Source organism: Equus asinus, chromosome 6 (assembly GCF_041296235.1).
Source record: "Equus asinus isolate D_3611 breed Donkey chromosome 6, EquAss-T2T_v2, whole genome shotgun sequence".
NCBI lineage: Eukaryota > Metazoa > Chordata > Mammalia > Perissodactyla > Equidae > Equus > Equus asinus.
This window is the reverse complement of record NC_091795.1, coordinates 71202535-71274623: the sequence shown is the minus strand read 5'-3', so window position 1 is coordinate 71274623 and position 72089 is coordinate 71202535. Positions and strand designations below refer to the sequence as shown.

Sequence of the window (72089 nt, the reverse complement as noted above, 5' to 3'; positions counted from 1 at the left end):
AAGTTCTCCTTTGAACAATTTGGGAAGCAGAGAGCTGGAGAAAGAACGGGAGTGGAGGGAGCTATACCGTATAATAATGCCGATTTCAAAATATAGCTTAGATTTTTGGAAAATCCCTTCCCGAGCATGAAAAGTGCAATGACTTATGTTCAGATGCTTTTGCCAGCTGAAAACCACCATGACACTCGAGCATGGATGCAAATGTTCCCTCCTTCCCCACCAGCACCCAGGGCTGTGTTCCAGACGATGAACACAGTGTTTGGCCTGTCTCAGGGCTGAGAGGGTATGAAGTGTGGGCATTGTTGAGTGAGTCTGGTTAGGAGGGCAGTTCTTAAAAGCATGGGAATCATGTGGAAAGATTAATGGAAACTTATATTAAAATATGATACCTCCAAAAATAATTTCTTGCAAGCAGTAAGAATTAATGCATTGTGAAACAAACAGAGCTTTCACTATTAACCTCAGGCAAGAAAAAAAAGGGGTGGCTGGCTCAGTGGAAAATATTGGCTGTGATTTTTTTTTTTTGCCTTTTCCATGCTAGATGGTACTAATTGATTGAAGGGCTTGGTTGTTTGGGAGAAGAGGTTGGGGGGGTGCTCAGAAGGGAAGGGATAAAATTAGACCGTGTGATTTTTGGTATATCATGGGTGGTCCCAATTTTCACCCCTGTGTCTGTCTTATTATTTCACTATTGTTTTGGTCTTAGAGGTAATTTTTAATTTTAAGTAGGTTGCTTGGTTTTTCTGAATGTAGACATTTGGAGGAAAAGCTGACTAATGGGTCTGCAAAATCACTGGGGTGGGTGTTGACAGATCTGACTGACATTTGCATGATATTTCCTTGTGTCCTTTTTCCACACCCTGCACCCTAGTGACAGTAGTTAATGGTACACAGATCTTGGAAAATAGCGTTTCTTAACCAATTTCTTTCAAAGTGAAGCCCATAGAGAAAGGAGTCATTTTATCTGAGCAAATAACAAATTCTTACAGAAGCTTGTGATTGCTGTCAACTCTCCTCAAAAATAGACCTTGTGGTGTGAAATGAGGACAGTAATGATTCATATGTAAGGGAGTTTATAATCCATTTTAGAAATAAAGCTGAGCCCGTAAAGTACAGTCCAGGAAAAATAAGGAAGAATGAATAGCCTGAAGGGCACATCAGATTACTTGGGCCAAAATAAAAATATTTGGTATAACTAAAATAAGTCTATATTTACTTTTTGAAAGGTAATGTGCAATTAACTTTTCCTCTGTCTGTTGAATAGTCACTTAAAAACAGTTTTGTAACATTCATGTAGTGACTTCGAATTTATGGAGGGATTGTATGATTTGATCTCACCAACAGTTCTATGACAAAGTCTTCTCATGTAATGTTGTTGACAGGTGACAAAACAGAGGCTGAGAGATTTTATCACTTTCCTAAGGTCACGTAAGTCATAAGTGCCGGAACCAGGACTTGAACTCAGATATGATGGCTCTAAAGCTCATTCTCTTTCCATTAAATTGTACCACATATCACTCTACAAGGCTTTGTGAAATGGTAGCCATGGGTCTGTTCATCCATGATCCGGGTCATGGAAGAGTTTTGGATTTAGAATTAGGAGAGCTAGCTAGATTAGAGTCTCACGTGATATTATTTAGCTGAGTGACTTGAAACACATCACTAAAACTCTCCAAGCCTCACTTTTATTATCTGCAAATTGGGGGAAGATATTGTTTATCTACAGGGTTGTTGTGAAACCAAAGATCATGAAGATAAAGTCCTTTGAAGATGATAAAGTACTCTACAAAGGTACGCTGTTATTATTTATTAAACATAGACTACATACCCAGCAATAGTCCAGGAGCTATGAGAAATTCAGAAGACTTTTTTATAGTCTATATTGACAACCTCTCCTTATTTCCTTCCCATCCATTCTAGAAGTTCCAAGTCCTCGTCACACTGAACTTTTTAGTTTTCCAGACATAACTCGCCTTTTCCTACCTCTATGCCTTGACATATTTCAGTCTTCCTATCTGAAACGCCCCTCCCCTAGGAACTTTATGCATCCTCCAGAGGCCCTTTCCAACTCTCCTGGGTGGAGTTCGTTTTTCCTCTTCTGGGCTCCCATACACTGTGTTCACATCTCTATAATAGCACTTCCCACAGTGCATTGTAATTCATCTGTTTATATATCTGCTTCTGCCCCTTCCTAAGCCATGAGTTCCTCATGGGTGGGTGCTGCCATGTGTATTAAGTGTGCTTGGTACATTTGAGACACCCTAAGGCTTACTTGCCGAATGAATGATTAGAGGTGTAAGAATTACTGTCCTGACTCATAGATACATTACAACTTAATTGAGACAAACAGATATGAAACACTAGCAAAGTCTGCAGGACAATGGATTATGTGATATGGTACATACAGCTCCCTAGCAGTGCATAAATTCACATGAGCAAGAGATTATTGAAAGCTAAAGCAACCAGGAAAAGTTTTAGTAAGTGTGCGTAATTAGTTAATGATATGAAATGAGTGGGAAAACCATTAAATGCACGAGAATTCCTTTAGAGAGGGAATTCCATTGGTTTGGAAGCCCCACTGTGATAGACACTAAGTATTGTTAACTACTCAAAGGATCTGCTCAGGGACAGAACTATTGCGCAAGAGGAAGGGGAATTATCTGATGTCCCAGGAAGACAAGGGATGAGGAAGGGAAGAATGCAAGTGGATTGAGGATAATGGCTGAAAATCACATGCCCAACAAATCTCATTGAAGTTGCCTAAATCCTGATGAGCTTGAACTGAATAGATGTTTTTTGTAGTTTTTTAAAATGGAAGTAATAGATGGACTTGAACTGGAGACATTCCACGTGAATACTGGAGTAGGGAGTCAAAGTGAAAAAAGCAAAGCGCAGGTATTCCTAGAGAGTGTGAGAAGGGCTTATGAGGGTCCAAAGACATGGATTTGGGGTTTTGGTCAGGTTTTAACAAGTCTCTAAGGAATGGAGCTGGGGGGCCTGATATCTGGATGACAATATCAAAATGAATTGTTCCTCCAAAGCGAAGAATTGGCTGTGAGTCTCAAGGAACCATTCATGTTAAAGCAAAATGATACTTCAATCCTTTTTATAGACATTTCTATAGCCACCGACCCTTAGACCTATAGTCCATAAATGTCAGTCTTCCAACCACACTGATGATAGAGGAAAAATTTTCACCTGTCTTTGGCTAAGTAAGGGAAAATGACAATGGTGTGAGTTGTTTATAACACTAAATTCATTTAATTTAAAGAACTACCTTTTTTTTTTAAATCATGTTCTTTTATGTCTTTTTGGTATACATATCCTTTCTTTTGTGAATTGGTGGTTTCTTTTTGATGTCCTCACATGGCAAAATTAAAATGTGTCAAATTTATGCCCGTCTCCTAAATTTCTTGGAAATTTGCTGGTCTATAAAATCCCAAAGTCCAGGAACCACCTCTCTTAAAGTGACCCACAGTATAATTTCAATTCATTAGTTTGTCCTGAATGAAATAGAAGGAATGAGACTTATTTTCAGCTCCTAAATCTGCTATTTCTGGTCTTGGTTGATGGTGTTTAAGGCAATACCTTTTTGAGTCACAGCAGTAGCCTCTTCAAATTAACATTTGTGAATGGAGGAATTGCCCCAGGGCCCCTCTGAGGACTGTCTGCATGTGAACAGAATTTGGTTCTATAATCAATATGTCATTCACCAAGCTAAATCCTGTACCTAGTAAAAACAATACCTTGTATTGTATTATTACAAAGCAGTGTTTATGCAATGATTGCATATTTTCACTTACCTGATTATGAAATTCACAATTGTTCTTAAGCTGCACAGTAATTGACCACAAATGGCATACATTTCATGTAAATGGTGCAATTCCTGTGACTTTTTGTATCAAGGCCAGCTTCATGGGCATGCCACCCGTATAATCCCACAGGCCCTGTGCTCTGGAGGCCCTGCTCTTGGTTTAATGCTCTGTGGTTGCTGTCTTGAAATTGTTAATAATTTTTGAACGAGGGGCCTCACATTTTCTCTTTATACTGAATCTGCAAATTATGTAGCTCTCTGGTACTTGCCTCTCTCTGTGTTATTCTGGAGGCCAGACTCAGCTGGCTTTACATCCTATTAAGGCTAGCTGGTGGAAGGGTGGACAGAAGAATCTGGGCAATCTGAGTTTTTGCAGAAATATTAAGGCCTCATATATCTCCCTGTGACCTAAAATCCCATCTGATAGAGACCATTTAGGTTCATGTAGACTAATCACCCTGGGAGGGTAGAGGGTTGGGGTGGGGGCCTCCTCTTCAGTCTCATCTTTGGTGTAACCCTTGTGCAGGAGGTGCCTGCAGCAGGGGAGGAGGGCTGTGCTGGGAGAGGAGCAGAGAGAACAATTCACAGTGGTCAAGTGGCCGGGGAGGGGTCTTCAGTGGAGCAAAAGTAATTAATGACTTAAATTGTTGCTGTGAGGTTTGCCCTGTAAGCTACCCAGCTCTCCCCTACTCTTCAATAACATCTTCAGTAGAGCTGATATTGCTTTTATGGTTTTGTTAGTGGATTTCTTTGGGAAACTCAAAAAAGTGCCAAGCTCTGAACCCAAGTTGATTCAACATGAAAATAAAGATTGTTCACATGGACTTAGGAACTAGAAGACAAAAGCCACTGGACAACCAGCTTCTGGGTGGCATGGCCTCAATAAAAATTTCAGTTCTGTCATGATCTTCCCCTGAGGTCACGAGAATGAGTGTATGCCGCCCCGAACCGTGGTGGGGATGGTGGGCATTCTCCGTAATTGTGAGCAGAGTGGAGCCTGTGTAAACTAGGAAACCGCCAGCTTTGGGGATTAATCATCTTTGCCCAGGCTCTTTATAAAAGTTTTGTACTTGTTAGGTTGGTTTTGCTTAACTCTTATATTTGACTTCAGATATCATTAGAAATAGTACTTTCGTCATTAATTGTCTTTTTAATCCTTTTTGAGGTTTCTTATATATTATTCTCTCTCTCTTTCCTTCTTTCTCTTTTCTTTTCATTCCTTCACACTATACATAAGTACACTTGAAGCTTTACCATTCCTCTGAGGTTAACTTAAGATATAGGGTATGTTGAGAGGCGCAGGCCAGGACACTGGGCAGGCATGTGGGAAAGAAATATTTTGGCAGCAATATAGTTTGGGAAGCCAATATTTTTTACCATAAGTTACAGTAAATATTTACAAATTTGGTTTTATGTGTGTGTTCAGATTTTTAGTGAAAAGCAATCTCATGCACTGATATTTACTTTGAATATGTTCTCCTCTTTTCAGTAACCATGACTAATTCCCCTTTTCACAGAGAGGAGAGTGTAAGCTGGCATTCAGTCTAGCAAAACACACATACACACACACACACACACGCCCCAATTTACTATGCACATTCTGGTAGTAGGCGTATAGTTAGAAAGCAGGAGTAACAAAACTCAACTCCTAAAATCATAGTACCAATTAATAAACGAACTCAGTGTTGCTGCTCGTGGGGCTGAATCACTATTTCACTGGTTCTTACTCTGGGTTTTGCTAGGAAGGCAAAGAATCTGCAAACTCTGAGTGTGATGCAGCAAATGAACTAAATCCAATAAAGATGTTTTTGCATATTGTTGTTGATGCTGTGAGAGATGTGAAGATAATATAAAAAGATCCTTGCTTTCAAGAAACTTATATGTGTAAAGAAAATACATCAACAATCTCAAGTTCAGTAACCATAAAAGGTGTGAATGACACTTGTGGACAACAATACAAGAGAGGCAGAGAGGATTGCTTCATAAATGGAATGTATGGAGTTGTCTCAGAAAGGCATGAGATTATTTGGGGTTGGCAGGAAAGGAGAACCTCTCTGGAGGAGGTGGATTTGACTTGAGTATTGAAAAGGGGGCATTCCAGGTAGCAGAAGGTAAGCAGAATCACAGAGGTGGTGAAAGATCCATGTCCATGAGAGTGGGATGAAAAAACCGGTCTGGCTAAAATGAAGTTTCAGAGGATGAATAATTGGAGATAGTGCTGGAAGTAGCCAGTGTGTTGGACTATGGAGGGCCTGGACTTTTGGGGATGAGAGACTCGTCGTGCACCATGAAGGCCTTGCTCTAATATGGTAACCAGCTCTGAATCCACCTTTCCCACCCGGCCATCTTGGCCTTCTTTCCTTTTCTGCTTTTACCTTGAAGCCAAGAGTCCATTCTCATCAGATAGGCCCATCCTTCCTGCCTCAATTGTTCCGAGTCTGACGCAAGTCTAGGCCCGGCAGGTGAGTGTGCAAGCTCTTGTGGGGACTCCTTAAAACTCATTACTTTTCCAACTTGGACAGGGTCCGTTTAGAAAGCGGAGTGGTGAAGTCCTCTTGCCTAAGGATATGTGAAAACTCCTTCAGCTTCCACAGTGGAAACAGAGAGGGTTTCTCCCAGTTACTGCCCCCAGAAACTGCTCACCTGGCCCCTAACCCAAGAGCCCAAGAAGTAGGTATAAAATTGGGGATTTTCTCAAAGAACAAGCATTACATAAAGATTCGTTTCAACCCCTGAGTAAGGCATTATGAATACAGACCTGATGATGCATTATTATAAGAAAATGAAAAGCACAGCCTTTGTGGTGGTGCCTGCAGAGCTAAGTAATTCTGGAGAGTAATTATGAAGCAGGAGAATGATTATACAAACTGCAGACTAAACATTAAGCCCTGTGTGTGGGGCCAGCTGACAAGTGGAGGTAATTAATAGGCAGTTACAATATGGAAGATTCCGGAAAATAGAGTTTTGTCATTTCAAATTCATAGTCTCTGACAGAAGAATATGAGTAAGATGAATGTATTTGGATCAAGTAATCTTGAGAGGAAGGGCATTCTCAAATCACTTTTGGAAACAATCCCTGGTGGTGTTCGGTTCCCTCTGTCCCTTTATGAAAGAATGTTCTCCTTGAGTGTTACGGTTGGCGAGCGTGTGAGTAAAGGAGATGTCACAAGCAACTGCTACAGCTGTACAAGCAAGCTGCTGGGAGGATTAGACACTTGTTAGTTTTTATGAAGTTAGGTGTCTGGTCTCTGTTTCTTTGCCTTCTGAAGGCACTTCCTGGCAGAGAGTTGCAACGGTGCCTCACAGAAAACCCCAGGTTGGCAGCATCTGCTCTGTAGCTTGGCAGCCTGCCGCTGGCCCTGAGCATGGCTTGCTGCTTTTCTGGGTCAGATGTGGTTCTGGTGGTGATGGGTCTCAGCCAAATAGGACTCTCGAATCCTGCTCCCCTTCTCCTGCCCCAGAGGCACTGATTATTAGAAGATGTAACAGGGATTCCTGCCTTCCTTTGTGTCAGGAGGGAAGGAGGGGAGCATAATGGGCTTTTTGGAGAGCCAGGAGCCCGCTCTCTAGAACTGATTTTTAGAAAACCATGAAGCTGACTTTTGATAACTTGCAACTTCTTTTTCTCCAATAACCTTTTGGGACCCTTTCCTTCACACCACCCTTATCCTCAAGGCTGATAGATCCCTCTGTCTTACTCCCTAAATGTCCGATTTAATCTTCTTTTGGAATACTGTCAAAGCCTTCTTTGTTTTTACCATACATATCCCATCTTCCAAAATGATCCCTGGCCCCACCTATTCAGAATGTCCATTCCCTAAGGGCTAATACCCAAAGAAACAGATTGATTAATTCACACTAAGATGTGAATGATTGGTGCATTTGGGATGTTTGAAAAATTAAGGCAGTTATTCACTATAGAAGGTCATTTAAAGACAAATGATTAAGAATATTTCACATCTGTTCTTTCACATTTATTATCCTGTTCATCCCTGTGAAGCAGACAATCTTACTATCTTAATTTTGCAGAAAAGGAAACTAAGGCTCAAAAAACTTAAGTAACCTACTTAAATAAATAGTCTCGGTGGGGCTTGAGCCCAGATCTCTGGCTCCAAGAGGCCTTGCTCATTCCCTCATACTCTGGTGCCTGAACAGCAGATGAAAATATATTTGGAGAGTGGATTCTTCTCAACTTTTAGGACAACTAATAGGTTAATCTCTAAAAATCAGCAATCTGCTAAGGGGAGTATAATGGGCTGAGTGGTATCTCCACCAATTTTGTATCTGGAAGCTCTAACTCCCAATGTGGATGTATTTAGAGAGGGGACCTTTGGGAAAAAATTAGTTTTAAACGAGGTCCCAAGGGTGGGGTGCTCATGACGGGATTAGTGCCCTTATAAGATGAGACACCAGAGAGTGTTCTCTCTTTCTCTGGGCCACGTGAGGGCACAGTGAGGAGACAGGCCAGGAAGAGAGTCTCACTGGAACCCAAACATGCTGGCACCCTGATCTCAGACTTCCAGCCTCCAGAACTGTGAGAAAATAAATTTCTGCTGTTTAAGCCCCCCAGTCTATGGGGTTTTGTTACAGCGCCACAGCTGACTAGGACAGGACAATACAGAGAGAACTGGGACCACGGTGCCAGTGTGCAATCATGTCTGCTGCTTACTTCCCAAATGCCCACGTGGTGAATTCCAAGGAACCAGGGAAGAACTAAGAAGAAAACAAAAAGCAGAAAAACTTTAAAAACCCAGGGAATTCTGCTCCTTTTTAACTAGGTTTTCCTAAAATTATATTTTGCTGCAAAACCCTGAGTACAGGTCACCTGTTACAAGATAATCCATAATGTCTCTTAGCCCAGTGACATCAGCTTGGAGTTTTCCTTTTCTTTTTTCCCCCTAATTAAGCACAATGTTCTCAGTTGTATTAGCTATAAAAAATAAATGCAAAAAACCATGCCCAGTTATTTAAAGTAATTCTCTTCTTGACCTAGTTGGTTCATCTGGTCTTCCAGATGAAAGAAGTACCCTTGAATGAGCTTTGTTCTTTGATGCCAAAGATACACAGCTGGTGAATGGCAGATGGTAAAGTTTCCTTGGGATAAGCCACGTGGGGATGATTCACATCATCCAAGGGTAATGTCGTAGTCCAAGATCAACTGAAACTTGCTTAGGCAAAGGGGGAGTTCATTGTCTCTCATAACCAAACCATGAGAGGACAGGGTTGTGGCTGGACGTTAGGGGTGATTGAGATGAGGACTCAATCATCTTAAGCCTCTATCCCTCCAACTCGGCCTCTGCTGTTCCCCATCATTGGTTCAATTCCATCTGACAAATGTCCTCCTGACAGCTGGAAATGAGACCAGCAGAAGCAGCTCACACTTGGGTCCAGAGCTCACCTCCAAAACCAATTGACACTGATGGTCGCTGTTTCAAGCTGCATGAAGAGAGTGGAAGAAGGGATCATCTCCCAAAGATAAGAAATGCTGTTCATAAAAGAAGTGCAGAGAGGGGCTGTGTAGATTCCAAAGAAACGATACTGTAAATGGCTGTGGGAATCACAAATAAATGATGATAAAGCTGATTATTTATACATTATGTGTGTTCTTGAAATGGAAGTTTTAAATAAAAATTGATTTGTAGCATCTAAAATTTCCACTATTTATATTACTGAAATAGAAATATGAATGAATGGAAAAATTTTAAATACATAATAAAGACACACTTAAGAGACACCAGCTCCTTTTGACTCACACATTTCGAAGACAATGACAGTTTTCAGATGGAAAATAACCTAAAAGGAAGTTTTAAGAAATAACAGTAATGAGGAAAATTCAAATAATGAAATAGTGGCCAGCCCTATGGCCGAGTGGTTGGGGACATGTGCTCTGCTTTGGTGGCCCAGGGTTTGGCTGGTTCAGATCCTGGGCACAAACCTAGCACCATTCATGAAGCCATGCTGGGGCAGCGTCCCACATAGCAGAACCACAAGGACCTACAACTAGAATTTACAGCCATGTACTGGGGGGCCTTGGGGAGAAGAAAAAAAAAAGGAAGACTGGCAACTGGTGTTAGCTCAGAGCCAATCTTTAAAAGAAAAAAACGTGTTTATTCACCTATTATTTTCCCTCAAGTATGTACAATGTAACTGTAAAATCATGAGACAAAAAAAGCTGGCAGGCACACTAGAACTTTACACCAACAACTTTAGAATGCAGTCATTTTGTTGGTATAATAATAACAGCTAATATTCATTGAATGTTTATTAAGTGTGGATAACTATTATAAAACTTTTATTGGCATTATCTAAATTAATACTCAAAACAAATAGTGCACTAAGGCCTGTGGACCAAATCCAGCCCATCGTCTGTTTTCGTATAGGGTTTTATTGGGACACAATAACTCCCATTCATTTATTCTTTGTCGATAGTTACTTTCACGCTACAGAATTGAGTAGTTGCAACTGAGACTGTATGAACTGCCTAAAGAATGTATCATCGGGTCCTTTATAGAAAAACTTAGCTTGTCCCTGCAGAAGAATCCTATGACGTAAATATTATTAACCCTGCTTGACCCCAAGGTTGGATACTGGTATTGTCAGGGTGGCAAGTAAAACCCAAGTCTGTCTGAATATAAAGTCTATAATCTTTCCACATATTTTCAAAGCAGAGAACACAAGTCTTAGAGTGAGACTATTTGGGTTCAGATCAGACTCCACCACTTATAGCTGTGTATTGGACATTTTGCTTAACTGCCCTGTATCTCAGATTTCTCCATAACTCCTCCAGTTGGTAATAGATGTTGCTGCTCATCCTTGACATCACTACTGCCCTTCGACCTCAGTGTGTCTGTCCCACGCCCTGCACCTCAGGGCCTCCCATGCTTTGGAGAACTTTCTTCAATATTTTCAAAGTTCCTCTCAGGCCCCTGGGAACAGCTAGAGCAGCAGTGTTATCTGGGCAGGATCCTGGGACCAATATCCTTGCAGACATTGGTCCTCATTTCTGCCCTTTGGGGTGTCTTTGGTTTCTCCTCTCCATCCACCATGTAGAGTCAACCAGATGCCTTAAAGAGTTCCAGGACTCATATGTGTGGGATTGTTCTGGGGCTCCTGGTATGGCTCTGATTCCAGGACAGTGACCTGACAAGTGATTGCTCCCTAGGATAGCCCAATCTTTATTTGTTGAGATTTCGTGAGATTGAGCCACCGTACAAGTGCAGACACACTGAGTCTGATCACTTGCACATAAGGAGACACAAGTTCAGGGCTCTGGGGTACCCATGGCACACTGCCAACCCTTGGGCTGCCACATATTGGGTTCATATGTTGGCTGTAACCCCTCCATGTTCCGATATACAGCCGCCTCTGACCTATAGCACCCCAGAGCAGCAAATAAGGCATCATACATCCTTTACCCTGTGTACCTCCCATCACTAGCACCAGGATGGTCAAACCTCCTCCCTGAGCAGTCCTTCAGAGGTGGCTATGTCATTCTCCTCAGAAACCTTGCAAGCTATTGCTCTGCAATGCCAGCAGACCCTTCTGATTGACAGCCTCTCTAGGCTCCAATGAATGTGTTGACATTGACCTCTCCATATTTAAGCTGTGTTGGTGAGAGATAGACATTCCTTGCACAAATGGGACCATTCTTCTTTGTCTTCTCAAGGCTCCTCCCCTCCCCTCCCCACTGGTGGTGACGTGTGGAAGGCAGAGGTGCTGTCAACATAGAAAGAAATCACATTCTAGGAATGCAGTGATTACCCAAAGGAGTTCTAGAAAAGATATGGTCAAAAAATGTCCTGTTCTATGTCAATTTTTAAAATTTTCAAACAGTGAATTTAACATGATCAGAAGGTGAATTAACATTCACATTTTCCTTTACACTCCGGGTAAGGCTTGCCTCTGTGGTCACCATGCACAGAACCAGTAACAACCCTTGAGAGTCATTGGAATCTGGGACTCATAGGTGGCAGGATGGATGATATAACCAGCATTAAATAATTGGTGTTAGGGAAATGCAAGGACAAGAGGATCTATGCTGTTTCAGTACAAACATGTTCTGAAGAGCCATGGTATTGTGCATAATAACAGCATTGTCACCATTTTCTCCCATTGGAAAAGGTGAAATCAGCACATCCAACAATAAAGAACACAGAGATGGTTCTGGCACCTGCATAGGAAGCGATCGTGCTTAGACTCTATGAATAATCTTCACTTACACTGATTGGACAATAAACAAATATGAGCATACCCCTTCTCCACCCATGATTCTAAATCTCCATCAATAAATCATTATGCCTCATGTAGGCCCATGAATTTTGTAGAACATTTAAAAAGTCAAATTGCAGGGACCTTGCAAAAAATATTTGTCCAGGGGCAGACACCCTAGGGACAGTCCTGCTTGGGGTCACCTCATATTCCTTTCTATTGGGTCACTCTTGGTTCCATTTGTAGTTTCTCCTATCTCTTTTCAGGTTTATGCTTTTCTGTATGTTTTCTGCTCATTTAAGTTGCTCTTTCTTTGTCTCCTTTTCAAAAGTCAACGTATATTCTGTAATACTGTATACCCCTCCACTTCTTTTCAAGCAGATAATTTTGCCACTCTTTCTCTCTCTTTGATCATCTGCTTGTCTCACTCTGTCAGCCATTCTCTTTCTCTCCATCACACACACACATGTGCACACATATATACATACACACACTCTCCACACACACAACATACCACACAGGCAGACGAACAACTGATGAACATAATGCTTTAACATATAGACAACAGGTTTGCATGGAATTTGTTCCTTGCTTTAGGAACTATGAAACTCATGAAATAAAGGTCCTGTATTTGAAAGAAGACAAAGAATCCAGGATGACTTATCCTCATTCTCAGATCTAGCATCCGGACATTCAGTTCATAGTATGCTAAGAATGCCAAGATGCCCAGGATGGCACAAGTGGAAATTCTTTTAGATGCTCTATTGTTTGCTCTTGTCTGTGGTTAGAACTTGGCTCCTTAAATCTTTACTTGCCCTTGGATCAAGTGTCCTGTGACTTATGACAGCTGCTATGTTGGATGAAATAATGGGGTGCTATTTGTGATTCATGGCTGTCTATATTTTTATTATAGAAAACTATTGAACTAAAATCACATTTTATATCATTTAAAAATATTTGAGCAGCCTAAGATTCATTTTTTTGTTTCCCACCAGGAGATAATACAGTCAATTTTTACATGTTGTTCTTCTTTTTATTTATTTTATAGCATAATTTATAGGTCTTTAATCCTGACACTATTTGGCTATCCTAAAGATAGCCCATGCCACCAATTAGGACATAAAATTAGTTGTTGTTGACTTCCTGTCTTATTATGTATTCATGCGGCAGTGGGGTACGGCGTTTGAAACACATTTAATTTAGCACATTTAGATAATGTATGGTAAAGGCGACAGGTGTTTTTTCTTTTTTGCCAACTTGTGCATTAGTGTCTCTTAAGTGACAGATTAAAAATTTTGAAAAGCACTAATGCTGATTAAAAATGTTTGTTTAGGCCTGTTCACGACTCCGAGTGCTCTAAGGCTCCAGATCACATTCTTGTCCTTCTTTAAACCAACGACATTTTAAAAGCTTGCCTTAATGGCTCTATCTTAGTGTAGCAAACAATAATAAATTTCTATAGGGCTATATTCTTCCATAAGGTAAATAATGAAAACATGTAAATATGGAAAAACAATCCAGATCCATGCAAACATTTGCAAGAATATATTTTCAAAAAAAGGTTTCAGTCCTGTTTAGTCTCTACATGCTTTTGATACATTAGAGATGTGCATTGTACCTTGTTTTCTTTTCCTCAAAACTTCTTTTTCAGAATTTATAGCATTTCTCTCATCCAGTTAAGACTCCTGACAAGTTTTAACTTCTTGTGGACTTTATATCTTGTGGACTAATAGAAAAAATTTTTCTTTGGTGAGCATTAATTTTAGTGTCTACTTTTTATCCATTTATTCATTCTTTCATTTTTTCCTTCATTCAGCAACAGCTACTGGGCCTGGCTGGGAGTCATGTCTGAGGACAGCGCTGCCAGGAAGATGGACTTGGTTATAATACCATGAAAGATGCATTGAATAGAGGCTTGTGCAAAGTGTGATGGGATCAAAAAGGAACAAATGATTGTTGGGACTTCTAGTGCAAGCATCACGGAGGAGGTGTCAGTGGGTTGGGGATGGAGAAGGAGCTCCTGCAAAGACAGACGCTGTAAAGTTTGGTATTTGGGGAGCTCAGCAATAGTCAACGTGGTGGAAGCCAAAGGTATAAACAAGGCTGGATGCCTCATTTGGAGCCAGAAGGGAGAAAGGCCTGGACTGCCATTTTGAAGAGTTTGGACTTTGTCTCTTAGCTATAGGGACCTGGTGAGAATTTCAGTCAGGGCTGTAACTTAGAGTGGGCAAGACTGGAGTCAGGGGCTCCTGAAACAGTGTAAGACAAAATGAGAACTGAGTCAAAGACCTTCTATGTGATTATAGACAAATTTATTATGTAATATAATAGATAGAAAAGATTAATGTATAAGGAATCATAGCCTCTCTTCTTCTTCTTCCCTTCTACATCCCCCAGGAAATTCTGGCAGAGCTATAAATAAGGAATCCGACCTCCTCTGGAGTTTGAGAGAAGGCTTATATAATGTTGAGTGGCCTGGAGGTTACTTCCTACTTGGTGGCAGATTGAAGACCTGCCGGTTAGTCACATCTGCAAAGGGAAGATAGGCAGGATCTTAAAGCCCCAATTCCTGTCCTATTCCCTGTTACCATTTATGGTCCCCAGAAAAGGGACATGCTATTACCAGATAGGGCTTTAGCCCTCACACCTGATGTGGGTGCCTATTCTGGTCCACTCACCTGGACAAGCCTTGGGTGAGCTGTTAAGGACCCTTTGCCTCCTCTAATCCCAAGACCAGAAGAAGGTGAGTCCTTGGCTACTCTCTCCTGGACTTGACTTGGTTATACCTGGCTTTCTAACAGAGGGAAGAAAGAAAATGCTGCTTTACAATCATAAGGAGACCCCAGACCCGTATATCCCCCAGCTGCTAGAAGGGAGGAGGCAGAAGTGATCTAAGTTTTAAGAAAGTTGAACTTTAAAGGAAGAAGTTTTGAATGAAGTACCCACCTAGAAGTAAGGATGTTTATTTTCTAAACTTAACCCCCAGCAGCATAAATCCAATTTCATCTCCTTGGGTATGGATTAGGGTGTTGGGGAGGTGGTAACCATTAGACTTTGATTTGGGAAATTTGGATTCTATGTCCAGGTTCTGCCACTACCACATTATTATGAGTTCATGGAGGGCCTTGCATGCCTGCTTAGGAGTTTGGGCTTAGTATGGTAAGAAGGAGTCTCTGGAGTTTGTTAACTTGGGACTTTATGGGTTTAGATATTCGTTTAGAGAAGTTTAAAATATTTTTTTAAAATATTAAAAAGTATTTTAAAAACCCACCACCAACAAAATGAAACAAAAACATTGGCAAGGATCATACTGAAGCCAGGGAAATAGTTAGGAAGCTGTTGCTATAATAGAAGCAAGGAATGATGAAGATCTGAACTAAGTTAGTGGTAGTGGGAATGGAGAAAAGAGGTCTGATATAAAAATATTAAGGAGGTAAAAGGAGAGGGTTGTAGGAAGGGTGTAGTCAACTCTCAGGTTTTGTCTTGGGCAGCTGGCTGGCTGGGGGTGTCATTCACTGGGATAGGAGAAGGAGGAAGGAAGCATATTCTTGGGGATGGTGAGCTCAGTTTGGAATATGGTGAATTTGTGGATCCTGCAGGACAGGTGAGTGGAGACGTGCTGTGCTCAGTTGAATTTTCAGGTATGAAGCTCAAGAGCTGAGTCTAGGCAGGAAATACAGATCTGGGAGTCATCAGTAAGTAGCTGGTAGTTGAAGCTATGAAACCAAACAGAGGGACCGAGAGAAGGACAAGGATGACCCACAAGTCCATGGTAGTGACAGGGCAGGTAGAGGAAGAGGAACCAGAAAGGATCCAGAGTGGAGTGGTTAGAGAGGGAGAAGAGTTTGAGGGAACAAGCAGTGCCTGGTAGATTCAAATGCGGCAGAGAAGGAAGGGAGGTGGGATAGGGAATGTCTGTGACTTTAGGAACAGAGTCACTGGTGATTCTGCTGAGTTCAGCTTCCATAGAGCGGCGGTGGTGGAAGACAGAGGACAGTGGCTTCAGTGAACGTGAGGTGAGAAAATGGAGACATTGGTGTAAGCTACTCTCAAGGTTGTGAGAGTGGGTCATGGGTTTGAGGCCGGGCTGTTTAGTTTTCAGTGGGAGACACTGGAGCACGTTCTCCACCCCATGTTCTCCCGTAGTGGATCAATGACATTGATAGACTGTTTTAGCCACAGATAGTCACAGGCAAAGTCTCAGTTCTGCTCCTCCTGTCACACTGAAGACTCTTGCTGTTTAGATCTCATCTCAACTCACCAGAGGCTCCTGGGCCTCACAGGCTCCCTGTCCTGGGTTTGCTCCCTATCCCCTGTTATAAGTGAAGGGTTTGCAGTGGCCTTGCTGCTGCCGCCACCACGGCCACATGGCTGTCAGGCCTCACCCGGTGCCATGTTAGGTATCCGCTCTAGGGCCACACTTTCTCCATCACCTGCTTGTGCCACACACGGGTCGCAGGACTCTGAGTCCTATGAAAAGCTCAGTGTGGTCCCATAAATAGCTAGGGGGCTGGTGAGACATCCCACAATGCAACTGTTGGGCATCAAATGCGCTACAAGCACGCTGAGGCATTGAACCCGTAGCACCTGCAGCAGGTAGGTGGGGCCTGCATCAGCCGTACCAGCCCTTTCATTTCCCAGAGTACCCTTCAAATGTCTCCATTTCCTTTGTGTGCCCTGAAATGGGAGGCTCTGGCCCTTAGGGCACACTGGCTATCTCTTTGCCAGACAGCTCCCCGAAGGGTATTTACAATGCCCCTCACATCACTCCTGGGTCTCAGTGAACGCTCTGGCCTCTTCTTTGATTTGCTCTCCCAGTCCTGGGAAGGCCTATTTAACTTTGTCGGACTTTGTGTGGGAAGGAACACTTCTGAGGCAAAGAGCTACTGAGGAATATCTCCCTAGAAACAACCGAGCGCCCCTCTGCAGTCTTCTCTGCTTCCCTTTTGTTGTTATCTGGATGACAGGAATAATCTGGCCCCTGCCCACATCAAATGCTGTCTGGGGCTGGAAACAAGCCTCAAAACATGTTTTAAATCCTTTATTTCTCTTCATCTCCACCATGCACACACTCGATTTGTGTTACACCAGCAGCAATCAATGGTGAGTGACAGTGACCCTCCTGAAGGTAGCCGACTTGGCCCCCACAGGCCAAGGCATCACAGCTGTGTCTGATTAGACACTACGTTACCCCATCTGAGCACGTGGCACATGAAAGCAGCTTTCTCTCGTGCGCTTGTAGGGGGATGCTTTCTGGAAATGTTAACACGGGGCTAGACTTTGCTCCTGCTGATCTCCCGCCTGGAATTTTTTCTCCTGCCTCCTGCCTCCCTTTTTTCTCCATAAGCCAGAGCAACACTGAATCAGTGTAAACTCCTCGTCTTACAGTGAGGACTGGGGTCCAGGGAGGTGAGGTCATCCTGGCCTTATCTCCCTAAAGAACCTCACTCTTAGTGGGGGTCTTCTTTGTTAACTCTGTATTAGCCCGCTTGAGCGGCCATAACAAAATACTGAAGACTGGAGGCCTTAAACAACAGAAATTCATTTTCTCACAGTTCTGGAGGCTAGAAATCTAAGGTCAGGATGCCAGTGGGGCTGGTTTCTTCTGAGGCCTCTCTCCTTGGCTTGCAGATGGTACCTCCTTGCTGTGTCCTCTCATGGCCTTTCCTCTGTGTACCTGTATGGAGAGGGAGGGAGAGAGAGGGTGAGAAAGAGAGAGAGGGTGAGAAAGAGAGAGAGAGCTCTGTCTCTCATCCTCTTCTTATAAGGCCACCAATCCTAGTGGATTAGGGTCTACCTTTATGACCTCATTGAACCTTAATTACCTTTTCAAAGGCCCTGTCTCCAAATACAGTCACATTGGGGTTAAGGCTTCAACATATGAATTTAAGGGGAACAGGATTCAGTCCATAGCTTTCTCTGTCCTTCACATACTCTATCTTTCTGCATTCTCTCCAGTGCTTGGGTATCGCACTAGTTTCCTATGGCTGCTTTAACAAATTACTACAAACTTGGGGGCTTAAAACTGAAATTTATTCTCTCACAGTTCTAGAGGCAGAAATCCAAACTCAGTATCACTGGGCTGAAATCGAGCTGTCAACAGGACCGAACTCCCTCTGGAAGTTCTGTACTCTGAGGGAGAATCTGTTCCTCACCTCTTCCAGCTTGGTGCCTACCAGCATTCCTTGACTTGTGGCCACATCACATGAATCTCTGCTTCTGCAGCTGTGTGGTTTCCTCCTCTTCTGTGTGTCAAATTTTCCTTTGCCTCTCTCATCTGAGAAAAATTATGATTGCACTTAGGGACCACCGGGACAATCCAGGAGAACTCCCATCTCGAGATCCTTAACTTAATCATATCTGTAAAGATCCTGTTTCCAAATATGGTAACATTTTCAGGTTTCAGGGACTAGGACCTGGGATCTTTGGGTGGGGGCCATAATTCAGCCTACCACAGGTATAATGTTCATACACTATCATTTGGTGTTTTTATAGTAGAGACAACCGACGAGGGGAGCCCTTGTTGGAAGAACCAGAGACTCGAAGAATCTTTCTTGGGCAAGTCCAGGCAGGATCACACCCTCCAAACCATCCTCCAGAGAGCTGGCTCTGCCTCTCCCATGGCCTTCTCCTAGGACCTGAAGGGAGGGGCTGGGGGCTGGGAAGCTGAGGAGTCTCCCCCGGGGAGGGAATACTCAGAAGATCAGGGGTAGGAAGAAAGGAGTGTTTTCTATGCATCCCTTTTTCAAGGCTGGCTAGAGGGATGGGCACCTCACTCCCAGAAGCCATTTCACTTGCAATACTTTGTTCACTTCTGGTAAGAGCAATCTCCCGGGAGCGGGGTCTGGGGTACCAAGACCCTGCTTCCCCTCCTCTTAGAACAGGGTCTGCCCCTCTGCTGGGTTCTCCTATCATGAGACTTAAAACTTTTTCTCTCAGGTACCTAAAGCACCTGATCGATTTGCCATATGCTTATAACGTCCAGAGAGCCAACTGTGTTGAAAATTAGCAATTTTAATCAACAGTGAAGAAACCACTTTGCTTTTTTTAAAAAAAGAAGGGGTTACTGCAGAGTGAATGTTCACAAACAGTGCTTTATTTGGTCACAGGAGCCATGGTCTGCTATGGGGCGGGAGAGCTTTATTGGATGCTAATCTAATATCTAAGATTGCGTTTGTGTGCTCTTCCTTCTTGCCATTTATGGTGAAAAATCTGAGGCAAGGACACCATGCATGTTTTGCTTCTTGTTTGTAGTCCCATCCTGATTTCATTTTCATGCAATGAGAGTAAGGATTAGAACAAAATTAGCAATTTCCTTCTCTCACTTTTAACGACGTCTCTGCTCACTTTACAAAGTTATGTTTGAACATTATTGCTTACTCTGAAAAGTTAAATACATAATTTTAATGTTTCAGGCTTTTCAAAGTTTCATGTGTTTCTGGGGCATTGCTAACGGTTTACCTTCGAATGCAGAAAAACTATTATAAAGGAGACTTCAGGATAAAATCATAATCTCCTCAAGGAAACCATGTCACTAAGAGGCCATTGTTAAGGGTTGGGAGGGGAAAGGCAGAAGGAAGATTAGACAGTGATTTAGAAATATCAACGTTTGGCGTCAAGGCATTAATGAGTGGAACCACATCAATCATTGAGAGGTTTATATTAATCTTCTCCTGTACTATCTAATTCGTGTTGATTCAAAATTAGATTTCACTGAAATGGCTGCATTTACTCCTCCAGCACCAGGGAGACCAGCCAACTATAACCTTTATTATCTCCTCTGGTGAAAGCCACATTTGGTGATAGCTAAATGTTTTGGAAAAGCCTGTCTCCTCACCCCCTCTTTTGTGGGTACCAGGCAAAATTATGCATTAAAATGAACTCACTCTTCATGCTTTTGTTGTTTCTCTTACTCTCCGTGTTCTTCCTTGTACCAGTACAGTTGCTAGAGTCTTATGCTCCTGGCGTAGACATCTGATAAGTAAATTCACACCCCCCTGGTGATGCTTTAAGATGCTGATGCCATGGAAGTATGCTAAGGGGACTTCATGCCTACCATAATGCCTTATCCAAAGGAACTCATTTCTAATGTGGATTTTCTGACACTGGGGGCAACTACATACAGGAGAAATTGTTTTGAGCAGTTTGTATTTTCAGGGTCTCCTTAGGTTCTGCCCAGTTCACCTTACAAACAAGGCTGGTCATGGGTATGGGAACAACATTCTTTGGGGGTTTTAATGCACATTTCTTATGACTTGTATTACAGATGGAATTTTCCGTGGAAGAAGTTCCTCAAGGGTCTCTTTGTTCAAGACTCAAATGTAATGCAAAGATCTTTCCACTTCTCACTGTGGGTATTTGTGGTGTGAATGTTGGGGACTCTGTGCAGTGCTAAGATGACCATTTTCCTGATGTATCTAGCAGGATAAGGTCTAATCCTAGGAGTGAATGTGGTCAGAGTGGTGGACAGCCCAGAAATCACCCCAGGGAAGAGGCATGAACCTCAGGAAACCAGAGTCTGGAAGTCCAAGACTTCGCCTCTCTCTGGGCTTCAATTTTGAGTTTGGACTTCAAAGAGTTTGAGAGAACGTCAGAAGCTGTTTGCTTCTACTCCATTGAGTTGGTTTTTCTACTCAGCCGAGACTCTTCATTGACATTTGGACTTTTCTTTCTGTTTCTTGAGGACCCTTCTCCCTTAATCCTGGGTAAGTTCAATAAGAAATTACAACCCAGCAGGGGGAAAAGGATGTGTTGATCAGGGGTGTGAGGAAGCTCCCTGGGGGTACTGCTGGTGAGATGGCTGCTCAAGTGTGTTCAGTCCAGGTACTGTCATATGAACTTGTTTCATCTGGTGCTGTTTCAGGAGACACTTAGCCCCTCTCACTTCTTCCATCATCATGAATGGCTTTCCCTGAACACCCAACAGCCTCACTGTTCAAGTGTCTCCAATCTGGCCTTCAGGTTACAGCGTAGTCACTACTGACGGGGCATGAGCTTTCACAAGATGGTGGCTTATTGTATATAAATTTCTAACCCTAGGCACCACCTGTTCAGCAGTCTCAGATTCCTGAGTCTTTTCTTATTCCACTGGGAGAGACTTCTCAGCCATGGGCCCAATTCCTTTAGTCCTGGAACTAAGCATTTTCTACTTCAATCCCTGTTCCTAGACTGTTCTGAGTGGAAACCCTACCAGGATGTAGTGTATCCTTTTGTTTGTTCATAATCTTCTTCCTCTTGAGTATGGCCCCTGTCCCTAAAAAAAAATCTCACCAGTCCCTCAAGACCCCATTTGGGTCCTCTTTTTCTATGAAGCCAGAACTCCCCAGAACTCAAAGCTCTTTTTTCCCCAACAATCTTTTGGCAATGAATAACACACATGCCTTATGACTTACTCCAATGATCATTTTATGGTGAGCATAATACCCACTTCACTTGTTCAGCCTCGCTAATTTTGACGTATGGCAGACATCTCCTTCTGCACAATGAGTCCCTGGAATATTAACTCTATTCTGCATACTGGCTTTGATTTGGGCAGACGTTTTTATCTATCACCCATGTCAATCTGCTTTCCATGAAGAAAATTTGGCTGACCTTCAAAGGATGAAGATTATTGACCTCCCTTGGAAGCTAATGGAAGTGAATTCACTAGCAGGTTTTTTAAAGTAAAAATGGAAGATAATTGTAAAACAGATTTCACCGTGTTATCTACATCACTTCAGAAAATAAGCATAGTTCCCATTCTCCCATGTGATGTTCTTTGTAGCATTTTACCACAGAATGACTCCCTTACAACTTAAGTAAGAAATGTTTAGGCCTACTTCATAAGAATTTGCCCTAAGAACAAGGTGAAAATTAAACACTCTTGAATGGAAGTCTGGCTGGATGAAACGACGTGCTATCAGAATGAAGCATGCGATGTTCCATATAATTTGTATGCAAGATGTATATTTTTTTGTTTTAATATGCTTATCAAATTAACTCATGGACTTCCTCCATTCCATGACTCAAGTGTGTTGTGAGGGAACTCGAGAAAAAATGGTAACTTTTAGTAAATAAAAAGGAATAGACCGTGATTCTGGAGACCTGGGTTCTCCTTTCTATTCACCCAGTTTAGTCTTTTGTGTTTGTTGACACTGACGTTGACTCACTGAAATGTGATAATTAATGACTATTTCTTAAGAGCTAAGTATACTGCTGTTTTGATCTTTTTAAGCAGATAATTTTAGGCAGAAATAATATATCTTGTCCTTTGTTAGGCCTCACTGCCCAGGGAAGAGATCACTCACAAGAACCTTGCCTACAACGCGAAGGGTCTGTACTTAGACTGCATGGTCTCTTTTCTGGTTGTTGGGTCACAGGTGGCTCACTATTCTGAGTTTGCAAATAAAGTGCATCTTGATAAATTAGGTTAAAAGTGAGAGAATGTTCAAAGGCTGAGAACATCAATTCAGCTCTCAGCAAGTGCAAGTCAAAAGTGCCTTTTTGCAGGAGAAAGCCACCACCAGCTCTGCACCTGCTCCCTGGAGAAGGAACCATGTATTAGAAGGACGGCCACAGGAGAACTGACATAACAAAACTGTTCATGAGCCAGATGTGGCTTTGTTTCTTTTCTAATAAGGGCATGTTTGTTTGTGTAATCTCAACTATACCTAACCTAATGGGAGAGACTGTGTGGGAAAGGGCTCGGAGAAAGCATAATGGCTGGATATCTGCAAGGATGCATTATTTCTTAGATTCTATCAAACAAACCCAATACTGGCAGAGTTGTTCTCCATATGTCACAGAGGGAGCAGAGAAAATACACACAGACATTCCTCATCATTTCACCTAATAGTTTATTCTTTTCCTGGAGGTCAGGCTGCAGATGAAGAGTAAAATGAGAGAATGAATACAGTCAATAATAAGATGGGGAAAAGTGTTGAAAGAGCCTGGCTAAAAATTATGAGATTCATCAGACTCTTCCTCATTTACCAGAAGAGGCTTGGAAGTCTATTTGGAACTGTGACCTATGAGTGGGGTGTTGGTCAGACAGAGAAAGAACACTGGGAAATCGTGGGATAGAAATACAGCTGGGAAGTTAAGGCAAGCACCCAACGCTCTCAGGAAACTTGTTTCCTCTTCTACTTGGTTAGTTGTTTCATCTGCAGTTCAAAGGTTATTTCAGATGATCAGATGATAGAATTGCGACAACTCCAAACCGGGTAAGAAAACACTGAAGTGTTTGGGAGAGGAAGTCATTTCAGGGATACATTTCAAGGAGAAATTAAAGTTATTGTGTGCCAGTGTTTGTCTTTGGGGGGTTGGGGGTAGGGGTGGTTGACAATGGGACAGGAATCAGTGTGTACATTTCCTGTTCCTGTTTCCTTAACCTATATCCTCAGGGCATCTCTGGTTCCTTGGTGGGAAAATGCTCTTTGCTGCCCTCTTTTTGGCCTCAATCCTGTCTATATGGGACCTGCAGCACGGAAACACCTGTCCCACAGGGGCAGGATTAGGGTCATAAGAGTTTGCTGTGGCATGTGTTAAAGGGAGGAGATTCACAGACATGAGTTGAGAGGTTGGCATCAGTGTTGACTTAAAAAAAATTATCTCACATGTTCATTTTTCCTAAAATTCAGGGGCCATGTTTCTGTAATCTCAAACCTTTGGGAAATAATCAAAATTACAGAGTGGCTGGAAATCACCTCTTACCTTATTTGAAAGGCCCACGTACACTTCAGAGAAGCAATTTTTCTCATCCTGGACTTAAAAAAAATGATCATTCTCTTAATGTTTTTGTTTATTACTATAAACAAGCAAGTTCATTTTAACATTTACTCTTTATTTTGTCGTATGAAGTACCTATGTAATGCAAGTATGTACTGTACTAAAATACCCACATTTCCAAGTAACATTATGTGGTGTAGCCCACAGTCTCTGCAGAAGCATCATGGGTAATCTGTGCCTTTACACTTTACAATCCATTGTTGGCTGCTGTGAAAAGTATGGTAACAGATGAAGAAAAACATAATATAGCTACATATGAATACACTTTTCCAAACATACATATACACAGCTTACAATGCAACCCCAATGGAAACAAGTCAAATGGCAACATTGGATGTAATATCTATAAAATGTAGACTCTGCAATAAAAAGCCAAAGGCACATTAAAAATATATTTTAACTTTAAAAATAACTTAGTTACAGTAATACTTTGCTTGTGTCTTACCAACATGTAGCTGACAGTCAAAATTTTGCCATATAGATATACAGTAATATAGAGTAATATAAGAGCTACAAGAAAATCCCCAAAACCCATAAAGTTGTTCAAATGTGAAAACAGAGAGAAGTTTTAACACTGAAGAATTTGCTATGGTGAGCCCAAACAATATAATATAGAAAAGAGTCTAGAAAAAGGCTTAAGTGTTAAATAAATTTGACTTTTTCTTGCTCAGAAAATGCAGAGTAAAGTTGCCGAATGTGACTCTTGAGGCCCTTCGCAGCTAGTGCCAATCCTGGCCCAGCCAGATTTCCTACGTGTCTGGAAACAAAATGTGAGCTGGACATCAGCAATGCCCGCCAAAAATGGCTTCTGACTGACTCACTTCCTCTTTTTGCCAGGACAGGTTTTTTTTTCAAACTGTTTTTGCAAACACGGCATAACAGGTAAAAAAATATTTTGTAGGAACGTTACTTTAGAAAACCCATCACACAACTGCAAATGAAGCCAGTGAAGCTCTTCTCTTCAACCGTGGTTTTTTGTTTTTTTTTTTTTTTGATACTTTTGACCCCAGAGGAAAATACCTGGCGGCGTCCTGTTACTTATTTTTATCCATGACGTTCAGCACCTCATCCAAAAACGAGGGCCCAAGATCGAGCTGCAGGGAGAGGAGGGAACCTGTAAGATCCGAGAGCGACTCCTCTGATTTAGTCTTTTCCTTGATGAGCTCACATGGGGCAGGATGGTCAAACATGTCCTCGGCCGGCCAGTCGGAATACTGTTCGGAGAGGCTGGAGGAGTGGCTGTCCCTGCCCTGGCTGGACTGCGAGGCGGACCCGCTGGAGCCCCAGGAGACGTCTCCCTGGTGGGCGGTCCCATTCTCCAACAGACTGCTTTTCTCCGGAGCCTTTTCCTCCATGACAGGCTCACAGCTAAGCCTGGGCAGCTTTGCAGGCCCAAAGGACTCCTGTTTGGAATTAAATGTCACTGGTGACAATAAGGGCAACATGAGTGCTTGGGACCCTCCGATGGTCGGGAGGGAGATGGCGTTTTTGAGCACAGGAGAAGGCGTTTCTGTGAACATGGAGTCGGAGGTGCTGTTGGCCCGTAAGAACTCGCTGTGCCCAGGGAACTGGCCCATGCGTGCTTTCTCCTGGTTCCCAGGTAAAAGCTCATAGTTCCCTTGAAGAAAGGAAATATCCCCAAAGACATCGTGCTGGCCCTCTTTGCCAATGTGGATGGTGTGGCGAAAATCTCCAAGGGGAGGACTGATCATATCAGGAGACAAGATGTCCCTTAGTTTAAATTTCTTTCCTTTCTTGTTATTGGCAGCTTTCAGGTAAATGGGGGTCTTGGCTGGCATTTTGGAATTTGAGAATGTCTATTTTGCAAAAGGGAAAAAGGGCCACTTTCTTCACAGGTGTTCTATGTTTCTGAAAATCGTTTCTGATAGGAATTGTCACATCATTTTTCTCAAGTAGCTTCAGAAGTGGCTCTGAAATGAGAGGGGGTCTAAGAAACCCTCCTGGGGTTACAGCCAAGTGCAGCTTTCTGAAAAGCCAGTTACATCATCCAATCCTTTCCGCAACACGGAGAAACCTGGAAAAGAAACCAAAGCAGGTTATAATTAGCTGGCCCTTCTGGGTTTACTTGGGCCTGTCTTTTTCACAAGAGCCTGTAAACAATGGCAGGACCAGTTCCTAACCAAAGCTGAGCTTTATTTTGCTGCTTCCTTCCATCAAGTAGGATAAAAACTTTAATCTTAACAAGGGTCCACTAATCTCAGTCTTACTTCAGGGGAAAAAAGAAAAAGAGGAGGGAACGAGAGATAGATTCAAAAACCCCAAACATATGACATCAGCACTTTTTAAACATGGCCATGAACACAATTTTCTGGATACGTCTAAAGTTCTAATCCTTTCCCTCTATTATAAGAATTGCTGTCACCACACGACCAGACTGAGTCCAGCTCCTTAGATACGACTGGATTTGTTTTCAAATATATTTTCTCTTTTGGTGTTCACACTAGCAGGACTAATAATATTTCGTCGTTAAGTTCTGTATATAAATAAAATTAATGCAATAAAATGAATAGTCCTATAAAGACAGGGGCTGGAAATATAATTTACTAGTGACAGTGACTATTACACGCTAGTGTCCAACAAAATCTTAGTGAAAAGCATTCTTACAAATGAGAAAACCGATTCAGGAGTCAAAAAAACACCCTTTCTCAATGACATACACTGGATAACGAAAGAGCTGGAGCAGGAATCAAGGTGTGGCAGAGAGAGCTGGGCTGTCAAGGATTTCAGGATTTGGAGGCATTCTAAATGGAAGGAAAAGAACCAAACTGCTTCTTTTCAAAGAAAAAAGTGTGATTGTACGTACTAGGTTGGGTCTTCATTTGGGAATACTTCTGAAACATTTACTGATAAGCTTGTGTCCCCTCCCTGTGGTAGGCAGAATTCCAAGGTAATCCCCATAATCTGCCTCCTGGTGTTAATGTCTTAGTGGGCAGAACCTGTGGCTTGTTTGTAACCAACCAAGCATGGCAAAGGTGATGGGATGTCACACCTTGATTAGGTTACATTACAAAAGATTCCATCTTAGCAGACTGGAGACGCCCTTTACTGTTTTTGTTTTTTCTCCCCAAAGCCCCCCAGTACATAGTTGTGTATTCTAGGTGTGAGCGCTCCATTGTGCTATGTGGGATGCCACCTCAACACGGCCTGATGAGCAGTGCCATGTCCTCGCCCAGGATCCGAATCGGTGAAACCCTGGGCCGCCAAAGCAGAGCGCGCGAGCATAACCACTTTTGAAAAAGTAACCTGCCATGCTGAGAGAGGGTCTATGGAGATGAATTCTACCAACAACCTGAGGGACCCTTGCTGATCTTTCCCCAGTCGAGCTTCTGATGAGACTACAGTGCCAACAGCTGGTTCCCAGCCTGATGAGACCATGGAGCTAAGCCATGCTTGGACTCCTGACCTGCAGAAACTGTGAGACAATACATGGGTATTGTTGTAAGCCACTAAGTTTGTGGTAATTTGTTACCAACCTAGAAAACTAACACACCCTCCCTGCACACGCCATAAGACACGATTAGAACTGATGAGCTACAAGGAAGGTTTTGGGGCCCTCAGGCTCTCACGTTACAGATGAGAAACTCTCCATCTCTTGAAAATCATCCTCCGACTCTCCAGTCACCTCAGCTGACATGGAAAGCTAAACCTTTCCCACTCTGGGAGTTCCTGACATGGCTCTGCAGTGACCTCTCCCTGGTCACAGAGCAAATAAATAAATAAAAACGCTGAGGGTCGGGTTAGATGGTGCCTTGAAGAGAGCCACATTTGCTTCGTAGCAGCTGGAGGTCTGCATCTGCCCCATATTTCTTTCCTTTCAGCAAGAGTTTTAAATTATTTCCCCGTGGCAGGTGGCAAGAACTGTGCTCCAGCACCCACTGGCAAGGTAACAAGTGGCTCTGTTGGGGCAGCAGCTTGCGCCCAGGCCTAAGAAGGCACCAGGCCTGAGAAGGCAGAGAATGATAGCTGGAGAGACTCACCCCTTCCCCAGCCTCGAGCGTGGGGAGGAGGCTGAGGCAGCACCATGGGGTTCATGCCCAGCGTGGGCTAACCTCAAAGCTGCCAGAGAGGACCACACACTCACCGTCTCTCGCTTTCTCTTTACTCCCAACTAAGGCCCTGGCTCACACACCTCCCTGAAGTGCTCCTGTTGTGGCCACAGGGAGGAGCCCCACAGGTCTGCCTGCCCACTTCAGGCAGGAAGGCATGGAGACGCCACGTTATGGATGCTTGATACTGAGTGAGAAGACAGGAAACCCCAGCACAGGAAGACATGCTAGCGGGTCCAGTCATTCTCTCTCAGAGTTTTAACTCTAATTCTGGTCTCGTAAGAGTAACCAAAGTTTAAACCTTGGATCTTCCTGCTAAAACATCAGAACTTCCTTCCCCTGTGAGTGCACAACAACCCAGGGACCCTGCCACCCAGGGACAGCTGGCACTGCCTTCATGCCCCTCTGGGCACAGCACAATGACTGCCTGCAGGAGCAGCTGGGGTGCTGGGCCCGCAGAAGGTGGGGGAAGCCCTGAGGGTCAGCTGCCCACTGGAGTGGTGTCCTCAGCACACACGGCCAGGAGGGCAGCTGCCATGGAAAGATACAGTGCATCCACTGCAACTCAGGGGCATGCGAGGGCTGCCTGTGGCCAGCTGGTGGAGTGGGGGTTATGCAAGGCCAGAAACCGAGGCAGAGCATTTCAAATTATTTAGAAAAGTAAAAATACCATCAAGATGCAGCCAGAGAGCACTTGTCTGCCCCTTGGACTGGATCACTCACATTCACCCTGTACTTGAATGCTGAATGGGGGTGCTGGGGAGGAAAAGGGAGGAGGAGAAAAGGGAGGCAGGCTTGCAGCTCTTGGAAGGCTCCAGGCAGGATGCCCGGTCACCGTCCCTGCCTGGCCACAACCACGGGCACTGCAGGCCCCCAGCCAGAGGCTCACTCAGCCTGGGAGAAGCTGGGTTTATGTCAGTGATGTGGACATGAGGGTGGGAGGGCAAGGACAAAAAAGAAAAAAGAAAAGGGTTGGTGAGTGGAAGCTGGAATGCTGCAGGCAGTGAGATTCTGGAGAGTGGGAGAAGAAGAAGATACCTTAAAAGGCATTTTTCTTTCTTTCTACAAATATTTACAAACATTTACTGCATGACAGGGATGTAGGCTTCTAGGACATTGAAAAGAATAATTTGTATTGAATTTCTACTATGTGCCAGGACTAAGAGCTCCCAAAGACACTGGAAGTTAAAAAATAAAAAAAAGGATTTGGGGCAAAAATGTCAATTTTACAACTTTAGAAGAGTTGATGTTTGCGATGTGATGCTGGCAAGATATCTGAGAGCTCTGAGCCCGTCCCTCTATCTTATCTGTTATCTTTCCTCCTCCAGCTCGGGGCCAACCAGGCCTGATTCCAGGAGAGACAATCCAATACCAATGATCTCTTATGCTGACCGCTTCCTCCCTTTCTTTCTGAATATTCTGGGCTCCCTGGCTCATCAATGGACATTCGTGCCCCTTTCCCTTCTTCCCAGGTGACTGCTCTTTCAAGATCTCTGCCATCGTGAATGCAGAAACCTAATGGGCAGTTTCTTCACTGGTAACAAAGTGGCTTGTCCTGGAGAGGGTATGTGTGCGTCTCCTGGGAGCCAGCACTTTATATGACAGTAAATATTTATTGAGAGCATCTCTAGGTGCCAGCCACTGTTCCAACCTTTGACATGTACTAGCTCACTCACAAGAACCCATGAGGCTGCTACTGTTAACATTTCCATTTTACAAATGAAGCGCTGAGGTACAGATGTTGAGTTGCTTCGCCAAGGCCATGTGGCTACTAAGCCAAAGTGCCCAGGCGCAGGCTCCAGAGTTTGAGGTCTTGATACTTAATGAGCACACTCCCTGAGAATCCAGTCAGCTTCCAAATTATGAAGGGGGTGCATTCCAAAGTCTGTTTAAGATACAGATGTGTGATAACGCCCTGGGCTGATAAGAGTGGGAGTTAGGCCTTGTGTACCCTGATGGTGGAAGCATGGACAGGTCCAACCTCAATGGCAGGCAGTCTGGCAATATCTATCAGAACTGCAAATCACATGCCTTTGGCCCCAGAATTCCACTCTTACAGAGATTCATCCAACTTACGTACACAAGAAATAATATATGTACAAGGCTGTCAATCCAGCACAGTTTACAACAGCCTGGAGTTGGAAGCAAGCCAATTGTCCACCAAGGGAGGACTGGTTATATACATTAAGGTGCGTCCATATAAATGAATAGTACACAGATCCAAGAAAGGATGAAGCAGCTTTTACTATGCTGATACAGAAAGAGCTTCAAGGATATATATCTTCAAAGGAAAAAAAGATAGGTGTAAAAGTGTGTAGATACATTTGTATTGGCTTTATTCTTTTTTTTGTTAAGATTAGCCCTGAGCTAACATCTGCCACCAATCCTCCTCTTTTTGCTGAGGAAGACTGGCCCTGGGCTAACATCTGTGCCCATCTGCCTCTACTTTATATGTGGGATGCCACCACAGCATGGCTTGATAAGCAGTGCATAGGTCCATGCTCAGGATCTGAACTGGTGAACTCTGGGCTGCCAAAGCAGAGTGTGTGAACTTAATTGCTATGCCACCAGGCCAGGCCAGCCCCTGATTTTGGATTTTGGAACCATATGAATGAATCAGCTATTTAAAAAAAAAAAAAATGAATGAAAGGGTCGATAAAGGCTCAGAGTGCACTTTCTTACGAACCAATTTTACACATCAGTCCTGAGAAGCCTACTGAAACTATGAGTTACTTATAAAGCAAATATTAGTATGGGAAAATGTGTTCAAAAGCCAAAATCTGGGATGGCAGCATGTGGATATATGAAGACCTCACAAGAGGGCTGAGCTCGGCAAAGGGACAGGTCACTCCTCCCTGTAGTGATCAGGCGTTCAGCAAAGAGGCAGCACCAGTGTGTATTTTTTGGAATGGGAAAGATCTCAAGAGAGGGGTTTTCAGTCAGAAGGAAATGAGAACAGACAAGAGACACAAGGATGCTGGAGAATGGCCGGCAGCAGGGCATCCATGTGGAGGGAAGCACAGGCAGGTGGAGACGCTGGGGCTTGGGGGTACAGCTCCCTCTTTGGGAGGTGGCTAGTGAGGCAGGTAGACAACATTCTATGATGGAATGGTCCTAAATGCCACAAAACGAAGTCCTGTCCTTCCTCACCATTTTCAGAAGAGGAGACTTGGGCTCCAGGAGGCTGCCTCACAGGGCAGTAGACAGAGCGAAGAATGAATCAGAGCGGCAGAGCCTGTGTCAGGGGGACACCCAAGAGGCTTTGATCTCTGCCCAGAAGGAAGCGGATGTTCTTGTGGTCGGAGAAGAGGAAAGGAAGAGCTAAATCGCAAGGGCTTATAGGCCAGACGTGATTATTAGACTAGAAGTGGAAAGCGAGCCCTCCTGGGTATTCTGCAGCAAAACGGAGTATTTTTAGCCTTTGCGCATCCATGGCACTCTACTACCATCATGAACTCTCAGGAAATGGACCATTTGAGGGTGCTCCTGCCCACACTTGGGCCTCTCCTGGCTCTCCAGCTCCCTTGCATTGCTATCATTCCTCTATTCCCACTATCTTCCTCAAATCAGAAGAGAGAGAAAGAGAAAGTAATCTTCCTATGGGTAGCCTTTTCTCAAAAACCCTTCCCTTGACCCTGAAATCAACCATTCATGATTGATAATCCCTTTCTCTGAGTTCTTGGATCACTGTTTGCTCCTCCTTTCCCCCTTAGATGACATTCGAGATAATAGTCATCTGGGAAATTAGATGCCTCTGAAAACAAGTTTCCAGTTCCTGGGCCTTGAAGAGGATAGATTCTCCAACAAGAGAGTCAACTCCCCAGTCAGTTGCTCGTCCCCCTCTATCAAGGTTAGAGAGACCGTCCGGCAGGGGTGTGGGCATGGAGTCCAGCTGAGAATGCACAGGCCCCCACTTAGAGGAATTCATGAGAAACCCAAGGGTTCCAAGACACAGAGGACTTGAGAGAAAGCTAAAGCCAAGGTTTTGATAAGAAAGGAAGAGTGTCAGGCAGTCATTCCTGCACTAGGCTAGACAATTCTGGTTTCCTGTGACTGATTTAAGCATAAATGAGAGTGTTAATAAGAGAAATCACAGTAATAATCATTCAACGAAGAAAAAACTGAAGCGGCCCTTTGCTTCACTTCCTTACCATGCTTTTGGTAATCAGAATGATGCTGCAAAGACCAAAACAGGTGGTGGGGAAAAACAAAGGGTTATGAAAAAGTGACACACTCAAAAATCAGTTCCTGAATTACGTAGAGATGACAGTCTTGACAACTCACCGGGCTTTGAAAAAGAACAAAGAGGTAGAGACTTCAAAAAATTCCGTTTAAGAAAGGAATGTTTGGTTTGTCTACTAATTGTTTTTAGATTAACTCTTAGTGGAGAGAGGATAAAAAATGTCTTGCAGCGTTAATGTAAAACACACATGTATAAAAACAGGGGCAGGTCGGGGAGGGGTGTGTGCCTGTCCAGAGGGACCTGCGGGCCTTTTCCTTTCTTCTTGTGGGAAGTGAGCCTGTGCTGAATTCCCCTCTTGTGCTTAGTTGTCACACCCTTCAACGACATCCTAGCTTCCGATCACTTTTCAGTTTGCCTCAGTGTTACGTCAGCGCGCCCTTCTTCCCAGCACCCAGACACAGCACCACCATACCATCTGAGCCCGAAGCAAAAACATTAAATTATTCCTCCTCGAGTCTGAACCAATAGTCCCAGGGATGGTGACTTGGCCAAGAAGCCCCAACCACCTTTGGGGTATCTCTCTCTGCTGCCAACAAGCAGAAGACACTTCCACTGTGATAAGCCCCAGGTGACTGTATTTGACCCTGGGCTCCACACTTCAGAAGGGACAGGTGACCTGGACCATGTTCTTACACGTCTGAGGAGTCCAAGCAGGAGACAAGGAGCTGGGTCGTGAACAAGTGAGAAACTTCAAAGTGGAGCACTTTGAAGAAAACTCAAATACTGAGGGAAAACAAAGCTTTGGGGAGCCAAAGGATCCATCTAACTAGAATGGAAAAGGGATTAACTTGTTCTTTGAGATCCTAGGGTTACTAAACAGAAGCTACAAGGGAACAGATTTTAGCTTCTTCAAGGGAGAAGCCAGGTACCTTAAAAGATGGAATGGGTTGCCGTGGGGAGAGGGCAGTGAGCAAGGCACGGGAGGGGAGTCTCCTAGGGGGCCGCAGCCTTGACTCTGAGCCTCTGTGATGGTGCACGGCAGGTGATGTTTAGTCCCTGTTCCCTCCGAGTCTCCTAGAAGGGAATACTATCACTATCACTCCTGATTTGCTTATAGCCCCATGTCACATTTGCCTATAAAAACGCTCAGTCTTTCCCTAGAAGACTTTCCTTTTGAAGATGGCTGTGTTTATACTAATATGGGAATGACCAGCCAACCTTTAGTAATAGTAATATTTAGTAACACTAAAATATTACTACAATGAGGGCGCTCATGCCAATCCTTTTGCAAATCTCTGTATAGAAGGGCTTCTCTGAATCAGACAAAATTTTAAAATTCAAGGGGCAAAAAATCATAGTAATAGAAATTCAATATTGAACTTAAATAAAAATCTAAGACAGAAGTAAATGTAACTCAAGAACACCCAGTGAACAGCATCCTGAGGGGATGCTTTCCATATTTTCAGTCTGTTTTACTCCACCCATGAGAAGATAAGATGCCTTTTCTATTTTTAGATTCTTATCCTCTCCCCATAGCATCTAAACTGAAGACATAGCTATATGTGGCAAGACTGTAAAAGGCTCAGCACCCAGCTGCCCAGCTGTCATGCAAATGAACTTACAGCCAGACTGAGCAGCCTATATTTTATAGGCCCACTCAGAAAGTCTATGATACATCTCACCTTCAATTATTTATAAATGGACTTCTCACTTATGATTCAGCTACAGCTCCTATTTATTTTTCTTTTACAAGCCTGATTAGAGAGAGTCCCACAAATACCATATGGGAGATTCACTGCTAATTTGTGTATACTCTTCACATTTATAGGATCTAATTGTACGATTTGAAAGATGTCTTAGAAGCAAAATTGGAAGACAGGATATCCACCTCAAAGTACCAAGTCTGCACTTTTGAAGAGAGACCATTACACCCTTTCTCCCTATTAAAATGAGTTATTGGAGAGGACTCAATATGGACAGTGAACTCTGGCAGTTATAGCAAGGTAAGAGAAGGGCAGATTCCCTCAAAATGCCTGGCTCGTTTATCATGACTATTTTTATATGGGATTCAGCCTTAGGGCTGGTCAGAAGGACCAAGGCAGACACTCCAGTTTGTTACATGAGTTAAGTTAATAAGGCCATTACTGTGAATTGCTCTCCCGTGCTTCTGTAACTGATGGATCCGACTTGGTCTGTGAAGTTGCAAGGACACTATCAATAAAGGAAGAGAACTTGACTGAAGTTTTCAGCAATATTCAGCTAGGATGTTCCTTCTAAACTCTGCTGAAAAGCAAGTAACTTGTGAAGTTGCTCACAAAAAAACTACTAATATTTAAATCAGCAATTATTCTATGGAATGTCAGCTCCAGTAACAGTAATATCAAATGATCCAAAATAACAGGTTTGACAGATATCCAGAAATTCAGAGTACAGTCACTTGATCCATATCACCATCAAGAGCTGGGTTCCTCATCCTTTGCCTTTAGAGCTCATCCTCAAATTTAGGCCCCTTGAATACTCTATTTCCCTAATGGGTGAAGGACAGATAAGGGATTTCCATGCTATTCTCCCATCCTGCTAGGGCCCTTGACAATCATCCATGCTCGTTGGATGGGCTGAAACATGGCTGCTCCGCATCACACCAACACTGGGTATATTTGGAACCTGGCAGTGGCTACTGCGATTCTCACCCCACTTCCATGGCAGGCTCTCCCGTATTATTTGTACAAAAATATATGTACACAAATGTTTGCTGAATAAATGAATATCCCCCTTGCTTAGGCGGAGAGCTCTTCTGTAAGCATGAGCTGGGTCTTATTCATTTTTTTGCCTCCCACAACATGTGACATACAGTGAACTTCAAGTTAAGACGTGTTTAAATCCATAACCCCTGCTAAACCTTCCATCGTGAGAGATGAGTGGGGTTGCCCCTGAGGGGCAACCCCCAGTCCAAGTCTACAGGGGCTCCTCTACGAAGAGGCAAATTTGAAATGCCTCATTCTCTAAGGAATTTATACATGTGAATAGTAATGGCTAACATTTGAGTGCCTGCTGTGGGCCAAGCAGGTAAGCATTGGAACACACATCTTAGGAAACAGTCTTAGATTAAGCCCATGTCTTAGGTCAGTCAGCCAAAATGTGGAGGAGCTAGGATTTCAGTCATGGCTGGACTCCACAGTCTGTGCTCTTAACTGCTGCTGACTAGATAACTGAGGGGTGACACAAAAGTGGATTGAGAATGGAATGGCCATTCCAGACTATCTGTCTTGAAGTCTAAAAGCATCAGGAGGAAATGATACACTATGATCGCAACATCAGCTGGCAGAGGAGATGACTTGACTTTATCAGGAACCAAGAATGAGTAAAATGGTCCCAGACACCAGCCTCTCCAACTCCAACTCACTAGGACTTACCAGTATTTTTGCTCTTGTCAAAAAGAATCTCAAAAGGAATTTGACTTTATGTAAATGAAAAGCCAAAAGATTAAAATTTTGAAGTAATAAAAGCCCCCTGAGCCTCAAGGAGAAAAACAAACATCCTGTTCTTAGAAAAGAGCATTAAGTGCCGTTAATTCTTTTCCCAGAGGAAGCACGTGCATGGGGTTGCACACAACCACAAGGTTTTCACCAGGGACAATAGCTCCCTTCCCTCGCTGTTGACACTTCACTTCACTTCCCTCTTAACTTTCCGAAACCAAGAACTCTGTGTTCCTTACATGGAATGTCCTCCCACCTTCTTACCATCAGCTACTATTCATAACATCCTCCAAGACCTGCTTCGGTCACTTCCTTCCTAGAGGAAATCCCTAACCCACCTCACGCAATCCAGGCTCATTACTGCCTTGCTTGGAGGTTTTCTTAGGGCTCCTGTAGAGCTTATATTTCTGTTTTTTCCTGTTCTCCGGTTTTTTGATTTTATGTCTGATATCTCCAGGTGGGTGGTAAGCTCAATAAGAATGAGGTAAGCAAAGGTCCTATAAATAAGAGCTACTGCTAATAAAAATCCCCTTCTCTTTATGCTGGATCACTTACAGAGCCTCCTCTGGGGCTATGAACACGAAAGCCCCTCGAATTTTATAAAATAAGCCCTTTTAGTTTTCCCTCTGCCCATTCCTTAGGTCAAGGGTCTGAGAAGTACAACAGGCGGGCCCAATCCTCCCCCAGCCTGTTTATGTAAATAAAGTTTTATTGGAACACATCTATGTGTTCATTTATGTGTTGTCTGCAGCTAGTAGTTTCTCAGCTGAGGGTGATTTTGCCTCCCAGGTGACATTTGGCAATGTCTGGAGATATTTTTGATTCTAATGACTGTGTGGGGGGGTGGGGGGCGGGGGCGGTGGTGCTAAGGGCATCTAGTGGGTAGAGGTCAGGGACGCTGCTAAACATTCTACAGTGCACAGGACAGCCCCCCACAACAAACAATTATCTGGCCCCAATTCTCAGAGATTTGGACAGCCTGGTAGAGCTACTTTCATACTACAAGGTCAGAGGTGAGTAGTTGTGACAGACTGTATGTGGCTATCAAGCCTAAAATACTAACTGACACTCTACAGAAAAAGTTTGAAACCCTGCCTTAGATGTTGGTATTTTCAGTGTCGGATGGTTGCTGTCCATCCCCAACCCTCAACAATCCTCCTGCAAATGGCTTCAACTACCACCTCTAATGATAACTTCCAAATTAGTGTCTTCAGCCCACACATACCTAAGTCTAGACCAGCGCTACTCTAAGTGGGTCTGTGGACCAGGGCCAGCCCATGACAAGCTAAGCAAAGCAACGGAAAGTAAGCTTCTAGAAACTTCTTGACATAACAATCAAGCACATGATCTGTGGATTTTTCTCGCTGGTCAGACTACTGACAAGTTTGGGAGCTACGGATCATCAGGTTTGCGGGGAGCTGGATGTGGCCCAAGCAGCTGCTCATTGTGCACAGCACTATCAGTATCAGTAAACGACGGATTGGAAATTGAAACAAACAAAACCAGGAAAACACTGATCCTTCACAGAAAGCAGCACTGGACATTTCTCCCCTAGTCTTTTAGACATCTCCACTTTGCTTCCCTCCAGTACTTCCTATTCAACTTGTCCCAGAGCGAATTTGCCGTCTTTCCTCTTCTTGCCTGCCCTGAGATACGCCTCCTGTACCTTCTTCTCTTGGTGAACAGCAGGAAGTCACCCAAATCCAGACCCCAGTTGTCATCCCCAATTCCTCCCCTTGCCTCATTCTCCACATCAAGTCCCATCATTATCTCCCGTCTTGTCCATCCCACTGACTCGGCCTTACTTCTAGCTAAAGATCTCTCTCCTGTAACAAGAACATTTGCCTCCCCGCCTGTCTCCCTGCCTCCAACCTCCTCTCCTTCCACTTTATCTTCCAGTCTTTATCAGAGTGAGCCATCTAGAATGTTCTTGTAACCTTGTCACTCTCAGCTTCCAATGGCACCCCCACCCTTGCAGCCTGGAGATAAGATAGGTTATGAGGCTCACTTTAGCAATCTGGGTCCTGCCCACCCCTCAGCTACATCTCCTGCCAGTTCCCCAGAGCCTCTAACCCGGAGCTCCTGTAGGACCTTGTTTACCTCAAACCTACCAACACTCAACTGTAATCGCTACTTGTCTCTCCCTCTAGGCTGCCTTCCTCCCGGGAGAGACAACTATATTTAATCCATAGTTGGTATTGAATAAATGTTTGTTGAATGAATGAACATATGAGAAAGTTCGACTTCCTTTCTCTTCAACCCTGCCTGCCCTGCTGAAAACGCAGGCTGGAGTCTTTCTATGACTCCTACAGAAAAAAATAAACAAAATCAATTAACAAGGAGTTAGCCTCTTCTCTCGGGGCAAACGCTTTCTTTCATTTTTCCCTCTGTAAGATGTTCTAACATTTCCCCATCCATGCAAGGTAAGAATTTAAAAGCCTACCAGTGCAAGCCTCAGTAAGTCTACAGGTTCTTACAGATCTTTGGGATTAAGGCAAAGAATATCTGTTGACACGCTGTTTGAAAGGGAAATGACTTCTATCCATGACTGCAGTGTGCAAATAAGTCTTAGAGAGACAGGCAAGACTCAAGAAAAATTTGACAATACATTCCCTGAATGCAGACTCCCTAGTTATATTTCAGTCACTCTTCAAGAAAGAGGCCCTGGAGAAACACTGAGCTCGCTCTCCTGACCTTTCCTTTCAAAAGGAAATGGGTTAAGGGGGAACCTGGATTATTTGGCCCAAGACGTACAAAGGAACTTCAAGAAACTATAATGGACATTCTATAAAAAAGAGTTGTTTTGAATATCAATGTGCCATTAGGTAGTTAAAAAAAAACCGCCCTTTAAAATGAATGAATGTGTGGGCAAACAAAAGAGCAGCCAGAGCTCTCACTGCTGGTCTAGCCCTTAGGGTGGAAGAACTGAGCCAAAACTTTGGGCCAGCCCTGTAGGATCCCTGTAGAACTCCAGACACGTGGGTGCCAGTTACTTCCTGTGTAAATGGAGATAATTACTCCAAACCTGCCTATCTCACAGCTAACTTTAAGAGCTGAGTGTGAAAATCTTCATAACAAGAGAGGGCTATGCAAACACAAAGCACTATCTTTATCCCAACTGAAAAACCAGAACATCTACTGAAATACATTCTAATTGCCAAAATAACCACTTCCATTTTCTCCTTAAATGTTGCCTGTAGCAGTCATCAATAAAATGGTTGCAGATGGGACCACAGTCGGTTGTGTCTGCCCTGTGAACAAGCTCCACAATTGGAAGGGATTCCTACCTGCCTCCAGCTTGATCAGAGGATAATTCCTTCCGTCAACGGGACCAGGGCTAACTTCTCCTATATGCATCCTCTATCTCCAGGTCCAATTCTTCCAGCCTTGAGAACAAATGGGTCTTCTTTGAGTTGGGACGATTACAATCAACAATTATTGGTCAGATAAAGAAAAATGTAAGGGCGTACTGTTATTTTCTTTAAGTATTTGGTAAGCTGTCAGGTGAGAGGGAATCTGTATGGTCCCAAGGAAAGAACTAGGCATGCAATTAAGGTTCATGAGGAGGCTGAGCAGGACTGGACATAAGGAAGAAGTCTAAAACTTGACTTAATAGTCCTAGAATGGGGAGAGGCCCATTACAGGAAGTTTTCCCTTAAGTGTGAGATTGCTGAGGGATTCCAGAGGGAAGGGAGGGAGTGGGGGAGGGTGAGCATGCCAGCACTGGGACAGGAGCTAGGGTAGACATCTTCTATTCCATGTTCCTAACTTGAAGTAGCAGCCCCTGGTATGTGCATGTAAGCTACAGGTCCATACAAAGAGTTGATACGATCATAGATTTGTGCTTATGATTTATTTGTATTTAATATGACAAAGTATTTTAGGACGGTGGTTCCTCACACTGTGTTCCCTGGCACACTGAGGGCTGAAGGAAGGCTGCTGAGACCCCGGTGAAGGGAAGGGAGACTGAGAAAGTAGAGCCAACATCCCTACCTTCCCTTTCCGCCTCGTCAACCAAAGAAATTCTACTATTATCTGTTAATATATTGGACTTATGTGAAGATTCTCTTTCTTTTCCTTGGCTAAAAAACAAGTCTGGAAGAGGACTGGGCCAAAGACGATATGTGTTCTCTGTCACCCAAACTCTTAGGGTGAAATCATGTCAGAATGGGAGAGTGGGGCTGCAATAAGGGCCTTTCCACCTGTAAAATGTTAGGGTTCTATGATTCTACATGTTCGCAGAAGCATCTAGCTTTTAGGGAATTTTAAGGAAAAAATATAATACTTTTTAACGAAGTTAAGTCCATACTTAGAACCAAACTACGCTTTGCCAGCTTATAAAATTTTCATCACTTTTCTCACCCTTCCTGGTATTAAACTAAGGGCACAGAGCAATGCCAGCGACTGTCTCTGGGAGGCTCAGTTTCCTCATCTGTAAAGTGGGGACACTAACGGTGAGTGTCTTCTTAGGAGGAGACAACACGCAAAGTCCTGTTGGGCAGTGAGCTCACAATCAATGGAAGGGGCGATTATTATTAATTACTCCAAAAAACTAGAGCTACGTCAGGAACAAGGCAGGCTGGAAGCTCACCGTGGGGATTTCTCCCAACCTTCTTTCTTTTAGACCTTGGGATCTGACCACCGAAACTGATTGTTTTGAATGTAGGGTGAAAATCGCCAACTATTCTAGTTCCAAGCCTAATGCTCCATTCCGAGGAAAAACCTGGAATTGGAAAGAAGTCACTGTTTTACTCCACACGCTGCCCCTGAGATAAGTCAGCAGTGGCACTCCACCAGGCTGGCAAGTGAAACACCACCAGCCACCTCAGGTGAGCCCACGGCTTAAGGGCTTTTTCATGAGGAAAACAGAACGAAATCCACCCATAATCATAAACTTACACTAAACTTATAGAAGGCCAAAAACCAACATTATTTTGGAAGACATTTCACTCTGACGTCATCTGAGAGCAAGAGAATAGTTTCCAGTTTGGTGCTATGACATGCACAGTGGGACATGTGGCTTTAGCTGACTCACTCAACAAGCAGGCTTTGGAGACAGCCTTCCGCATGCCTTCATCTGGCCCCTGGCTAGTCACTCACATTCAACAATATTTATTCAACAACAAACATCTACTGAGGGCCTTCTAAGCACCAGGCACAATGTTAGGAATTGAGGCTACTGCAATGATGTGCTCACAGAGCTTATATTCCAGGGTGGAGAGACAAATGATCAATGAAGACACCAATAAATACAACCGTGGCTGGAGAGGTCCAGGCGAGCACTAGGAAACACACCCACCCTTACTCTCTTCAGCACTGGGGCTGCTGGGCCTGTGCTGTAAGCAGACACGTGGTCCCAAACCACCACAATCACACCCAGCACAAGAGAGCTTTGGTGAGGTTGCAAGCGCCCCACCAAGACTCTGAGGAAGTTCTGGTGGTGGCTTTTCAGAGGACCTTGAGTGATAGTGACACCAGAACCAAAGGGCTGGAGGCGCCTTTCTTCGAATTTGAATGTTCTGTAGCCTGGGAAGGAATAATTTTACCAAGGCAAGACCTCAATAAGTTAGGTAAGTGAAAACGATTTCTAGCTTGACAACACCAAGAGAAGATGTTGCTCCAGGCAGAATCAGATAACACGGTGAGGACGAGATGGGCCGCTTTTTCATTAAGTCCTACCGTAAAAAAGATGAGTGCCATGATAAACCAGATTCAGTCCCTACCCTCAAGGAGCCAGAAGTCTAATTAAGCAGCCACAAGGGCTAATAAATGATCATTTAAATGCAGAGTTACAATAGGAGAAGGTACAAAACATTATGAGAACTGCCTCAGAGACAAGGAAATAGAATAAGAGAACCATAGCAGTTTAGAGCTGAGAGAGAGCTTGGAAAGGTCCATCCACTTCCTCTGCACCCCCATCCTTCCGCTGCCCCCACTTCTTCACCAATGAGGGGATAGAGCCTACCCAGAAGGGCAGCATGTGCCTTGTGACACAGTTGGCCCGTCAAGGACTTAGAGCCTCATCTCCTGCCGTGTTAAAATCAATGTTATAAGTCTGAACTGACCCTTGCAAAAAAAAAAAAAGTTTAAAAAAATAAATGAAAAGGAAAGAAATCAAATACATTTCAAAACGGCAAAGCCACATTTTACCAAAAACGCCTTTGCTTGTTTAAAAAATGCGTGTAGCCTAAATGATTATAATGGATTTGAACAGAACAGGTCTTTTTCAACTAAACACATAGTGATCTATCATTGGCACGATGTGTCTACAACTATGACCTTCAAGTTGTCACCAGAACATGACGGATTCCCCAGTGTGTAAGCTGTCTAAACAGAGGCCTAACTTTGAAGTGCTCTGCCTTCCTCGCTGGCTCAGGCTGCTCTGCTGGAAATCTGCACTGGTTTGTTTTTCAACCCAGGATTTTTACATTATTATTAGCAAGATAGCTATGCTAATAGGTACCACTGATTCTGGCTCAATGGATTCTGGATTCCAGAACTAGAGATTATCTAAAATCATCTAGCACCAAATGCTTCATCTCAGAGATTAAAAAAGAAAGAAAAAGACCCTAAGAGGTCACAGTTACACAATTTGGGTCAGAGCTAAGACCAGAACCTATGTTTTCTAATCTTTAGTTCCTCTTTGATTGTCTCCACTTAATTCTGCATTAGCTTTATCGAATAGCAGAATGATGGGGTGTTTGCTGGCATCTTCTGGTCTTCTTGTGGCTCTAAAAGGTCGTTGGGTTCCTTGAGCTCCGTAGGGCAGACTGCAGAACAGGGCTTCTGCCTCTGGCTCGATGGTTCCCAGAACGTAGTTCCTGCTAGACTAGTCCCGCCAGCTGCTCTGTGGGCAAAATGATTTGAGAACTCTGGATGCTATCCTCCTGTGGAGATTCACTGTACATGGTGGCATATGAGATGCTCTGAAAAGCCCTGCAGAAAGGAACCTTAATCCAACTGGTTTCCCGAAGAACGCTTTTCTGATGCTATCCATGTCTCAGGGTGCTGTGGGTGGCGCAGTGATAGCTAACTGCAGGGGTTTGAGCTCTGCAACACAGTTTAACGAAGAACCAAAGGCGAGAAGGCTAATAATGACTTTCTCAAAGATGCAAATAAAACCCAAATCACTGAAAATCTGGGTTTTTAAAATTTTAAATTTGGGATTTGAGGATTCTATTAATTGATGACTTGGACAAGCAGTAAGGATCATGCAAATACTAACTCGGAACTCATCAGCGTTCAAACTCATCAGTTGGCTTGGCCATTCAGAAACAAACTTTTTAACATCATGGTTCATATTATAAAACAATACGGTTTAATTTTTAAAACTGCTTTTCCACTAGCCGTACTGTCAAATCAGTCCATTATCACGAGACTCTGGTGAAACATGGCATTGAAGAAATATGTCATTTTTTTTTAAGGAAAGAAACATACCTGACTATTGCTGTGAACTATTTGGCTACTTATATCATTTATTCTGGTTTGTGGGCTATCGTTTCGTTTTGTAGCCTTTAAAGGATGGGGGCAGGAGAAGGGAAGATTCCAAATGGAGGCAGACGGCTCTAAGGCCATTACCCTTTGTTTGGAGGCAACCTGGGATATTGCAAGCCATCCCTTCCAGAACCCCCACCTCCATCTGAGCAGTCTCCTATAGCTAATCACACACCCACAGTATCAAAGGCAGCGGATGCCAGGCAGGCCCCCCGTGGGTTATAACTGGGGCACTCCTCCAGGTCTAAAGGCCTCCTTACTCTCTCTTTCTCTCACCAGAAGCTTATCTGGAAGTGCTCAGGCCATGTGCAGAACTGTAAGGAGGCCCAACTTCCGCCAAGAACAGAGCCTTCCTGCCCAGCTTACTCGTGGCTCCTGCCCCTTGCTTTAGCTCATCTTGGAGCAACGTCATTTCAAAACATGTATTAAATGTCCACTGAGTGCCAGGGACTGAAGGGCCAGGAATTCTGGTTGTGGTCATGGCCTCAAGGAGCTACCATCCAGAACAGTTACTGAACTCTGCTACCCCTGACCCTCTAGAGCTTCAAAGCAAGGATGTGGTCCACACTAACCTCCACTGCATGCCTGGACCCCCAAATGCCTTGTTTCCGGCTGTGGCAGGGCTTTCTTTCTCATTCCAGAGTCCCACATTTTCGCCTAGTAAATCTCTTTGTTTATGGTATAAACTGCTCGTTGATTCTGCAGTTTGACGCAGGATCCACTGCAGGAGAGTGTTGCCATACTGTGGGATTAAACTACATTCAGTAAGAGAATAATTCACATGGTATTCCCTTAGGCTGGCAATTACTGTCGTCTTCCATTGGGCGGAGTACTGCGAGATACAGAGTACTGGGAAAGAATCTCCTGCCAGAGGCCAAAAACCCTAACAAGAGTCAGATTTAACAGTTTCTCTGCCCCTCCTTCCTGATGGTGGGGATATGGTATTTAGTACAAGGTCAAACAGACCTGGATTCAAACCTGATTCTGCTATTTTCTTAGCTGTGTGACTTTGGCCAACTTAGTAAACCTTTCTGAGCCTGTGTTCCCATCTGGAAAATAAGAACCATACTATCTACCTCGAAAAGTAGTTAGGAATAGTAAATGAAAGAACCAGCATTAAGCACCTAGGATGAAAACAAAAGCAACAATGAAAGCATCAACCTTTTATTGTGCCTAGTCCGGACCAGGCACTTTGAGTGCATTATACATTTTTTAACTCATTTAATGCTCAGAGTAATATTAACATCCTCATTTTATAACTGATAAACCAAGGTACACAGACTAAGTAATTTGCCCCAAATCACACGAGTATTAGCACCAGACCCGGCATAGGAGCTCAGGCAGCCCGACTGAGAGGTTTCTTAGCCTCAGGGTTTATTCCTATCTCCTTACCCCACAGAGGTGCTGACTTTCATGCAGAACCCCCCAACATCCATGTATTGGGTTGTTAAATTGCATACGAATGTTTAGGTATGTTCCTTACTGTCTAATTTTTGGCAAGTTATATTAACAGGTCTGTCTTCAGTTTCCACACCTGTAAAATGGGGATATTTACAGTTTCTCCTTCACAGAGTGACTGCTAGAAATAAACGAGTTAACGTAAAGGGCTGAGAAGAGTGCTCAGCATTTAGGCTTCATGTAGGAAGTACCTTTAACAACCCAAGTCGTGAACAGTGTGACAGATGAGAATTCTTGGGCTTCAGTACTTCGTAAAGGAGATTTTGTGGCTGGCTAAATCTAGTAGTTTCAAATGACTATACTTGTTCTCTTGCAAACCTACTGCATTTAAAAATAGATTGAAGTTCTTATTCAATCAAGGAATAAACAGGTCCACAGGAGTCTGGTTAGAAAGCAGGCAGGCCTAAATGAAATCAGCCTGAAAGCAGGAACTTTAACAATGAAAAAAAAAATTCAGTGCAGTCTTTCTGGAGGTTCTTCAGGTTATGAATTGTATTCCACCCACTGGGTACATGTTATGGCTACTGGGCAAAGAGTTTGTGAGAAATTTATGGCCTGGTCAAAACCTTTGGATACTATAGGTTAAAACAACTTTATCCCCAAGGCTATTGAACACCAAGAATTTTAGAAAAGGGCCGCTGTTGTGAACATGCTGGACATAAAACAGCACATTAACGGAAAAGCTGGAGAGCAGATATGCCCAACAAGCTCATGTGAGCGCTTCTGCAATAATTTTTACAGCTTTGTATTTACTCATCTTGCGCCACATTTCAATTTACAATGAAAAGCAAAAAAAAGTACAATGCTCATTACTCTAGCTGTCTTTCCGTGTTCCATGGAGACACAAAACAGAATCCCACTGCTCCGATTTTGTGGGAAGGGGGACTCATCTTACTTCATGTCTGTAGCTGCTGCCACAGCCACAGCACCATGTTCCAATCATGGAATTCGCAACGTAAATCTCTTGCAGATGATACCACTGGAAAACAGAAACTGTCATGGATCCAGAAATGCCTCCAAATTTCTTCTCTAAAGTTCTTATCTGGGAGCCCAGGGGCTGGGACTGAGTGTTTTATTCAATGAGTGAGGCTATTGGGAAATCTACATTCTTTGGGAGGCTTAATGAACTCTCGACTGTTCCTTGACCATATAGTATTTATCATTTATTTCACAACTGCCCCAACTTATCTCTGAGTGTTTAAATCTATTCTGACAAGGGCTTGTGTCACACACACCTGTGTAGCTTATTCTTAACTGCCAATAAGAGCTCATATCAATTTCAGGTGGTATCAAAGAGAAGACCTCTGGGACCAACCAGAAAAGAAGAGAAACTGCATTTCCCGGTTGATTAGATGAAAGATCTTTATTAAGTTAGAACATTATAGGAGTCTTTTAAATCGCCTTAGGGATACCCCTGGGGCATCGTCAGAGCTTCAAAGCGAGGCTTTTGTCTCCCAGTGATGTTAAGAAGTCCCTAAGATTGGCTTTGCTATTCAAATATGGACATGAGCTGTTCTCCTCATTTTTGTTCTTTTTCAAAGGCAGCACCTCCAAGAAACTCTAGGATGTTGTGAGGCCTAAGAGCTCGGGGTGGGGAGAAAATCCTTGTCTCCCTAACGCATTCCTTCCCCCTACCCAGCACCTCCCTCCCCAGAAACCCCTTCACCCTCAGCACACACAGCAGAGGCTCCCCCCAAATACACCAGGGCTGGAAAAGTTCATGTTGCAATATCCTCCTGACATTCCTATTCCCGCCCTCATTTTAATTCACTTTTTTTTTTTTTTAACAAAATGTAATTACTTGACAGCCTGGGCTGCACTCTGGGGCTTTTACTCCTTTCAACACAGCTGTGCTCCCGGCTTTGATGCTGCTGTCCATGCAGCTTGTCCCAGCCACAGCCCGGCTCTCGGTAACGGTAACATTCAAGTGCATATTTATTTTTAAACTGACCTCTCCTAGACCGTACAGTATAAAGGAGGTCCTGCCAAAAATTATGCTACTTTCTATTTATAAGATGAAACACATGCCTCCGAAAGTCGGGAGTGGGGGAGATGAAGTATTATTCATAATGAAAAAAAGACTGGCCAGATCCATTCGTCCTCACATGTCTGATACGAGTCTGTGTCAAGACACTTTGTCTCAAGGAGAAAAAAAAAAATCTTGACGCTTCAGCTGTTCCGAAGCCACCAACGCACACACTAAAAATTCAACTGCCAGATCTGCAGGTTGCAGCCCCAGCCACAAAGGCCCCGGTCGAGTGAGGAGAGGGTACCCAGTGGGTACTGTCACCGCAGATCTGCACAGCGCACCCATGTGCGGCCCTGGTGCCAATCCACAATGGGAGGGGAGCGGTAGCCATGTGCGGCTTGTTCTCAGATGGAAAAATGCAATACGCGCCCAGAATGGCTGTCAATAGCTCGGAGGGTGCTGTGTAGCCGTGTAGCCCCACCCTGAAAAGTGGTGGGTACAAATGGTTGAGCCCTGCGTCCTAGTCGTGTCCCCCGAACCCCTCCCGGCTTGCTTTATGCCCCCTTTGGTCCTTTGGACACCAGCTGGGAAGGCGATGCCCTCGGTATCCCCACTCCTTGTGCGTTTCCAAGCCTAGTACACTGCGCACGCCGGAAGCAGCCACGGCCACCAGTGGGACAGACTCACAGACAGGCAGAGAGAAAGGAGCCGTGGGCAGGCAGCAACTCACCAGCAGCCCGAGGATCCCGGCCGCTCGCAGCCCCCGGGGCCGGGCGCCCCGCACCGACGCCTCCCGAGGGCGCACGCAGTCCCTGCCCGCGACGAGCAGATCCAGCTGGGTCGGCCGGCGCGGCGCCGCCTCACAGCATTATCCACTTCGAGACGGCGTGAAGGCGCCGGAGGCCGCGGGTCCCCAGGCTCGTCCCGCGCTCAGGCCGCGCCGGCTCGGGCGGCGGCGGCGGCGGCAGCGGCGAAGGAAGGTGCTAGCGAGACTGAGCGCTCGGCGGCCGGACGCACGAACTGAACCTGTGAAGGGCGGGGCGGCGCGGGGCGGGGCGCGGCGGCGGCGCGGGGGCCGGGCCGGGCGGGGCGGCGCGCGGGCGGCCGAGGGGACCCTCCGCGCCGCGGTACCTGCGCCCCGAGTAGGGGCGGCCGCACGGGGTGCGACGGCGGCAGGGCCTGCGGGTCCCGGGAGGACAATGGGCGCCCGTTGTTACCTCCCCAGCGCCACCCGCAGGGATGCGGCTTCCCTTGGAGAAGCTGTGTTCAGCTCCTTCGGCACAAAGAAAGGTCGCGGGACGCTCGATTCAAAGAGGAACCCCAGGGCGCTGGCGCTTGGGTGCCCGAGGACAAAGGGACTCCATCCGCACCCCGGACACCTGCACTAAACCTTGTTCGCCCACCTTTCCCCGTCCCAGCCCGGCACAGCGGGCGGGCGACTCTTTGGGAAGCGGAGCCACCTGACCGCGCCCCCTCGGCCCAGCCTCGGGCTCCCGGGCCACTAGTAGCCCGGACTTCGGGGGGCGGTGGGGGGCGGGTCGGGTGCTGTCAGTTTCCAGCTAGCTCCCCTTGGAGCTGCCGCCAAATCCCGGAGAGTGGATTTGGCACACTGGCAACGCCGGAGGCTCCCGGCTGATCAAGCGGGCAAGCGAAGAACAGCCGACGCTGCAGGTTTTTCCAGTCCAAGGGGAGGTGTTTCCTCTCCCGCAGGGTCCCTAAGAGACTTGCCCATGGGGCCTGCCCATGGCCAAGCGCTAAAGTTCCGCAAGTTGCCCTTCGGCAGCACGAGTTCGCGGTTCGGATCCCCAGCACGGACCTACTCCACTCATCAACCATGCTGTGTAGCCATCCTACGTACAAAAAAGGATTGGCACAGATGTTAGCTCAGGGCCAGTCTTCCTCAAGCAAAAAGAGAGGAGGATTGGCAATGGATGTTAGCTCAGGGAGAATATTCCTCACCAGAAAAAAAAAAGAGAGAGAGAGGGAGACTTGTCTAAAGCTGGGGCAATGGGGTGGCAGTTGCCGCGAAGCGCGAGGAGGCGCAAGTGGCGCAGCTGCCTCCCGGGAGGGTAAAATTCCGCCCTTGGCGGCACCTGCGCCTGCCGGTCAATGGGGCGACGGCAGCAGCACGCCCCGCCCCTCCGCCTGGAGGCCGAGCAGGACCCGGTTAATTAATTTCCTTAATCCGTCTCCGTCTCTTCCGCCTCGAGTAGTCGGCCTGGGCAACGAGTAGGCGACAGGAAAGGGCGGCGTTTTCCGGCTGCGAGGTCCCAGCCTGCACAGTCAGCCTGGGGAGGGGGCTGGAACTCAGGGGAGTCGGGCCCTGGGGGCCTGGCCCCAGCCCTCGGACTGTCAGGTTGGATGGAAATCCTGGCACAAGCAGAGAACCTCTAGGGGACCTTGATTTTCCCCCGTGGTATCGGCTTCAGGTCGTCCCCGCAATGCCCCTGGATCTGTGAAAGCTTAGAGGCTGCACGTTAAGCCGATGCTGTAAACCGCGGGCTGACGTTAAGGTGAAGCGAAAAGGAAACGGACACAACTGCTCTGGAAAGCAAAATACTTGGGTGGAGTGTTAAAAGCCTCAAAGAAAATAATAGTTGGCAGGTCAAATGGCCAGGAGGTTGGAATTCAAACTCAAAACTCTGCTGAAGTGATGTTAGAAATCTGACAAGCAAAACAGTCCATGAAGATAAGAGACCCGGCGTTGTTTCCTTTTTTCAAATGACAACTGCTCCCAAGTTTCCTTTGGCAGATACCTGGATTTTACTTTAGATTCCTGAGAGTTTTACTTGGGGTTCATATTTCAAAATATATGTTCCATTTGGCACTAATGTATATATTTTATGTATGAATTTATTGAAAAATATCAAATGTTACTGGTCTACTTAGCTGAAGGTATTTTTATAAATATTTATGCATAGCTTTCATTGCATATCGTATTTTTATAAGTACAAATAGTATGTATATATACTTATTAAATGCCACATGAAAAATTCTTTTTGCACACAGATATTCTTTACACATACATCTTGTGTGTAAATTTCTTTTCGTTTGCTCCATTGTTAGCTACTGTTAAAAAGACTTTCCACATGACGAAGTAACAGCTTATGGAAAAATAGAATGGCAGGTTGTTTGAGGTAGCACGTTTATTCCCAAACCCCATTTTCACTTTTCTACATTATCCCTCACCTTCTAGAGACTTTCTCTCCCTCTCTGCCCTTTCTTTAGGAGACATCACTTCTGGGCTCTAAACAGTTTATCCAGAACCTGCCCCTTCAGGGCCCAGTGGTGCTGATTCCATTCATCTTGGCTTCTTTGGCGCCCCATGTTGTTTATTTGCACTGAACATTTTCTTAGTACTGAACATCTCCAGCGAGAGAGAAGGCCTTATATAGTGAATTATCTTTCCAAATGAGTTCATTTCCTGTGCTAACTATGATGGCTTTTAGGTTTGGTGGATTTTGATTTCAATATGGAAGAGAGAGAAAAGCTTTGCTTTAGGAAGATTTTGAGGGTTTTGAGATACTCCTCTGAGTTACAGAAAGGTTTAGCCTTGAAAAATTGGTAGTAACCTTAGAAGCCTAAGTGAGACTAAGAAAGTGGCCTAGAGTAGATGTTTTCATCAGGTTCAATTAATGCACTCATGTCTATAGAGCAAGCACCTTTCAGGTCCATCAGAGGGCTGTGTTTCTGTTAGTCCCAATTGTGGGAGCCAAGCCAAGAAGTGTCGGCAGTACCCTTGCTGTCCAGAAACCTGCAGTCTACTTAAGGGGCAGAGAGCAGCACGCCAGTGTGTGCAAGCAAGTGCTGGCTGGAAATAGTCCAGCCTCTTGCCACCAAGTGTGGTCCTGGGACCAGCAGCATCAATGCTCAGCCCAGAGCTACTGAATTGGGATCTTTATTTTAATGAAGTGTGGATGGTTTGTGTGCACGTTTGATGTTTGAGAAGCACCGGTCAAGAATAGTGGTTCTCAATCTTTTTAAGTCACAGGCTCATTTGAAAATCTCAGGGGACTTATGAACACTCTTGTTGGGAAAACACACAAATATCTACACAAAACTCTTTTGCATTCAATTTCAGGGTTCCCCTGAACACCAGTCCATTGATAGCAAGGTAGTCTGGATAAAATCCTCCACTCTCAGAGCCAGAAGAGCCACTCGGTGTCAGCCGGCGGGGTTATGGGAGGATTCCTACAGGAGGCAGAGCTTAAATTAAGCCTTGAAATAGGGAAGAAATTGAATAGGGGGAAAGAGTCAAGAAGGGCATTTCAGGCAGGAGAAATGTATGGGTAAATGGGCCCCGGGGGATAAATCAGCAAATATCCATTTTTATGTGCAGTAAGGTGAAACTTAATGAGATTGTAATTTGATGGCAGGCTCTCCTTGCAATTCATTGTCATTGTTTGAACCTCCAAAAAATGAAACTGGACAGTGGCGCTTCAGGGGCACTGGGAACCCGATGACATATGGTTCTCTGTACCGTCTCATTGCCCATTACCAGCTCTCCCTCTCACTCACTCTGCCCTGGCGACATGGCCTTCAGGCTTTTCCAGGAACTCCAACGAGTCTGGGCGTTCCATCGGCCTGGGGCACTTCTTCCCCAGATAACCCAAAGGATCCATTAAAGTCTTTATTCAAATGAGACTTCAGGGTGAGAGGCTTCCCTCTAAAATAGCAACCCCACCCCGTTCCCTTGCCTTGCTTAAAGCAGGAAGAATTTCTTCATTACCTGACGTTACCTTATATTTATTTACAGATTCATTTATGGCCTGTTTCCTCTAATTGTGGACTTTGCTGTTGTATCATCCATACCTAAAACGGGGCCTAGCACATAGTAGGCACTCAGTAAATATTTATTTAGTCAATGACCCCTTGGCTACAACCAATATTGAGTGTAAAAGTCATGTTCACAAGCTCCATAGCTCCAAAAATAATAATATATTAAACATTGCTGAAATATGCCACATGTATGCTGAGACTGAATTTTCAACCACTTTTCTTTAGTCTAGCTGAACAAGAAATGCTAAACACATGGAACATTTTAAGTTCTAAAATTCAAACATTTTCAAGCAAGGCTTACAAAAAATGTCTTTATAGTCCATGTATAATGCATAACTATTTCTCTTTTGGCAAAGCTGAAACACAGTCGTGTGTACTCAGCTGGGGTTTTCCTCCAAAATGCCACATTCAGACTGAATTCGTATGTATATGTTCTCTATTATCCCCTTAAGTTGGATTTAAGGAGAAATGTAAGAGAAGCTGGAAGGTTAGAACATCTTGAGGAGAATGTCCTTGTAGCTGGCAGATTCCCCTCATTGCTACCCAATTAGGATTTCACTGGTCCTGGAAATAAAGTTAACCTGTGCTAACGAATTTGGTTGAAAAATTGCCAAAAGCTAACGAATTTTTTAACCAGTGGTTTCCTTGTATATAAAGCACTTCAGGTCACATGTAGGTTAGGAGACTTCAGTTTCGCCTAATCAAAGGCAGCAGGAAATGGTACACTTGAGACTATGTGAGCGTGTGGACCACAGGCCTAGCGTGTAGTCTGAGTAGGGTCAGTAGTCACTCACGGTAACCACCAAATCCTAGCACTCTTCTGGCTTTTGAATTAGCTTTTGAACTCAGACAGCACCAATTTTATTTGTGGATGAGGCCTTCAAGTATAGATGCAGACTTGATCCTGATTGTTGACTGGAAACCAGTGACTAATAAAGAGTATTACCTTATTTATATATAGCCTTCTACTTTAAACAACCCTTTTCATTCATCTCATTTCTTCCTCATCTTAGGTTGTCTGTCCATGTTGGGTAACTAAGGCCCTTACGATTGATCTCCACTTTGCCTCTGTCCAGAAGGGATTTGAGGCGACTTATAAGGCTTTTGTGTATGAGTCATTCCTGTTACAGTCATGCGCCACATAATGACATTTCCGTCAATGACGTACCACATGTATGACAGTGGTGCCATAAGATTAGTACCGTAGAGCCTAGGTGTGTGGTTGGCTGTACCATCTAGATTTGTGTAAGCACACTTATGATGTTCACACAACAAAATTGCCTAACAGCACGTTTCTCAGAACCTATCCTGTTGTTAAGTGACACATGACTGTATATTCTGCAATGTGCTTTCTCCAGATACCTGTATGTCTCCTTCCTTAGCTTTTTTCCAGCCTCTGCTTAATGAACCACTCCTCAGTGCTTAGTACAGACAACTGGCATGTGATAAATATTTGTTGAATAAAGCAATGGACTAGAGAAAGGTCTGATTCATTCAAGTTCACCCAGATAGTGATGACTCGGTTTATATAGACATCAAGCCCTACTAATTCTTTCTCTGAAACCTTCTTCATTTGTCTATGTGGTAGCAAATCCAGACTGTCATATTGTCAAAATTTCTTTTTTTTTTTTTTTTAAGAATTTTAGTGAGGAAAATCAGCCCTGAGCTAACATCTCTTGCCTATCTTCTTTTTTTTCTCTCCCCAAAACCCCAGCACATAGTTGTATATCCTAGTTGTAAATCACTCTAGTTCTACTGTGTGGGATGCTGCCACAGCATGGCTGGATGAATGTGTGTAGGTCTGTGCCCAGGATCTGAACCAGGGAACTCCAGACTGCTGAAGTGGAGCATGCAAACTTAACTACTCAGCCATGGGAGCAGTTCTCTCAAAGCTTCTTTGTTCATCCAATTTGGTACCGGTCAAAATGCACACTGTAGAGCTATGACAGTGATTTAAAGATGAGCAGGAAGTACAGTTATTTCAGTTAATGTTCTGGATCAGTGCGAAACAAGATGAAAAAAGGGGAAGAGAGAGGGCTGCAATAATATCCCCATTTCTCCTGCTCTCTACATGCATTCATACACACACATGGACAGACATGAACCCATGTAGCTCCCCCAACAAAAGCATAAAACATACTTCAATCCTACAAGTACGTGCTGTCTTCACCGTCTCTGCCTTTCTTCTGTCGCCTTTCCTGTGTTACCCAGTGTCAGAAGTCTCTGTGCACAGAGGACAGACCATCTTCTGAAGGGTTTATTATAGATCACTTAATTTGGGCTCCCACAAAGAAAACCAAGAAACACTCAGTGGGGGACACCCAGGACTCTCCTTACGTTTACTTCCCAGAGAACATTCCATAGGGATGTTTGAAAACCACATCTGACAATAGTCTCCTACTCTTAGGGCCCCAAGGGTCACTTAGGCTCTGGGCCAGGATCCTTTGCTGCAGCTTGTCTTGCTCATGGACTAGACTCTTGAGCATACCTGTCCCACCTGGCATAGTGGTTGTTCTGAAGCCCACTTGTCCACTTTTGTCATCAACGCTCTAGAAACAATGGGTGTGGTAGTTTCCTTAAGAAGAATAATGGATAGGTAGGTGTGTGGCCTTGAGAGTAATTTAAGCTGCCTGACTACTGATTGAACAGGTTGGAGCAGGAGGGGAGGGGAGCCATTTCACACATTCAACACATATTTATTGGATGCCCACTCTGTGCCAAGGAATTGGGCCAATAATGTTGGCATTCCTCCCAGGCTGACCTATATTTCTCTCATTTTTCCAAACCTGCCTGACTGAATGTGTTAGCTGTGTTCCAAAAGCCTTCATCTTACCCCACCAGGGATGTCTAGATGCCTCTGACAGTGGTCAGGTCACTTGTCTGAGCAGAAGAATATGTTACGCAAATTAAACACCTACACAAGACTCAACTCTTGGTAACCCTATACTTTGTACCTCAGCCCAGAAATGCTGTGATTTACGCAAACAAACACTGAATGCTGAGCTTCTTCAAAGTCAGTTGTCTCCTTTGTGTCCCTATATTAAAATCTCTGTTCCTAGAATGGTCCAGGACTTCCTTTTTGGTTTGTAAAGTCCTATATTTAAGTTATTTCTAATTGTGAGCCTGTCTAGAAAGCCAAGATAAGAGTTTTGCACATTCATTCCATGATGTTATAACTCTTAGGACCTGCTGCATAAATCTACTTGCTAGTGAATATGACCTAACGTTCTTATTGTCATTCAACTTACATCTGTTGAACATCAGAGTGTAAGGCACAGTGACAAGTACTCTAAAGGATGTGAAAAAAAAATATGCTTCCTACACTTAAGCAGTTTAAAATTGTAGAGATGATAAAATAAGCACACAAGTAACTACAATATGAGACAATATATGATAAATGTCATCAACTCCATGATATTTTCCAAATGCCACATAGGGACACATATTCTGATATGTTATCTGACAGTAGAATAACGTGTATCTAAATTGAGACCATATGGTTTATCTGGGATGGATGGTCCAGTAATACTGATATTTCACTATACGTTAGTGGTTTTGAAGTTTTCCCCTTCTTAAATGGAATTGTAAGAAGGACCCTAATGTATATTACAGGTGGAAGCACAGCTGTTCCAGCTGAGCTGTAGTGGGGAGCCCTTCCTGTCTTAGTCTCCACCCTTTCACCAAGAAGTTTCTTGAAACTCCTTTCTGACTCTTGTGGGCTCCAGGAAACATGGTTGAAACCATGGTGAGATGGTCAGTAAGTGGAGAGATTGTTTCAGGTTAGGGTGATCAGGATGGCCTGATGGAAGAGGTGACATTTGCAGTAAGCCTTAGTATAGGGTGACCAGTGGACTTTCCAACGTATAGGGCTGGGTCGTGTGCTCTGAGTGGGCCTATACATGGTACAGATCTTCTCAACCCAGTAAACGGCCTCCTTAGAGGGTGTCAGTGAGCATCCAACACTTGATTAGTGAATTTCACGGTGGTGAAGGATCTGAGGTTCATCTCTGGCTTACTCTGAACTTCTCTTCCTCGCTCCTCATCCGTGTCCTCTCTATCCCACCACTAATAACTTTCTGCTATCCCTTTCCTAGCCCCGAGCCCCAGCTCCTCTAGATATTTGTCCTTTGCCAGCAGCAGCGCTTACAGTGGATTCTAACACTTGTTTCTTTAGCAGTGGACTCGAGAAGCACACACTAGGTCACTGCACAATGGGTGAACACTGTCATCCTCAGGGAATGCTGTATTTTCTTCCAAGGAGGGCAGGCTTGGGAAGGAGGATACACTCAGGAGCCAGAGAACCAATGAACTAGAACCCCAGTCCTTTAGCATACCTTTCTTACTAATCAAAGTTTTGTACCACCTTGGAATATAGTTAATGTTGCGTGGGAGGTGGGCTGCCTGCTCTGAGGTTCATGCTTTCGTGAAATTCCCAAATATTAGGATTAAGATGGAGGAATGGCCAAGTCTCAGACACCTTCTCTTCCTGAATTGCTTTATTGTCCCTTGTCAGGCTAATGACTTAATTAGCTATAAAGGAAAGCAAGTTTTATGGAAAGCCCAAAGATAGAAGTCATATGAAGATTTACAAATGTGTGAGAGTTGTGCAGAAAATTCAATTCAATTAAAAAATATATTTGTTGAGGTTTGTTTTCCTTTATTTTTTTAGAGCAATCTTAAGTTCACAGCAAAATTGAGCAGAAAGTACAGAGAGTTCCCATATACCCCCTGCCCACACACACACAGCCTCCTTCACTATCAACATCCTGCACCAGAGTAGTAATTTGTTTCAGCTGATGAACCTATATTGACACATCATCATCACCCAAAGTCCATAGTTTACATTGGGATTCACTCTTGGTGTTGCACGTTCTGTGGGTTTGGACAAATGTATCTACCATTATGGTATCGTACAGAATAGTTTCACTGCCCTAAAAGTCTTCTGTGCTTCGCCTCTTCATCCCCCCTCTCCCCCTTACTCCTGGCAACCACTGATCTTTTTAATCTCTCCATAGTTTTGCCTTTTCCAGAATGTCATATAGTTGGAATCATACAGCATATAAACTTTTCACATGGGCTTCTTTTACTTAGTAATATGCATTTAAGTTTTATCCATGTCTTTTCATGGCTTGATAGCTCTTTATTTTTAGCGCTGAATTATATTTTATTATCTGGATGTATCACAGCTTATTTATCCAATTATCTACTGAATGTTTGTTAGATTTTTACTTTGAATAAAGCACTAAGCTACATACCATTAGGGATATAATAAATTAAGACATAGTTTATAAAACAAGACATTGTGCAGTCGTTCAAAGAGCTTACATTCCATTAGAGTTTTTTGTTGAGTGGTAGACTGGAGCAAAGGCATTACAAAGAAGGAAGGATGCCAACTGGTTAAGTTCCAAGCTTCTGGAAGGGAAAACACATATGAGGAGGGATTAGAAGGATGGGTAGGGTTCCAATGTTGTTATGGACTGAATTGTGTTCTCTCAAGATCCATATGTTGAAGTCTTAACCCCCAATAACTCAGAATGTGATTGTATTTGGAGATGGGGCCTTTAAAGAGGTAATTAAAGCTAAATGGAAGTCACGTGGGTGGACCCTAATCCAATACAACTGGTGTCCTTAAAGAAGAGGAAGAGACACCAGAGATGTGTGCGCGCAGAGCAAAGGCCATGTGAGGACACAGCAAAAACGCAGGAGTCTGCAAGCCAAGGAGAGAGGCCTCAAGAAAAACCAACCCTGCCAGCACCTTGATCTTGGACTTCCAGCCTCCAGAATTGTGAGAAAATAAATTTCTGTTGTTTAAGCCATTCAGTCTGTGGTATTTTCTCATGGAAGCCCTAGCAAACTAGTACAAATGTGGAGACTGGAAGGAAGGTAATTGAACAGTGAGAATGGCATGAGGAAAGTGCAGAGGCTGGAAAACATGGCTTGTGTTTAAAACAAGATGAAGCCAAGTTGGCTGGTAGTTGGGGGCCACTTTACCAGGCGGTGGGTGGCCTCAGGGGAGCCAGCAGAGGGGAGTCCATGAGGGTGCCAGGATGGAATGGATCTTCAGAATTTTCTTTGTGAATTCAGACAGCTTGGAGGTGGTGCCTTGGTTCTGGTAGGTGTTTGTATTCCACATAAGTTTTCAAGTTAACGAAAATTGGTCTTTAAAATGCATTGGCTTACCTCTGTTTTACCCCTGGTGCCAGTACACAATGATTTCAATACACTGAGTCTGCAACACTGAAAGAGATATATTGGCAGAGAAACACCAGCTAAGAATATTTTGAGATTTTTCTCATCGCCAGGTGTGAACCTTGCCTTTCCTGGCATTGCTTCTCCTGTGTCTGTCTCAACCTCAGAGCAATGGTTCTCCAAAATGGTGCTGCGGTCTGATGGACCAAAAGAACGTCAGAGCTGAAAGGGACCTTGGAGGTCATCCAGCCCTGCCCTCCCATTTTACAGCAGAAGAAACAGAAGCCTAGAAAAATCAGTGAGTTTCTCAGATTGTCCAGTTAAGAAGTGGCAGAGGCTCCTAGTCTAGAAGGTTGGGATTTTTTGCTAAATAATTTTGCTTCTCTTTGAAAAAGGAGGCTTACCTCTGCAAGGATTAGGATGGAAACATGCTCTGAATTGTGCCTGTGGGAGGACCATGGCATCAAGGTGAAAAGCATGTGCTCTAGTAAGACACCCGGGTTCGGACCCCAGCTCTCCATCGGCTAGACGTGTGAGCCTGGGGCCACTGCTCAGCTCTCTAAGCCTTAGTTCTTTATCTATAAGAATGGTGGCCGGTGAGGAGAGGTTATCATAGAACGCATCTTGAGAGTGGGTGTGAAGATTAAATGAAACAGTTCTTATGAATGTGAATGGCACATTATCAAACCTCTAAAAGTGTGTTCAGATCTATTTTTCCTACCTCCCAGTGATAGTCTTTGTCTCTGTGTTCCTGGGACCAGGCACAATTCCTGTCACAGAGTCCATATGCAACAAATGTGCCTTGAATCAATGCAGCATCAGGAGTGAACTAAGAGAAACAATGGCACATAAAGCTGGAAAAATAAAAAGAGAAATAGAAAATAATCTATGGATAAGGGAGATATGTAAATAGTTAGATTCTCAGGCAAGTGGAAAGATTTGAGAAGTGTTAAATGGCAATAAAATGGAAAGAGGAATCCCTCACCGCCAGGGCATCACATGGACCACACAACAGGTGCACTTGACATGCTTCGAAAGCATCAAGTATAAAACAAGTGTGCAGGGAACATCACTACCAGAAGCAGCCTCATCTTGCCAGGATTTAAAGAAGGAAAGTTTGCCCCAAGCATCCAGAGAGAGGCTTACACTGCTCAAACCTCAGGAACCAGGAAGGTCAAGGGGGAAGAGACTGAGGACCGTCTCAGGCAGTGCCAGTGAAAATAGACCCAATGATAAGGCTCTGCAAGGTGGGGTGTATTAAGCACATCTTTTTACTGTGATGCCTTGAGATCTTGGGGTCTTGCTGATGTTGGAAGAGACTGACCCTCCCAGTGTTAGCTAATTCCTAGAAACAGCAAACAACTGGCCTGGGAGCATGCCTTTATATGCAAACCAACCGATCCAAAGCCCATACCCCAACCACCTCCTTATTGGGCTCTCACACGGGAACCTACTGTCTCCCGGCCGTAAACAGCTGAAGGCTAGATACCAGACAATAAGAGCTGCCCCCTAACCCCATACTCCGGAGCCTGCTGAAATTATTCAAACTAGCCAACCCTAAGCCTGCTTACCCTACCTTTTCCATGGAAACCCAATATAGTCTCTTACTCACATTTTCCCCTCACTTCTTCTTCCTTCTAATGGACCCTGGTGCTTCCACAAGTGGTCCTACATGATGCACCATGCTTCCTGTTTTTAAGGGTGTATGAATATAAAAACTTCTTCCCTCATGACAGTCTTTTCTGTGACTATGTGTCTTACCACACCTGATTAAAACAAATCCCAGGTACCCTTACAAAAAGGAGCCATCAGGGTTTCTAGGATTGTCCCCTCTACCCAGATGACAGTCCTCTCTTCCCTTATTGAGCATGTTTTTAATTTTGGTTTGGAATTGGTATTCTTCCGTGTTCTGAGAAGTTACTTTCTACATTTCTCTCTCTTTCTTCTTTATCTTATGGAAAGCATTAACCCACATATCTTTTTTGCTCTCTTATTTGAGGATGGAAAACATAGGAGCTAAAGTCAAATGTAGGCAGCAAGTTGTTGGTTTCTACATCCCGTGTCTAATACGACCCCAAAGAAGTGCCCCTCTTCTCCTGCAGGCTGAGCTATTTAAAAACTGTTCTCAATGCCAACAACTCACATTTCTTGTTTAGTTTTTAAGTTTTACTCCCTATTCTTGAAAAACTTTTAACATTTTTAAAATTAGTCAAGCAACAATGAGATACTATCGTTTGCCTATTAGAATGGCTAAAATCCAAAAAGCTGACAACATCATTTGCTGGCAAGGGTGTAGAGCAACAGGAACTCTATTCATTGCTGGTGTGAATTCAAAACGGTAACAGCCACTTTGGAAAACAGTTTGGCAGTTTCTTACAAAGTTAAACACAGTCTTACCATAGGACCTAGCAATCACACTCCTGAGCATTTACTCTGAGTTGAAAACTTATTTCCACACCAAAACCAGCATGAGAATGTTTATAGTAGTTTTATTCGCAATTGCCAAAAACTAGGAGTGACCTTCAATAGGTGAATGGCTAAACAAACTTTGGTACATTCACGCAGTAGAATGAGCTATCAAACCACACGAAGACATGGATGAATCTTAAATGCATATTGCTAAGTGAAAGAAGCCAGTCTTAAAAGGTTACATACTGTATAATTCCACTTGTATGACATCTTGGAAAAGGCAAAACTCTTAGAGATGGTAAATAGATTAGTGGTTGCCAGGGACTCAGGGCAAGAGGAGATGTTGAATACGTAAACAACTGGAGATTTATTTAGGGTTGTGAAACTATTCTTTACAATGCTATAAGAAAGGTAGATGCATGACAGTATGTGCTTGTCAAAACCCATAGAACTTTGCAGCACAAAGGGTGAACCATAATTATGCAAATTTTAAAAAATCATTTAGGAGGTTATAGGATCACAGGATGGAATACAAAATATGACAAAAGAATCTAACTGTGTTATAAATGCATGAACGACCTTCCTGAAGCGGGCAGGGGAAAAGTGCTGACCTAAGGAAATTTGGAAATAAACAGAGCCTGTAAAATTAAAGGCAAGAGGGATTGTACATAAGCACTCTAGTTTATAAAGTTATCTTCTATGAGGTTATAGGTTAATAATTATGTAAAGTATTCTACAGTACACTAGAATTGAGCAATTAAGTAATGGATGGCTGATGGTGGGAGCTCGTTCCCTCATTGTAGGGGAGAGGATATAGACTAGCAAGGGGAGAAGCTAGAGTGATCCCTGTGGTACTGAGTCAGAACTGGAGACATCAGTATGAACTCATATTTAGCTTAATTTAGATACAGAGAGTTACATATAGAAATGTTTATAGATATATGTGTGTATATATATAGGTTAATATGCACATACATATATTGTTTCTCTGTCAGCTGAGAGGGCCTAGAAGTAACAACACCCCAGTAACACTGAGCACACCCAGATCATGGTCTCTAATACCATGCTCCGATAAAAGAACCAGGGCTCCTAGGAGAAATGCCTGATTCTAGGACTGGGGCAGGAAATATATGAGATGAGCCTGGAGCATCTTGTAGTTCCAGAAAGGAAGGAAGTGCTCAACAAAACCCCACAATGCCTGGAGTATTTTAACAAACACAAAAAAGAGCTCTTGATGGTCCAAGCTGGAACAATTTGAGCATCAAAATAAAGTAGTATTAGATTTTAACCCAAAGCATAAAGTAAATATGCATGAATCCATACTGATATAAATGATTGAATAAATAAATAAGTGGGAGACAATAGACAAATCTGCCCCAGGAAAGAATTCCAAATAATTTATGGAAATATTTCACTGTTGAAGGAGGAGAGTATAACTCCCTACTCCTTTTTTTATTTTTATTTTTTTGAGGAAGATTAGTCCTGAGCTAACTACTGCCAGTCCTCCTCTTTTTTGCTGAGGAAGCCTGGCCCTGAGCTAACATCCGTGCCCATCTTCCTCTACTTTATATATGGGATGCCTACCACAGCATGGTGTGCCAAGCAGTGCCATGTCGGCACCCAGGATCCGAACCAGCAAACCCCGGGCCGCTAAGAAGTGGAATGTGTGCACTTAACGGCTGCGCCACTGGGCTGGCCCCTCCCTACTCCTTAAAGCGGGCTGCCTGTAGTGACTTTCTTTCAAAAAATACAATATTAAAAGGTGGGGAAAAATATGTTTACAGTGGAGAAACCTGACAATATGATGCAATGTGATGAGAATGGCACTTCACCTCTGTGGTCCTCCTCCCCAGAACTCACAGCCACAGTCTGATCATGAGAAAAACATCAGGCAGTTCCTAACTGAGGGGCAGTCTACAAAATACTTGACCAGGACTCCTCAAAACTGTCAAGGTCATGAAAAACAAGGAAAGTCTTAGAAACTGTCACAGAGAAGAGCCTAAGGAGACACAACAATTCATTGTAATGTGTTCTGCTGGATGAGATCCTGAAACAGAAGAAGGATATTAAGTCAAAAAAGAAATCCGAATAAAGTATTTTACTTAGACTTTAGTTAAAAATAATGTACCAATATTGGTTCATAAATTGGCACAAATATACCATATTAATGTAAGATGTTAATAACAGAAATGGTATATTCGAGCTTTCTGTATTATCTTCACAATTTTTCCGTAACTCTAAGACTATTTGAAAATTTAAAAATTTACTTTTAAAAAAGTGCTTGGAAGAGGATCTGGGCTTAATTATTTTGCTTAAAGCTGGTTTCTGTCTTTAACTCATTGTTCTATAATTTAGAGCTTAGAAATTTAACTTTTTAAATAATGAAATGAATAAATTTTAACTCATTATCCATAAAGAGCTGAAAATCTTTCTTCTCAGAAAATTGGAAGTAAACAATCAAGCCAGCAAAAATGGGGGTTTGTATGTGTACAAAAGTGTAGGACTCTATCTTTTTTTTCATAATGATGATGAGGCTGATCATTGTACTGCACATTGATTTGCATTACTGAAGTGAAAATGTGCACGTTCCATGAAAAAAGTAAACTTCAAATTCAGTCATGGTCTATATTGCTGTACACCCATGTATACCTGTACATGGCATACAAAACACTCCTGGCTTTGGAACACGGTTCGGAAATGGATGACTTGAGAGGATCCTGGTGAACTGAACCCTTAGGTATCAATCAACAGGTGAGTAGATATCTTGAAATTTTGACAAGAAACTCGTCACTTTTGCCCTGCACTGCAAGTGTATGTCTGGCAGTCTTTGGAATTTTCTAGAAATAGTATAGACTCTAGTGCCCACCATCTCTAAGAAGAGGGGCACCAAGGACTCTCTGGAGCCTTCTCTGAAGGTCTCTGGTGGGCACAGCTGTCTCTCAGAAGTGCAGGATGACACAGAAAGTAACCACTCTGCGCAGCAGGCAGTTGAAGGGCTTTCTCTTGGTTTAAATACGACCACCACCTCTCCCCCACTGCCTGCCCCGACCCCAACACACACACACACACACACACACACAAACACACACACTCACATGCACGCACATTCTGTATTTTCTGTTCTTCAACACATCTTTAGAGAATGGTGGATGTGTGCAAGGCCTGTACTAGAGAGTTTAACACGAAGTTAAATTAGACATGAATTCCTCATCTTCCCCCAAGGAACTGATAATCCAGTAGAGAAGATAACGTTTGATTAAATAATGAGACAAGGTAGGATGATCATTGGAAAACAGTATCACTGAGCAGGTTGGAGAATTATTCCGCTTTCCCCTCCTGCCTAGTAAAATCTATGGGATCACATGACAATTGTACTTTGGGTTTAGGCTCTCAGCCTGTCTTGCCTGGATCCTTCATCTCTACCCTCTCCCCAGATCCAGTCAGTCACCAAGTCAAATAGATTGGACCACGGTACGTGGCTTCTCATAGCCATCAGGATAAAATATGAAGTACTTGGCTGGCTAAAAAATCTTCTGCCATGCCGTAGCCCTTGTCTACTTCTCCAGCCTTGACTTCCAAGCCATCCTCAAGTTCCAAACATACTGAATCACTGTGTTTGAAACTGCCATCTTCTTTCACCTCTGTGTGTGCAGTGCTGTCTCCTCTTTCTAGAATGCCCTCCTTCCTGCCCTTCACCTGAGTGTCACCTCCACATCCTTGCAGGCTCAGTTCCTCTCCGAGGAAGAGGGATCCTGTCTGCTGGGCTACTGTCCCTCCTCTGTGTTCTTATAGCTCCTTGCCCACGGCTGTGTCCCATTTCTTATCTCCTGCAAGTTACTCCTCCTCCTTCATATGCGCCTACTCATCCTTCAAGACTCCCGTTTGGCAGCCCTTCTCCCTTTAGTCTGAGTTAATCTTCCCCTGCTTGGTGAGTCATTAAGACTTATCCCTTTATTATAGCACTGAATTACATCTGACTTGCGTTAGTTGCTGGCGTGTTTTGTCTGGCTTTTTCACCTGATTGCTAACCATTTCAGAGTAGTCAGCTTATCTTCATCTTTTATTTTAGCACAATGCCTGGCACCGACACCTGTTGATTAAGCTAATTACCCTTTCTGTGGTTACTTGGGCCTCTAGGCAAACAAACATCTCAAGGCAGATGTAGAGGCTGCCCCGGGTGGCCACATTTCTGAACATTCTAACAGGCAGGTGGTGCCAGCCTTTAAATGACTTACTGAGCCTCAGACAACTGGGAAATGGAACTTACAGCATGTTTATTTGTCCTCTCAATATACCTGTTCCTCAATCATGACCAAACAGAAGGAATAAATCCAGACCAGATTCTGAAATGTAAAAAGGCTCCTTGTCAACGTCACCATTGTTTTCTGCTGGAGTGAGCAGAGCAGCCTCGGCTGCACATTCCTGGGACATGAATAATATCAGTTGTAATTACACTTCAGTATCTCATCCATCACCAGCCTGTGAACATTGAATATAACCTAATTAGGAAATGTGAAGGGCCCTCTGCCGGGGATGAGTGCCGGGAAAGCACAGGTCCACCTGCCTCCAGGCAGGATGGGGACTCATGAAGGCTCACACACAGGTTTGTCTCCCACGGGGCTCAAGGACAGACCTCACCAGTCTCGTTCACATCCCTCACATAATCACCAGGCAGCCGAGATCGCAACACCTCAGAGTCCATCCTATATGACACTCCTTAAATGCATTGCAAAGGGGACATATCAGGACTAATAAAGGGATATTGAAGTACTAACTAATTGATTACCTCTGTAACACATTTTTTTTTTTTACTAGTTTTGACTGGCCTCAAGTAGGAACTCTGAATTTGTTGACAACTGGCTTCTCCTCTTTTATTGAATTCTTCTAAACTTGTTTGTCTTTTCCTACACAGCTCTTAAAATGCTCTCAGAGGGCTGCATTCTATCTTCCAAAGTGCAGAGAGTAGAGGACTAAGGATGTCTGTGGGCTTAATTATGAAGGATGAGACGTCCTTAAGGTTCCTTTATGAGAGAAAAAGTACAGACTCTTTGCACAAAAAGTCACGGAACCTGAATCCCTACTTGTCACGCGTGGACTTTAACTTGTTGCATTCATTACTCAGTCCTCTGTCCATGCACTCGTCTGACACTTGTTGAGCACCTCCTGTGTGCTGATCCGCCTCACACCCATGGTGCCCTGGCACTCGGCATTTACAGGGTAACTAGCAGGAGCCAAGAGGCCTGCAGCCACCAGGCAGTGAGACTGACTCACTTGCTCTGGGACAGAGCACCTGGCCAAGCACACAGGGCACCAGCTGACTTAGCTAACTGACAAGTCAACCTTAACACTACTGGAAGATGTTTTTTGTCAACCTACCCTCTGCTGACTCAGTGTACGTTCTTTAACCTATACTTTGCCCTGACAATGTGTTGTCTTCAATGTCATGCTCTAAGGTTCCTTTGCTGCTGGGCATAGGATGATCACTGAATCCTTAATTTGTCTTGAATCATGGTTAAGCCACCCTAGAGCATCACTGTAGTTTGCCATCTGTTTCCAAGTATCCTCCTGAAACCAGAGGGCAGTTAGCCATTAACAATTAGGTAGCTAGTAACTAAAGTTTTTTCCAGGCTGTTGTTAATCGTAGCCTTTAGTTGTTCACCGACTCATTGTTAGCGGTGCTGCTTATTTTTTGAAAAAGTCATACAGATAGGCAATATATTATCTGACTCCCACTAGGTTCTTCATAGAGAACGTCTCTGACACCTGGGTCTCCATGGTAATGAGTGCTTGAGTTATTTTTCAGGAACTAAGAGTAGACCCCTTGTCCAGTCAGGCCGGTTGAGATTGCCAACCCACCAACTGGGTCTGTGCAAGTGTCTGATAGGTGACCTCCTGAAATTGAGGAGCCAAAACCTCCACCCTCAAATCATGCTAACACCATCATTTTGTGAACATGTGTCCTATGAAGAGCCATGAAGCTTGACTACGCTTGTGCAGATCATCAATTACCTTATTTCTCCTCACCTCCAATCATCTATTCCTACACTTCAGACTACCCAGCCCTTCTAACCCATAAATATCCCTAATCTCCATTTTCAGGGAGGTGGATTTGAGGTTGGTTCTCCCAGCTCCTCACTTGGCTGCCTTGTGAATAAACCCTGTATCTGCTGCAAAGGTGTAGTCTTGGTGATTGGCATAGCATGTGGCTGGCAAAACAAACCTGGTTCAGTAGTACTTTGAGGCCCTCATTTCATAGAATGGGGCTTCCTTTGGATTCCCTTTCTGCATATCTAGTCTACCTCCCTATAATTTTTATTGCTGTATTCTCTCCCCAAGGGATGGAACCTGGCTTTGGTATAGATCTCCATGAAATACTTGGCATGGCGAATACCACCCACTCAGCTTTGTTCACCAGGCTCTGACCACAAGTGAGGGCATCTTGCTACTTTTGCCTTCTAACCTGATGTTTGCCTGCATTATGTCTGGACATTGCTTAATCCCTTTAGCTGTCATGCCCTGCCTGCTTGTTTGAATTTCTGTGGTCACACTAGTCCTCACCTGTCCCAGCAGCTCTACTCCCAATCACAGCTTGCCCTGCTCCCATGCCTTCCTGAAGAATCTTGAAATTTGATGGGGAGGATATTGTTGTTACTACTATTGCTTTACTGTTTGGGGAACTGAGGCTCAGAAGGATTAAGTGACTTGGTCAACTAGCGATCTAATACACACTGGAGCCAGGCCTTAACCCAGGACACTTGTCTCTAAACAGTTTGCTCTTTTCCCAAATCCACGCCACTGGCTCTGAAAATCTTAAGGGTCATTTTGAAAATTAGGTGTGATAATAAGGTGAAAATATACAAAAATAAATGTTTTATTATTATCATCAGCAACTGGGCCTCCTCCTGTTTGCAGCAATGTGTTTCTTCTGGGTCTATCCAGGGCTTTGAAACAGAAAATCGATTGCTGCCTGCATCAGATGAAGCTTGCAGGTGGGTGGGAAATTATGACATTTCTACAGATGCCAAGTATGAACCAGTCACATTCCCAAAGTTCATTTGTGATTATTTAGAATGGAGGCCTCATTTTCCCAAACAGATGATGTTATAAATGGTGGTTAGATCTTGGGTTTTCCCATAAAGACTGTTTAACTAATTAGTAATGAAGCCAGAGTACCTTTCTAGTTCATAAGGTAGCTGAAGTAATGCATACATTACGTCATTGCAGCATAGTCCTCAGGGTCCTGATCAGTTAAGTAATGTTTATTTTGAGTCCTGTAGAACTGTCTCCTGATTGCCTCTAGAGTGTGTAGGGGTGGTTGGGAAATTTCCTAAATTTTAATAGCTGAAAGAACTGATTTGTCAGATGAGAAGTGAGAAGGTATTCTAGAGAGAAGTCAGTCAGGTAGCTTGAAAAAAATGTGCAGATGTGGAGCAGAAAAAGGGCAGGAAAAGAAGGATACTAGGAACAAAAAAAAGATGTGAGCACAGGAGTTGGAAGAAATCAGAGTCATCTGAGGATGAGAAGTGAACTCTGACAAGGAAATGGGAGCTAATAAAGGGACTTAGAGAACACGGATTTAGAAGGTTGGGGATTTATAATGTGAGGGACAGAGATGATTTTGGCAGCAGATGATTTTGAGTGGCTTTGGATAGAGCAAGCTTAGTTTTAGAAACACGTATTAAAGAAAAAGATAGACTAATAAAGCTTATGTAACTTAACTCAATGGGCTGCCAGATTAGCCATGGATTCTTACTGATGGGGGACAATGTACAACCCAGGAAGGACATGAAGTCTGAGGACTGATGGGGAAGAGCCCTGCAGTGAAGTTAAATGTTACTCCATCCCAGTAAAATAGGGCAAAAGTAATCCTGCAGAGAAGAAACAGATGGCTTTGGTGGAATATGCATCTCTGTGTTAGTCTGCCCTGTTTCCACTACTAGAATGGGAGGAAACCTTGACAAGAATAGGATTTGGTCCAAAGTAAAGAAAAGCTGTGAGTAGCAATTAAGGGTTGATGGTACTGTTATTCTCAAAGATGCTGTAATGGGCTCCTTTATTGGTTGGTTGGTTGGTTGGTTGGTTGGTTGGTTTACAAAGGGAAAAGCCTGGACAAGATCTGGAAACAGGAGAATAGGAAAGGAGGATTGATAGCTCTTTATCAATAAGACAAAAATGCTATCTCCTTTGTGACCTGGGACAACCTCTGCAGATCACGTTGACTTTACGGAAATGTTTCTCTTCTTTAAAAGAGATTTTGGCTATATTTGTGTATCTGGGAGGGATGAGTGTGTGCAGTTTGGCTGAAGGTCCATAGCGCCGTTCCAGATTGAACAACTCGTTCTTTGGGGGGAGATACTATGTGAGCTATTATGTCTCAGGGATTACCCTAATTGGAAGTGGAAGTTCATGTTTTGGGATAAAAGCAACACCCTTAAATAAAGGGATAAAGTTTCCTAAAGAAAGGTAAAGATCTGCAACACAATGGATTTAAGAATGTTCTTTCTCTGTTTCTGAGGAGGGACAGAGGCGACAGGTTAGGAACTAGGGATGCCACGAGAGGCTTTATGTGAAGGATTTAACTCGCTCTATAATTTTTTTCATAGACCCTGGGAACAGTGATGTTTATGGTCATTTTTAATATTAAAAATTATAATCACCTCTAATCACCTCTAAACTCTCGATTAAGTCCAACCTTGTGTTGTTGATAGAATGAGGTGACAGCAGCAGAGTTCTATGGAGGAACAGTGCCCCTGGAGATCTAAGCGGTGAACTAGCAGTGAGTTCTCAGAGGCCCGAGGTGGAGCTGGGAGAGGTAAGCCATGGTGCTGGACTGCTTCAAGAGCAGATGACATTGGAGTGACTGTTAACAGGGGAAGTGTCCACTGGGATTACACAAATCAAAGAATGGAGGCTTTTCCATCTGCCCTTCCATTAAGTTGTTGGATTTCTCAGGATCCCGGATAGCTGAGTACATATGTGGCAGAGGCTTTCTCAGAAATGCTATATGTGTATTCCAGAAGGGTTGAAGATGAATGGATAAGGTGGGAGCCCGGAGGGATCCATCAGTGGACGCCCAGCAGAAGCCAGTGGGGAAGCCAAGTCAGGAAGTCTTTCCTCCTCGTCAGTCACTATTATAGTGAGGTGGAAAAAATGCATCTATAAAGATGTAGGATTTTGGCAGAACTAGGAATTTCCATTTGCCATTTATGGATACTGTTTCTTGTGTATTGCTTCCTATTAATTAAACTTGTATTAAAATAATCTTGTAGTGTGAGTGTTGGCAGGAGAAACACCTGTTCTTTATTTCATTAGTAGGCAAGTTGGGGCTGTTGGCAGAATATTCCAACAAAAGCAGTATTCTAATGAAACTAATTATCTAGAGAACTTGTGGAAGGATTTGCTATGGTGGGTGTTACACTTAGATCAGGAATTTTTCAGTAGCCGTGGAGGTCTCAAAGGATTTATTTTTGAGATAGGATAGCTGAAGAAGTAAGAGTTAACAGTTTTGGGTGTGGGAAGAGGAAAGAGGCGGAGATGGTGTTGTCACTGCAAAATTAGAACAAGGCATTGGCAATGCTTCCAACCATATCATGTAATTAGGCAGGAGGCTTGGTGAGGGTAAAGACTGGGAATTTGGCCTTAATTGTATTGCATTTGAAAAATTGATTTAAATTTCTTTTTGGATTTTGCTCCATCTATTCTAGCTTTTGAAAGTCGAGTAATTTATCTTCACGCATGCATTCAGTTCCATCAAAATCTTCTCTTCTTGTTGGGTAGGGAGGCTGGACTCTAAGCCAATGCCATAGACACCGTATCTGGGATGGCGATTCATTGCTTTGGGAGCTTTCCTTCACTTCTAGCACCCACTAATTCCACTGTTTAAGTGGCTTTTATCTAATGCCCCCTCTCTAATCCTGCACTTCTATTTGTCTGCAGGACAATGTTATTTGAATGCATTTATACATTGTATTTAATTTATTAAATAAACTCATATAGTTTTCCTCTAATAGTCACCTTTAGTGGTTTTATTCATTACTGTCAAGAGGACCACGTGGCTTTTTCCAGTTCCCTAAATAAAAACTTAAGCTCTTTTTGACATAACATCCAATCTCTTGTCAATTTTGCTAATTTATTTTTACATGAAGTCCTATAGATTTATCCCCATTCAGATCTTCGTTATCCCTAATTAGACTTCGACAAAAACCTAGATAATTTTTGTTTTCTGTCTCAGCCTTATGTATTACATCTTATAGTCAGCAGCCAGCTGAATCTTCTTCAAACATGATTTTCCAATTTTATCCACATACCTCTGACTTCAGTTCATTCATTAATTCAGGGTGTTTTTTTCCAATATTGTTTACCGCTTTATGCCAGCATAGTCACTTAGGAATAAAGAAATACAATCTCTTGTAATAACATGTTTCTATAATGAAAGTAAGTTTATATATGACTAATAAATAGACAAACGATATCAGAACAATGCAGAAGTCACGTTGGTTTATGTGTTTCCCATTTATTAACATTTTGCGCCACTGAGTAATAGTATCGAACACTTGAAACACAAAGGACAACGTCAGAGCTGAATGCAACAAGCCAGTATGGGACACAAGGTCTAATCACTGCATGCTTTGCTCTTCCCTCAGTTTGGCTGCATGCTCTGACTTGAAAGGGTTTGTCTTGGAAGGGTTTATTATTGGAAGGTTCTTGATCTTTGTGTATGTGCTATTTTTCTTTTTTACATGCAGTTGTACAAAATAATACAGAGAGATTCCTTGCACCATTTACCCAGTTTCCCCTAGTGGTAATATCTTGCAAAAACTACAATACAATATCACAGCCAGGATGTTGATGTTGATGTGGTGAAGTTCCAGAACATTCCTATCACTTGCCCTTTTATAGCCACACCCACTTCCCTCCCCACTCTCTCCTTTAATCGATGTAAACACTAATCTGTTCTCTATTTCCACAATTTTGTCATTATAAAAATGTTATATAAATGGAAGGAAACAATATGCACCTTTTGGGATTGGCTTTCTTCATGCAACATAATTCCCTGGATATTCATCCATGTTATGTGTGTATCATTGGTTCATTCCTTTTTATTGCTGAGTAGTACTCTGTGGTATGGATGTACCACAATTTGTTTAACCACTCACTTGTTGAAGGACATCTGAGTTGTTTCCAGTTTGGGGCTATTATGTATGAAGCTGCTGTGAACATGTGTGTACAGGCTTTTGTGTGAACATAAGTCTTCATTTCTCTGGGATAAATGTTCAGGATTACAATTGCTAGCATATTTAGTTTTTTAGAAAAACTGCCAAATTGTTTTCCAGAGTGATTGTACCATTTTACACTCCCACCAGCAATCTAGTTTTTCTACATCCTTGTCGGCATTTGGTGTTGTCAGTATTTTTTATTTTAGCCATTCCAATGGGTGTGAAGTAGTATCTCATGGTGGTTTTAATTTGAATTTCACTAATGTCTAATTTATTGAACACCTTGTCATGTGCTTATTTGTCATCTGGATGTCTTCTTCATTGTGTCTTTTGCCTCTTTTCTAATTGGTTTTTTCCTCCCACTCTGTAGTTTGTGATCTTTTCATCCTCTCAACAGAGTCTTTTGTAGAGCAAACATTTTTAATTTTGATGAAGTCTAATTAATCAATTTTTTGTTTCATGGATTGTTCTTTTGGAGTCATGTCTAAGAATGCTCTTTTTATTTAATTAATTTTTTACTGAGGTAACACTGGTTCGTAACATTACATAAATTTATATATAAGAACTCTTTCCTAGCCCTAGACCCAAGGATTTTCCGTTTTTTTAAAAATAAATGTTTGATAGTTTTACATTTGACATTTAAGTCTGTGATCCATTTCGAGTTAATTTTCCTATAAGATGTGAGGTTTATGTCAAATTTCATTTTTCTTGCCTATGGGTTTCCAATTGCTCTGGCACCATTTATCAAAAAAGCTGTCTTTCCTCACTAGATTGTTTTCTCGCCTTCATCAAAAATCAGTTGGGCATATTTGTGCAAGTGTATTTCTTGGTTCTCTACTCTATCCCATTGATCTGTGTGTCTATCCCTTTACAAATACCACACAGTCTTGGTTACTATAGCTATGATTGCATAGCTTTAAATCAAGTGGATTGATTCTTTCCATTTTATTCTTTTTCAATATTGTTTTACCTTTCCATATAAATTTTAGAATAATCTTGTCTGTACCTACAAAAAAACTTGCTGGGATTTTGATAGAAATTGTGTTAAATCTATACATCAA

General features: G+C 43.4%; 1 protein-coding gene across 3 annotated transcripts; it reads right to left on the bottom strand.

Annotated features, from left to right (window-relative positions):
• Window positions 1–23822: 23822 nt before the first annotated feature.
• CDC42EP3 (CDC42 effector protein 3) lies at window positions 23823–47304 on the bottom strand. Of its 3 annotated transcripts, none has more exons than XM_014832934.3 (3): window positions 47166–47303; window positions 38802–38900; window positions 23823–25823 (listed from the first exon to the last, which is right to left on the bottom strand). In XM_014832934.3, exon 3 carries the CDS (start codon window positions 25585–25587, stop codon window positions 24823–24825), a length of 765 nt encoding a protein of 254 aa, XP_014688420.1. In that variant the 5' UTR covers window positions 25588–25823; window positions 38802–38900; window positions 47166–47303; the 3' UTR covers window positions 23823–24822. The 3 variants fall into 3 exon arrangements, with proteins under 3 accessions (XP_014688420.1, XP_070368346.1, XP_014688419.1); XM_070512245.1 differs by having other exon boundaries at window positions 38802–38920; window positions 47166–47300; XM_014832933.3 differs by lacking the exon at window positions 38802–38900 and having other exon boundaries at window positions 47166–47304.
• Window positions 47305–72089: the final 24785 nt, after the last annotated feature.

Coding starts and splice junctions, on each gene's coding strand:
- CDC42EP3 (XM_014832933.3), bottom strand. CDS start 25,587: ATGCCAGCCAAGACCCCCATTTACCTGAAAGCTGCCAATAACAAGAAA.